General features: G+C 35.4%; 6 protein-coding genes and 2 long non-coding RNA genes across 11 annotated transcripts; 1 reads left to right on the forward strand and 7 right to left on the reverse strand.

Moving 5' to 3' along the window:
• Window positions 1–861: 861 nt before the first annotated feature.
• LOC118435541 lies at window positions 862–4165 on the reverse strand. Of its 4 annotated transcripts, XR_004834839.1 has the most exons (6): window positions 4006–4165; window positions 3759–3881; window positions 3223–3380; window positions 2630–3082; window positions 2149–2559; window positions 862–2061 (listed from the first exon to the last, which is right to left on the reverse strand). It is a non-coding gene; the product is annotated as an uncharacterized LOC118435541 (long non-coding RNA). The 4 variants fall into 4 exon arrangements; XR_004834840.1 differs by having other exon boundaries at window positions 2630–3380; window positions 4020–4165; XR_004834838.1 differs by having other exon boundaries at window positions 2630–3380.
• A 5765-nt stretch (window positions 4166–9930) lies between these two features.
• On the forward strand, window positions 9931–12825 carry LOC110850525 (sodium-independent sulfate anion transporter). Its single transcript, XM_022097960.2, has 6 exons — window positions 9931–10379; window positions 10454–10870; window positions 10941–11094; window positions 11175–11678; window positions 11754–11899; window positions 11982–12825. The coding sequence occupies exons 1-6, from the start codon at window positions 9975–9977 to the stop codon at window positions 12555–12557; spliced, it is 2202 nt and encodes a 733-aa protein (XP_021953652.2). The 5' UTR covers window positions 9931–9974; the 3' UTR covers window positions 12558–12825.
• Window positions 12826–36095: 23270 nt separating this feature from the next.
• LOC110850128 lies at window positions 36096–37114 on the reverse strand. Its single transcript, XR_002547930.2, has 2 exons — window positions 36903–37114; window positions 36096–36834 (listed from the first exon to the last, which is right to left on the reverse strand). It is a non-coding gene; the product is annotated as an uncharacterized LOC110850128 (long non-coding RNA).
• A 5275-nt stretch (window positions 37115–42389) lies between these two features.
• LOC110850125 lies at window positions 42390–45101 on the reverse strand. Its single transcript, XM_022097606.2, has 4 exons — window positions 44835–45101; window positions 44309–44365; window positions 44076–44240; window positions 42390–43468 (listed from the first exon to the last, which is right to left on the reverse strand). Exons 1-4 carry the CDS (start codon window positions 44946–44948, stop codon window positions 43409–43411), a joined length of 396 nt encoding a protein of 131 aa, XP_021953298.1. The 5' UTR covers window positions 44949–45101; the 3' UTR covers window positions 42390–43408.
• A 585-nt stretch (window positions 45102–45686) lies between these two features.
• Window positions 45687–51514, reverse strand: LOC110850526 (2'-5'-oligoadenylate synthase-like protein 1). The gene is made up of 3 exons (XM_022097961.1): window positions 51429–51514; window positions 46456–46756; window positions 45687–46049 (listed from the first exon to the last, which is right to left on the reverse strand). Exons 1-3 carry the CDS (start codon window positions 51512–51514, stop codon window positions 45687–45689), a joined length of 750 nt encoding a protein of 249 aa, XP_021953653.1.
• Window positions 51515–51888: 374 nt separating this feature from the next.
• LOC110850122 lies at window positions 51889–54600 on the reverse strand. The gene is made up of 4 exons (XM_022097603.2): window positions 54334–54600; window positions 53808–53864; window positions 53575–53739; window positions 51889–52967 (listed from the first exon to the last, which is right to left on the reverse strand). Exons 1-4 carry the CDS (start codon window positions 54445–54447, stop codon window positions 52908–52910), a joined length of 396 nt encoding a protein of 131 aa, XP_021953295.1. The 5' UTR covers window positions 54448–54600; the 3' UTR covers window positions 51889–52907.
• Window positions 54601–55185: 585 nt separating this feature from the next.
• On the reverse strand, window positions 55186–58198 carry LOC110850527 (2'-5'-oligoadenylate synthase 1A). The gene is made up of 5 exons (XM_022097962.1): window positions 58101–58198; window positions 57739–57766; window positions 56842–57089; window positions 55955–56255; window positions 55186–55548 (listed from the first exon to the last, which is right to left on the reverse strand). Exons 1-5 carry the CDS (start codon window positions 58196–58198, stop codon window positions 55186–55188), a joined length of 1038 nt encoding a protein of 345 aa, XP_021953654.1.
• A 10005-nt stretch (window positions 58199–68203) lies between these two features.
• LOC110850528 (trypsin-1) lies at window positions 68204–69777 on the reverse strand. The gene is made up of 6 exons (XM_022097964.2): window positions 69729–69777; window positions 69240–69543; window positions 68942–69051; window positions 68724–68870; window positions 68613–68642; window positions 68204–68456 (listed from the first exon to the last, which is right to left on the reverse strand). Exons 1-6 carry the CDS (start codon window positions 69775–69777, stop codon window positions 68284–68286), a joined length of 813 nt encoding a protein of 270 aa, XP_021953656.1. The 3' UTR covers window positions 68204–68283.
• Window positions 69778–72089: the final 2312 nt, after the last annotated feature.

A 72089-nucleotide genomic window follows, 5' to 3' on the forward strand; every position in this document is an offset into this window, starting at 1 on the left:
CCGTGATAAATTATTTGATCAACACTTTGATAAAATAATATACGTATATAACCAAACTCAACAAAAGTTGATTGACATTGCTGCAGAGGTTCCAATGCTGGAATTATGTAACGATATTTACAAGGTGGAAGGCAAGCTGGATCCGAAGAAACGAAATTGGGTAATTTATGACGATTTTTTAACATCTATGGAAGAAGACAGAAAAACAGATTTATTTATCCGGCATTTCGTAACCGTTAAAGCTCATCATTTAAATTGTTGCACAACTATTTTGATCCAAAACTACACTCCCAACAATTTCAAGTCTGTGATTCTAAATCTTACGCATTTAATACTATATCGAAACTTGAGAGACATTCGACCAATAAATAATATTAGTTCCCAAGTTTTTGGAAATTCAACATTTCTTTCAGAGTGTATGAAGGAGCAAGCGAACGATAAATTTGCTTTTGTATGCATTGACTTTTCGACCAGTGAAGAACTGCGCTGCAGAAATTTTTTTATTCAGAGTGACCAATCAGTGTTAAAGTGTTACAGTCCAACATGACACTCGAAGATATAGCCAACCACCAGGAATTTCTGGTTCAGTTATCAAACGCTTCTTCAAATAAAAGAAGGCAGCTCCTGCAAGCATGCCCAGTTGAGCAAATCGAGTGCATTATAGAAATTCTTATAAATTTCAATAAATTTGGTAGAACAGAAACTTCAAAGCTCAAAACATTGCTCAAATACTTTTTTAAAAAACGTAAGTTGAATTTAAAGAATGTTAAAGCCTTCTTAATTCTTAACCAATTGACACTGAAATATATTCTGTCCATTGCTTTGCAAAAAATTATTGAAGAGGCGGTAATTTGTGCTTGCACCTAATATGGCCAAAGTTTTTTATTTAATATCCAGTGATACATATAAAAAGTTGCAAGAAAGTGAATTATTATCATTGGTAAAATATGATCAACCAGAGAACGTTGGAGCTGGTGGAACGTTGGATCCGGTCAAACCATTAAAGTCTCAATCGTGCAAGAATTGGGTATCTTTTAGTGACAAATTTAAATGGAAGAAACCAGAAAAAAAATTATAAAAACATATCTCTCTCCAAAATCACCGGCTGGCTACAATTCTCTGACAGCTTTCCTACAGAATTCAAAATATAAAAACAAATCAGTGGTTCAAGATGTCCTCAATTCTTTAAAAACATATTCAATACACAAGGGCATTCGGAAAAAATTTCCGACACGTAAAGTAATGTTTAACTCCATTGACCAATATTGGACCTGGGATATAGCAGTAATGCCAAACTTTAGAAGTAATTCGTTCTTCAAATATATATTGATTGTTCAAGATTTGTTTACTAAATTTATCTGGGCAATTCCTCTAAAGAAAAAAGATTCCAACGCAATCATTGAAGGGATAAAGCAGCTTCTCAAGAAAGCAAAGGGCAGAAAACCTGGAAAAATCTGGGGCGATCAAGAGTCAGGTTGGATGAGCAAAAAAACACAAGACTATTTAAAATCAGTGGGTATTGAAACTTATTATACTTTCAGTAAAAAGAAGGCAGTTTATTCAGAGTTGGCTGTAAAACATGTTAAAAAACGGCTATATGCTATAATGTCTCACACCAATTCAAAAAATTGGCTTAAACATTTAAATTCAGTCGTATATTCTTTAAATCATAGCTACAATTCTAGTGTCGGTAAGCAACCAGCAAATGTAACTATTAAAGATGAAAGTGAAATTTGGGACAGAATGTACAATAAAATTATTGATATGAATCCTCCGAGTAGTAAACTAAAAGTTGGTGACCTAGTTAGAATTGGTAAAACAAAAATTGATCTCGGGAGCAAATCATACCTTGCTAATTGGACAGATGAATTATTCAAAATTTCTTATATAAACTACGATTCTCGGCCCGTCTTGCTTTACTCTCTCACGGACTTGTCGAATGAACCAGTTCAAGGGACCTTCACTGAGCATCAGCTAAATCATCAGAGTCAGCGGATCGAACAATAACGATAAATGATGGATAACTCACCTGATGATTTTTTTGTGACACTACAAAGTGACCTGTGTAAACAATATTACAGTGACAATACTTCAGCGAATTTTTGTAACTATTTGGCACGACCAATAGATTCTTTCAAGAACGAATACCTTTGCGGGGTTTCCGAAATATTTTTTAGCGAAGCAGACGCCGTCATGTTGGCTCCGTCAAGTCAGCAAAAATTCTTTAATTCATCGTCTCAGAGCGAAATTGTGGCGATTCAACAATCAAACAGCATAATTTCATTCCCGAAAAAGCAAGACAGCCTTGTGAACTTTTACGACGCGTGGGCGGTAGACCTAGACTCCAGACAGACTCAAGATCCAAAAATAAAATATCGAGCGATTTAATCCCTGCGTGACGCCGATCACAAGTTTTAAATAGTTGAGAAATACGGCCACCGCGTATCGACAAATTGGTCAGTTTGGGTAGGTGGTTCATGTCCAGAAAGTCCTTCATGTCATACATATCGGCATCATGAATCGTAAGGTGGGTAAGGTTCGGGCGGAAAAGTTTAAAATCTAGAGTTAAAAATTTCATTGTGCTTATAATTTACATATGTAATAAATATGTCACAATTAATGTAAATACCTGAGCACATTTTGGCGGGACTCCATACTCAGAAAATACAAATTCAAGCTTTTCTAAAGCATTTGTAAATTTTTCTAGCATTTTAGAAACCGCAAGAGGAGAAAGATTAGAGGATTCTTTGGATTTGATAAACACGCCAAACTTCAAGACCTTCACCTTTGTCGCAGACAAATCCCACTCAGGAAGTTCACCTACTATGCTAATATTGAGCTCCTCAACTTTAGGGGCAGCATTAAACAGCCCTTGTAGAATGTATGGCTAGTTCAACGGATGGATAATTCCCACCATTTGCATTACAATGGTTAATGTCAAGACGACGTAGATTTGGGAGGGGTAGAAATTTTGGCGCCACAAGTGCGACCTCGTCCTCCCAGCCCTTAACCAAGATGGACCATCGGTTCCGCATGGTGAACCTCGTCCATGATTCTTCCTGGCTGAGGACGTCGTTACCCCCTGCTCAGAGATGGAGTTCAGTCAAAAAGTTTGAAATTTCGGGTATAACAGAGCCCTGGTATGAGGTCGGTTTTGGATTCGCAAGTACAATTCTGCAGGCAAGCACACTTTGAATCCAAACGTAAGGATATCTTCCTTACCAGTTTGGGGTTGAAGACGGTCATCCTATTAACGTGGGGAAAGGTTAGGTGGCCTCTCCGACCGAGAAAGGGGGCGCCCACATCGCCCCAAATGGTGCAGACTGATCGCATCGTCTTCAAAGTAGTAAAATCTAGGCAGGCGAATATTTCTCCAAAATCTGAAACAGTAATGTTGAAAGAATTTACATAGTGAATGGTAACTTGCAGAATTCCAGCATATCACAAAATAATTTTAGCAAATCTTACAGAATAAACAACGCTCTTGATTTAAGAGTAAGTTTACAAACCTAAATTTGCCAAGTAATTGTTCGATGAATTACTTGCTTCTAAAATTTATGGATTTTACAATTTTAATTTTACCAATCCAACAGTGATTTGCCTCAAGCATCAATATTAGTATGTTAACATTTGTGTCCCTAGTTAATTTCCGTCTACGTAGAATCATTTTCCATTATAAAATGAAGATGTGAAATATTGGATGAAACATACAGAAGGAAAATTTATTATTTCATGAAAATTAAATAATTTATAGTTACCAAAGGGTTCATTAGCGCCTTTTCCAAGACCGGATTTTCGACAGGGTCAGACATATCCATTCCTGCGAGGCTACTAATAATATTTTCTTGCATTATAAATTCTTGCAATTAATCCAGACGAACCTGTGTCAAATTGGAACTTTTAAAAAAATTGCTTTCAGTACATGAATCTTGTGTATTTTTGGTAATTGGGTGCTACATATGTACTTCTTAAAAAAACTGCAATTTTCATTCTAAGGTTAATTACCTTTGTTTTCATACCTTGACTTTCCGATAATTAAACTTATCTCCAAATGGTACAAGTGGTGGGGTTGTCTTTGCTTAATGTTTTTGCTATTTAGGCTAAAGTAGTTTTGCGAAGTAATTTGAGAAGCTTCAGACTACCTAATAATTTTTACAAGTCTTGCTATGAACAAATTTAACCCTGAAGTAAACATTTGCGTCTATATGCATACATATTTTATGCCATGTTCATCATTGCAAATCACTTATCAGCGCTGATAACAGAGCTCAAACTTTTATCAGAATTTTACTGCGCGTGCACACTCTAAGAAAACTGGTATTAAATCATTACTGACTCTACTCGTACAACACTAATAACAAGTAGCGCCGTTAAGTAATGCGGTAATAACAATTTACCAGTCAGAAACACACTACTACCGATCCGGTAGGAAATTACTGCAAAAACAACACCAGTGGGGGAGTATATATGCCACTATACCGGATTTTTAACGGTGCAGGTGAAGAATAAGGGTAAATATAGATATGAGGAAAACCGTTTAATATTGTCACGCACTTCAAAACTTGATTGGTTCATATCGGGTAATAATAACTAGTGGATGCATTATTAACAACCTTTCTTGAATTATAAACGACGTTTTGACATATTTTCTAAATTTTGAGTAAATTTAAGTTAATGGATTATTAACAGAATTTCGCTTTTCACAAAATTCCGAATCAGATGGTATTCTTAACAGATTCATTTTAACAATGTTTCTTTGTGTATTAGGAAGAAATCAAAGTTAGCAAACTATGCTTACACCTAACGGGTGCATATGGTGTCTAGTTTAATAATATCTTAGTTGCAATAACTAAATTCGATGTTTACTCGCGAATAACAAAATTCCGAATTACTTACAAAATTTCCATTTAGCAAGAACTTATCTAATGAATCCGTTGTATCATAAAAATTTAGATCAGTTCGATTAGTTTTATTCGAGCTGGCTCAAGCAACACATTAAAATATTTTTCACTCTAATTGGTCAAGAGGGTATCTCAATTAAAGGGAGTGGGCAGATATTATTCCACAGGTCTTATGACTTATTAACAACGTCCGAGTTGGTAACAAAATTATGAATTATTAGCAAAAAGTCGTCATCAGTTACTGCATGCTCAAATTGACAGCAGCTCATCTTGATTATCACAAATTGCGTCTATCTTTGAACAGTACGTTAATAAAGTTGAATAAATTCCATATCGTCGTACTAATTCCGAAAAGATATAAGTGCACGCTATGCTTAATTCCGAAACAACGCTAGTGCACTCGATGCTTAATTCCGAAACAACATAAGTGCAAGCGATGCTTAATTCCGAAATGACATAAGTGCATAGTAAAAATTAGTTTTTACTGTGCACTTATGTCATTTCGGAATTAAGCATGGCGTGCACTTATGTTGTTTCGGAATTAAGCATCGAGTGCACTTACGTTGTTTAGGAATTTACCATTGAGTGCACTTATGTCTTTTCGGAATTAGTACGACGATATTTAGATCGTGTACTAATTAATCCGCGAAATTCAATTATTTTTCAAAATCCTGTAAATTGGAAAATGGGGGCCCAAATTCGAGGCAGTGGGGAAATTCTGGTGCAAAATAATTTTTTTAATTATTTCCAGTGATATTCGGCCTAATTTTGGCAATTTAGAGACAAAAATCAAATTTGTAAAAATTTGCAAACAATTCGCGCACTTTGGCTTTTATTTAGAAAACTGTTGGTGGGCCCCCCAATTTTATTACGGATTCTTAATGTACACAAAATTACGAAAATTTTAAACTATCAAACTTCAAAATCGTTGGGAGATGAAAAATCGACAATTAGATGGTATATATAAGTACTAATTAAGGCGTGGATCTAACCATAGACCAAGATACTTAAATCTATACACTCTTTCTATCTTATTATTTAGGATTTCAAATGATTTTCGTGTGGATGTTTCAAAAGTGTCGTGATCTTTATGGTCCAATTTAGTGCTATAATGTTCAGAGGTTATATTTAGAAAGCTAACTTGATGAGCATATTGATTTCTCCTTGTATGGGTTAAAATATTTCTAACTGGACGTACAATTTTGACCCGTTAATTTTGATCTTATACTTTTCATGAGTTTTTTCTCATATTTCCCCAGTAAATGTACACTATCTCGTCAGTGATTTCGAAAGAGTATTAAGGGGGCTATAATTTGATCACAATTGTGGCCAGATTGTATGAACAGTTCAGACGCTATGCATATGATAGTGTGGCAAAAAAAAGTGGACGTTCAATTCTGGGCGGCACTGTGGCACGACAGAGTATATAGTCCTTAAAATAAAGAGACACAAAAAAACAACCCAACATTCTATAAAACAAGTCAACTTTACTCATTCCTTTCAACAAAGAGCAGTATAATCATCATATTCGCAACTTAACAACTATTACACGCATCACAAAAAAGAAATCATGGTAAGGTACTTTATATCCTTTAATTTGACACAATTATTTTTTGCACGGATGTTTTGATTGATATTATTTACATCTTTCAGGACATTCACATCGGGAAGGAGCACGAACCAAGTTGTAAGATTTATACCTCATTTATATCTTGAGGTTTTACATACTTACATATAAACCAAATATACACACATACACTAGGGAGCAATATTATTCGGTTTTGAGGAACCTCTAAAGTCAAATGACAAGATATGCATAACTGGCGGTCAGATCGGTTTCAATTTTTTTGCAATTTGTGCATAATTTAGTAGCCTTTCAGGAACATTAAACCGATTTTCGATTAAAGTCCAAATTTCCGAATAGTTTAACTTAGACTGAAAAAAGTCAGAAAAAAGAGAGCAAAATTACTCGGACAATATTGGTTGTTGTGTCAGAACTTACACAGTAAGCAAAACAAAAGATCGTACCCTATAATGCTGGTAATTTCGATATGATAACATCAACATAGATCTTTGAAACTCAACACGTAGTTGCACCAACCGATTGGCTAATAATTCCGCGTCGTCGATTTCTAAGGTCACCGACAGGTCATAGGTCAGAATTTTTTTACAAAAGGGTCAATTTTGAACTTTGTGGGTAATTTTTTTTAGACTTTCACACATTTTTTATTAGATACTGCAAGCGATTGCGAGAAAAATGCGCTATCGTATGACCGTGTGCGATTTTTTGGACGCCCACGGGAATTTTTCGACAAGGACAGGTTTGAGGTGTAAAATCGCGACCGTGGCGAAATTCAAATAATTGAAATATACAACAACCTATAAATTGTGTATGCATGCTGTTGTATATTTCAATTATTTGAATTTCGCCACGGTCGCGATTTTACACCTCAAACCTGTCCTTGTCGAAAAATTCCCGTGGGCGTCCAAAAAATCGCACACGGTCATACGATAGCGCATTTTTCTCGCAATCGCTTGCAGTATCTAATAAAAAATGTGTGAAAGTCTAAAAAAAATTACCCACAAAGTTCAAAATTGACCCTTTTGTAAAAAAATTCTGACCTATGACCTGTCGGTGACCTTAGAAATCGACGACGCGGAATTATTAGCCAATCGGTTGGTGCAACTACGTGTTGAGTTTCAAAGATCTATGTTGATGTTATCATATCGAAATTACCAGCATTATAGGGTACGATCTTTTGTTTTGCTTACTGTATATAATCTTGACCAAACATAAAAAATAGCATTCAATTATTTATTGGGCCTTAATTACTTGAAGTAACTGCGTTACAACTAAATTATTTAGATGCAACCAAATTTTAGGTGACATTTTCGGCAGCAATTTAGCCTGCTTCGAATTATTTTTTGGTTCAGGTCGCACTGGTGTGAAATCTTAAATTTTGAAATTTCGCTTTCGATAATATCTTAGGGATGTTTACTGTGATTAAGATCTGGCCTTTGTGGGGGCCATTCCAACATTTTAACATAGGTTTTGTTAATTCTCCCTGAATCGACATCGCCGGATGCTTGGGGTCGTTGTCTCGTTTGAATGTTACTCTTAGACCCGGGCCAAGGGAAGTGGCAGAACTTTTAATTTTTCTGTTAAGTGGATCGTAATAAACAAACTGTTTCATAGTTCAATCAAAAAATTCTGAATTTCTAGTACTTCCAGAGCTGATGCATGTCCAGATAATGACGCTACCACCATCATATTTAACGGGGAAATTCTCCATCTTTAGTGCGTCCCCTGTCTTTTCCCACGCTAGAGCGCTTTTAATTGGTCCAGCAGTGCTGACACCTTCGTTGGATTATAAAATCACCTTTAAAAAATGCTGGACTTTGGAAACATGGACCCTTCAGAAATTCAGTATTTTTTCTAAGTTCACTTTTCTGATGTATGGTTTGTTCCTAGTCCGAAAACTTTTTTGTCCAGTAGTTTTCTGGAGTCTTGCTACCGTACCGTACCGACGTACCAACTATTCAAATTCACTTTGGACCCCAGTCGCGATCTTGGGTCTAAAAAGCCTTGACGTGGCCTTCACTATATTTAAGATGGCTTGCAAGCATCCGAGAAGTCAATTCAGGAAGAATTAACACAAACTATGTTAAAACGTTGGAATGGCCGCCACAAAGGCCAGATTTTAATCCCAGTGAACATTTCTAAGATCTTATCGAAAGCGAAATTTGAAAATTTAAGATTTCAAACCAGGGCGACCTGAAACAAAAAAATTCCGAAGCATGCCAAATTGCTGCCGAAAATGCCACCTAAAATTTGGTTGCATCTAAATACTGCTGTTGTGACGCAGTTATTTCGAGTAATTAAGGCCAAATAAATAATTGATTACGGTTTTTTATGTTTGGTTAAAATTATACATAAAGTTCTGACACAAAAACCTTTTCTGACTTTTTTCACTGTAAGTTGAACTATTCGGAAACTTGGACTTTAATCGAAAATCGGTTTAATGTTCCTGAAAGGCTACTAAATTATGACTAGGTGTCGATAAGCGACAAGAAAGCTCGACCACCTTAATTAAACCATTTACCTGGATGGATTATTGCTTTATTTTGTTTATTGCCTTTTTTCATGACACATAAATTAAATTTTTGTCCCTCATGAATTTGGACTTTATTCATAACTCACATGTCTATTAGTATTTATTCATGAGGCACAAGCTATTTGAATTCCACATGACACAAATATTCAATTAGCATGACAATCGTGTCACCTAATTGTTCTTGTTAACCATGTTTTCACAATTATTTAAATGACCATATTAACATTCCTACCAATCATGACCACCTAATTTTTACTAACCATTTATCACCCGTCTTTAAGTAAACTTATTTCCACTCCCATTGATGAACAGATGACTGATAAATAATTAATCCTGGTGGCCCTATGCAAAAAGTAAAAAAAACTACCAGAGCAATTTAAAAATCTTGTCAAAGGTTTTTCTAGCAGATCCGGCATACAATTTATGTATACTCCACAAGGCTAATTGAATTATTTTATTATGTTACCATTCTGAGAATAATTTCATGTACTCGTATTTAGCATTAAAAAAACTTTAATGAGCAAATCCCGTGAATCACGGATTAGCTGATTCATTATGATTCCATTTCCAATTGTGTACCAAATGCTATTAATAAAAGCAGGTGTTCGAAATGCTTAATATTCTTTTGCCCATTACAATTTAAATGAGTAATTTGTTGTTGATTTTCACTGACGTAATCAATTACTTACATATTCTTATTCATATGGTAATCATTCTCATCTTTCATTTTTAGCAGTTGCTCACAAATTAATAAAAGTCCATCTTTTTGGGAAAACCTGAATCTCGTCGTAGATCTATAATGCAGATGTGAAATTAATTCTCAACCCACACTAGTAATATTTATGACTTTAATATAATATTCAATCCGATAGGTTCATACAGATTTTCAACATTTGTCTCTTCAGTTGTCGGATGTTGGTGAACACGTACCTTCCTCTCGATTAATTTTGTAATTTTGATGTGCGTAATGGAGAAGCAATACTTACACGAATATACCCCAGGGCCCCGATCTCCCCACATTAATGGTATTTTGCCCATGTCAGCCACATCTCCTGGCAATTTATTTCTTCAACACTTTCACTCTCAATTGTCAAGCGTTGGTTTGGATGACCTTCCCACTTCCGAACTTCCGACTAACAATTATAACCCAAATCATGGCAGTAGTGACGATGATTTAAATACTAACGTCCCATTCCATGAATATTGTACAAAACAGGCGAGACGGATATGTCCAGTTACAAAGTGGCTGCCCAATTATAACGCGAGGAAATGTTTGCATGATTCAATGGCCGGGTTTCTCGTTGGTTTGACCTTAATTCCACAATGTTTGGCGTTAGGATTAATGGCAGGATTACCACCTCGAGTATACAATCTCTCTTTATATTTCAAAAAAATTAATTGGTGAAAAACTAATAAATTTTGATTATATGTATGCAGTATGGATTATTCTCAAGTTTTATGGGATGCTTTGTCTACGTGTTTCTCGGAAGTACAAACTACATAACCATTGGACCAACTGCGATAATGTCGATTATGACGTGGACTTATGGGCAAGACAAACCTCCAGAGTATGCCGTTCTACTTGCTTTTCTTACCGGGGTTATAACTCTGAGTATGGGTATCATGCAACTCGGATTCATTGTAAACTTCATATCTATCCCGGTCGCAAGTGGATTTACGTCGGCAGCTGCACTTACAATTTGTTACACCCAGACGAAGGCCCTCCTTGGGATTGACTTTACTGGAATCAGCCTCATTGAGGTTGCGACAGGGTCGGTGAAACATATTCGAGAGATTGGAGAGTGGGATGTCATTGTAGGCTCGATCTGTCTCGTTGTACTACTTGTTTTGAGGGTAAGTTAAGATCTAAGTTCTGATATGAAAGTAATTTCTTTTGCTAATATGTTTTATTTGAAATTGACAGAAACTTGAACGGATATTTAGCTGCCTTGTGAAACGAGGGAGGCCATGGAATAAAATTATCTGGCTGATCTCAGTTTCAAAGGGGATAATTGTCACAACCGTCTGTACCATCATATTTTCCGCCATAGGAAGTGAAGAAATTGTCGGAATTCTAGGTAATATTTACGTACTAAATATGAGTGATATGTTGTATAATTTAAACCTAACCTAACCTAGTTTATACCATACTATGTAGGTTTCATCGTACCCGGAATTCCTTCCCCAACTTTACCGCCATTTAGCTTTGAAATCAATTCAACAGCAATTGGCGACTCTTCCAAACCAGGACAAATAATTACTTATACAGTTTGGAAATTAATTAGAGAAGATGGCTCAGCCCTTCTCGTTCTTCCATTCTTGGCACTAATGCAACACTCTTTGAATGCAAAGCAATTTGCTGGATCCAAGAGTATTGATTCGACTCAGGAATTAATAGCCATTGGCGTGTCCAACATTTTCGCCAGTTTTTTTTCCTCAATGCCAATCACTGGGGGATTCCCATGTACCGGGGTAAACGCCGCTAGTGGAGTCGAGACACCGATGGGGGGAATTGTTACGGGAATCCTCATGCTTTTGTCACTTCAGTTTCTCACCCCATATTTTTACTACATCCCCAAACCAGCCATTGGTGCCATGAATATTATTTCTGCCATTTTTACAATTGATTTTATGATGCCGAGAAGACTTTGGAGATGCAAAAGTAAGTGAATTTAATTTAAGTGTAAAAATAACAATTTCAAGGCGTTATTTTTACGAAAAATTCTTTCTTGAATAGAAATGGATCTGATTCCGTGGCTAGCGACTTTTTCCGTTAGTCTGTTTGCCGGGCTACAATACGGGGTATTGCTAGGATTTCTGATATCAGTATTGTTCCTATTGTATTGGGCGGCATCTCCAAAAATTAGAGTTAATCGATGCAAAGTAAGCAGCAACAAAGTTACGTAATTTGTACAATTGTGTATGTACATACGAGCTGTAACAAAACAATATTTTAAATTTATAGTTCTCGCAAAACGGAGCGAGATTCATTCTCGTTGATCTTGACCGTTCCTTAACCTTCCCATCTACCGAGTATATGCGTACTGTATTAATGAAATGCGGAGATAAATGGGCTTCCGGAAGGCTGCCGGTTGTCATTGATTGCTTCCACATGCATTTCGCCGACTACACGGCAGCTCAAGGGATCCTTGAATTATACAAAGTTTTCAACGCTAGGGCTCAGCCGCTTATTCTTTTTAGGTTAAAACCTTCCGTGAAACGAATTGTAACTGAATTAATGGTTATGGATGACATTTCACATATTTCCTGTCAAACTCAGTTGAAACTCGAAAAAGTCTTGAAAACTTTATGTGTACCGAGTCAAAGAGGAATTAGTATCAAAGGACGGGACCAAGTTTTACAGGTGACGAGTACTGAGGAACAAGATTTATCAATAGACTGTGAATCGCCATCCATAATTTATCCTGGTAATACTACAAGGCAGCATATTGCCAGGATGAGTTTTACTTTGGGGGATAGCGTTGTCCGCATATCTGAGGAATTGCAGCATAACAATGACCGCAACGGGAAGTCTGTTTGACATAGATATTTATAAATATTTCATAATGTGTTTCATCAGTTTTTACTGGATCCCTCGTTTTTTTCGCCGTAGGGAGATGCAAAGCTGATATTGTATTTACATATGTAACATAAGTTTTAAGTTTATGTTTTTTGTAAGTTTGAATGGATCAAACCATATTTTTAATTTAATGTGTCTACCATTTCAAGTACATATATCATTATTTTTGTTGTCATTTGCCAATTGTGTCGTAATTTTTAATAAATTTCCCATTGGGTTTTACACTCGGTTTCGTTGTACGATGTGGTTCTAATTACACTTGCATAGGTGAAAGACAAGACATATGTACACCTATCGTAGATTCATGGATGACAAATGTAAGCCTCATTCGGAACTGAAGCAAGCCTTCATCGAAAGCCTGAAGCGGTAATAAATGATGGGAAATCATACACTTCATTGATTTATTATTTCCTGCAATTTGTAAATAAATCCCTTCACTCGTAGTTATGGTCGAGGCATAATAATTAAGCACATTTTAGATTATATCTTGCTGAGAGGCTTATTGGCCGATCTTGTAATGCTTAACAGCATTGACGATTGAAATTCGGATCACTTTTCCAATTGTTGAGCGATATTCAAAATTCCGACTGTTTTGGAAACTTTAGGTCGAAAGGCGAAATGCATATTCCCAGATTTTTAAAATTCGACCACACCCCCTTGCTAGTGCTCCGATCGGTACGGTATCGGGACGACCCGATCGGAACGGCGTTCCGATTGAGGCATTCCGTCCCGATTCCCGAAGCTATATTTCTATACCGTACCGAACTGTCCCGATCATTTTTCCGAGCCGATACCGTACCGTACCGAAAACCGACGGTTCGGAACGGGATATTCCGAATTTCTTCGTGAAAACCAATGTTCATTCTTTCTAATGAGTTCCGGTTTTATTATGACGACCAATGTTACATTTGCAATGTATTATACCAGAAGGAAATAAATTTCAGCACAAACCAGGACTTTTCCGTTCTTTTGCCAATATATGACTCTCCTACAGCTTTTGATATCTACTTGCAGTTATATATATTTATGTAATTAACATATTATGTAGTAATAATAATAAGTTGTATTGATTTGAACGGTATCAGAGGATATCATCTTGAAATATCATTTATTGTACGAGCTTTCGTCTGAATACATCAAACTTCATCAGGCACACAAAGTAATCAAAAAATTGTTGATAAAATGTACATACTTCAATTTACATCTTGAGTTTTATAAATGATTTATACATGGAAACTATTATGGTTGACGATATTTTAAAGAACTGACAAGTGCTGCGCACCATATTGGACTGACAATTAATCCTTTTGAAATGTTGATTTTGTTGTCCAGATTTTTGATGTGTAATGATTCTTTGAATTTCCGAAAAAACTTCCTAGGTTCTTTGATTATTAGTTTGTATGAGTCTTTATCCAATTGGTGGTTATTGGTGATCATATGGAGAGCCACTGGAGAAATCTTTACGTTTTGATGTAATATAGCTTGTTCATGTTCTTTAATCCTTGTTTTGTAATCTCTTTCGGTCTCACCTATGTATGTGGCTGGACAGGATTTACATTGTAGGGAGTAGACTCCACATTGGGGTTTCACAGATTTTTGTTTTGCATTACAAAGCATTGTGCATAATTTGGGTCCGGGAAAATAGCCAATTTCGACTTCTAGTTTGTGTTTTAGATATCTTGCAATTTTATTTGTTATGTTTCCGGCCCATGGGAGGATAATTCTTTTTTCCTTTTCATCCTGTTTGGATCGTGTTCCAGTTTGGATTTTTTGGAAAACTATCCTTTTTCTGTGTGCGATAGTTCTTCTAGGGTAACCATTTTCTTGTAGGACGTTCATCGTAAACTCAAGTTCTTGGTCGAGGTGGTCATCATCTGAAAGTTGGTAAGCCCGGTTTAACAACGTATCCATCACTCCTATTTTATGTGCTTGGGGGTGAAACGACTTGTAGTTTAAATATTGGTTGGTGTGAGTTTCTTTTCTGTACACATAGTGGCCAATTGACGTGTCAGGTTTGTCATAAAGCATCACATCTAGGAACGGTAGCTTTCCATCCTTATCTTCCTCGAGTGTGAATTTAATTGCGGGGTGGAAGGCATTAATTTCTCTTAAAATTTGTTGCAGTTTTCTTTTCCTTACGATAGCAAAGATGTCATCTACAAACCTCTTCCAGAATAAGATGTTTCGGTTACTTCTTATGATTAAATTTTCTAGTAATTGTAGAAATATTTCTGCAATTATTGGAGAAATAGGACTTCCCATGGCGGCACCTTCTTTCTGATGGTAAAAACTTCCATTGTAATTGAAATACGTTGACGAGAGGCATATTTTTAATAATTCCATAATCTCGTCAGGACTAAGTTTGGTAATTTCGTCTAAATTTTCGGTATTTTCCAATAGTTCCTTGATGTATTGTAATAATAATAATAATAATAATATAATAATAATAATATATAGTAATATATTGATGTAATTTAATTATTAATTATACTTATTAAATATGTGAAACTGAGAGTTATAAAAAACGGTGCAGTCATTCTCGGCTTAGATTTGCATTCTTCCTATTTACCAATTCGTTGTAATTCCAACCCCAGCTGCCACGCCCCCACTTTATATCCGGTAGTCCGGGTTAATAATTTCTGTTAATTTGTTATTAACTTGCCAGCTTACAATCGGGTCGGCTTGACCCATTTTATAGGTACCAAAGTACTGGTTATAGTAAAATAGTATGTTAGTATGATGTCATAAATGTGTACAAAATTCCATCGATAGGATGAGTTTTATAACTGAACTCGGTACTACCGAGTCTGTCGGTAGACAGACTTGGTAATAGTTGTACAGTTGCCAAGCACGCCATGTATTTACACAGATATTGAGACTATTTTTAACAAATTAGCTGATTCGACTGGAAGTTTCACAGGTTTAGAAAATCAAATTTGGAATTGACGCATAATGGATTTAGGAGGATTATTCAGGCTAAAGCAGGCTACACTGGATGTTTCATGAATGTAGTACGTTACTCTGAGTAACACAAGACATTACCCTACCCACATGAAAAAAGAGAAAATTGTTTTCGGTATATCCCGATAATTTCGGATCGGTATCGGTACGGGAAAGCTCGATACCGTTCCGAACTTATCGGGACAGGTGGTTGTCCCGTTCCGAAATCGGTTTGTCCCGATATTTTTTTTCGGAACAGTGGACTATTTTATACCGTACCGTTCCGATTCCCGACGGTACGGTATCGGGACATTCCGATACCGATCGGAGCACTGCCCCTTGCAATTAAGGTCACAAGTTCAAAAAACACGCAAAATAAAAATAATTCCTGCAGCGGAATTTCAAAGCATAAAAATCGAATCGCTTGTCGAAAACATAACCCGATGCACAGGTCACATTTGAAAATTTTCAAGTGGTCACATGCCCACCCCCCATTGGGTGTGGCTCTGGGCGTCTTTTCGATTTCACCCAAAACATGAGGTGTGACATATCATTTTTCTCAGCTCGACGAGGAGATTCCGACAGAGTAAGTAGAATTCCTAAACCACACCCCCGGTGGGTGTGGCTATTTGCGTTTTCCCGGTTTAATCGAAACCCTGTCATGTGGTATGTCATTTTTCTCAGCCGGATGAGGGAATCTCAACGAAATTATAAAAATCAGAAACCACACCCCCGGTGGGTGTGGCTATAAGGGTTTTACCGGGTTAGTTGGAACGCTGTCATGTGATGTGCCATTTTTCTCAGCTGAATGATGGGATCTCAACTGAATTATGAAATTTCTGAAACTGGACCACCGGTCGGTGTGGCTCTAGGCGACTTGAGTTCTAATGACGAACTGTACAAACGATTTTTCACACCCCCTTGGACGGGAAACTAAAGGTTGGAGAGGATTCAGAATATATATACTTTGTGGGGTCTGGGACCACCCCCTGACGTTCTAGAGCCAGAAAATAAATTTCGAGTTTTTGCCTATCTACTCCCATGTTGGCTCCCAATCTACTGCTGTGTTAAATTCTGGAGAATTGAAATTTCTCGTTTTTCTGCCTTGAAGCATCTGGGAGTGGTCATACACCGCATAAAGTATATATTCTACATCCTCTCATCAAGACTTTTCGACGATACCCCACATGACCCGATTAAGACCTATTTGACGGATTTTGCATTTTGACCTACACACGGTCACCGTGACCTAATTTCGAAAAAAGCGAAAATGGTCCTTGTTTTAATTGACCCAAGGTATGTTCATGTTCAATTTTGACCCTGTAGGTGCAATAGCTGCGGCGCAAAAGTGGGATCTCAATAAAAGCCACACCCCCTCCCACCACGCCCACGTAATTTTAAAATGTCGTATAATATATTTTTATAATTTCGTTGAGATCCTATCATTCGGCGGAGAAAAATGACATATCGCATGACAGGGTTTTAACTAACCCGGTAAAACCCTTATGGCCAGACCCACCGGGGGTGTGGTTTCTGATTTTTATAATTTCGTTGAGATTCCCTCATCCGGCTGAGAAAAATGACATATCACATGACAGGGTATCGATTAAACCGGGAAATCGCCAATAGCCACACCAACCAGGGGTGTGGTTTCGGAATTTTACTTCCTCTGCCGGTATATCCTCGTTGAGCTGAGAAAAATGATATGTCACACCCCATGTTTTGGGTGAAATCGAAAAGACGCCCAGAGCCACACCCAATGGGGAGTGGGCATGTGACCACTTGAAAATTTTCAAATGTGACCTGTGCATCGGGTTATGTTTTCGACTAGCGATTCGATTTTTATACTTTGAAATTCCGCTGCAGGAATTATTTTTATTTTGCGTGTTTTTTGAACTTGTGACCTTAATTGCAAGGGGGTGTGGTCGAATTTTAAAAATCTGGGAATATATATTTCGCCTTTTGACCTAAAGTTTCCAAAACAGTCGGAATTTTGAATATCGCTCAGCAATTGGAAAAGTGATCCGAATTTCAATCGTCAATGCTGTTAAGCATTACAAGATCGGCCAATAAGCCTCTCAGCAAGAAATGTGCTTAATTTTAATTCCTGGACCATAGTTCAGCGGCGCTGCATTCGACAGACTGAAAATTTTTTACCACTTTCTACATACGTTTGGTTCTCCATCAGAGCAAAGAACGTACATAAAAACTAAATTTATGGACAACAATTAATTTGAGTTAATAAAAACAAGTGGACGCATTATTAACAACCTTTCTTGAATTATAAACGACGTTTTGACATATTTTCTAAATTTTGAGTAAATTTAAGTTGACGGATTATTAACAGAATTTCGTTTTTTACAAAATTCCCAATCAGATGGTATGTTTATCAGATTCATTTTAACAATGTTTATTTTTGTATTAGGAACAAATCAAAGTTAGAAAACTATGCTTACACCTAGAGTGTGTATAAGGTGTCTAGTTTAAGAATATCTTAGTAGCAATAACTAAATTCGAGGTTTAGTCGTGAATAACAAAATTCCGAATTACTTACAAAATTACCATTTAGCAACAACATATCTAATGATTCCCTTGTATCATAAAAATTTTTAGTTTTATTCGAGCTGGCTCAAGCAACACATCAAAATATTTTTGACTCGAATTGGTCAAGAGGGTATCTCAATTCAAGGCAGTGGCAAAATATAATTCCAAAGGTCTTATGACTTATTAACAACGTTCGAGTTGGTAACAAAATTATGAATTATTAGCAAAAAGTTGTCATCAGTTACTGCATGCTCAAACTGACAGCAGCTCATCTTGATTATCACGTATTACGTCTATGTTTGAGCAGTACGTTAATAACGTTTAATAAATTCCATATTTCGATCGTGTACTAATAATACGCGAAATTCAATTATTTTTCAAAATCCTGTAAATTGGAAAATGGGCCCCAAATTCGAGGCAGTGGCCAAATTCTGGTGCAAAATAATTTTTAAAATTATTTCCAGTGATATTCGGCCGAATTTTGACGATTTTGAGTCAAAAATCAAATTTCTCAAAATTCGCAAAAAATTCGCACATTTTGGCTCGTAGCGCAAAAACCACACATGGGCCACCCCAATATTATTACGGACTCTTCATGTACAGAAAATTATGCAAATTTTAAGCCATCATACATCAAAATCGTTAGAGCGCGAAAAAATCATACTTAGATGGAATATATAGGTACTAATTAAATAATTTTAACATTGGTCAAACAACCACTCGGACGCTTCTGTATTATTCATGATGAGCTTAAGGCCATCAAGAAGAACCAGGGATGGGTAAGGGAAGAAATATCAGTCTGCATGCCAGAAAACAATTCAAGTCTCTTAGATTGTTGAAAATTCGATTTGGATATAACTTTGTTGACCGGGGAACGACCCTTATAACACAAGATTTCGTATTGAACCAAACAACATCCTTACTAATCGTGTATAAGTTATTGTATGGTTATAGTTCAAATGACAAAGGTTTCAATTGTTTCATTTAGTTTTCCATTATTCCTGAATGATTGAACTGTTCTTGTTTGAGTTGGTTTAATTGTTTACATTTTCTGCCTGGCGGTGTTACGTTTTGTCCTGACAAAAATTGGTAGACAAAATGTATTTAGTTTTTATCTATCTAGTAACCAGACTCTAGTTGGAATTGGACATGGTAGAATTCTGATAAATTTTTGGTTAGGTTAGGTTAGGTTAGGTTAGGTTAGGTTAGGTTAGGTTAGGTTAGGTTAGGTCAGGTTAGGTTAGGTTTAGAGAAAAGTTTTGAAATCCCTTATTTTTCCAATGTAGGATTCATGGTCCACGGTGGACACGCTCTCGGGTGGTGGTTTCATGGAAAAGGCAACAAAGACTTTTTCATGGTCCGTGGTGGACAGGCCATGAAACAGCTTTTATTTTCATGGTCCGTGGTGGACAGGCCATGAAACAGCTTTTATTTTCATGGTCCGTGGTACAACCATTCCCAAACAACCAGACAAGATAATCTCCATCAGACAACCATGATAACCACTCTCGGATAACAGCCAGTGCAGTGCACACCGCTGCACCAACCCCAACTGCAAACATGTGCAGTGTGCACGTTTGCACTAACCAAGATTGTCGTTTCATGGCATGAACTGTGTGTTTAGTGTGCACATGTTTGCACTAACCAAGATTGTCGTTTCATGGCATGAACTGTGTGTTTAGTGTGCACATGTTTGCACTAAACATGATTGTCGGTTCATGGCATGAACTGTTTGTTTCGTGCGCACGTGTTTGCATGCGGTTTCCATGTGCACACTAAACACACAGTTCATGCCATGAAACGACAATCTTGGTTAGTGCAAACATGTGCACACTAAACACACAGTTCATGCCATGAAACGACAATCTTGGTTAGTGCAAACATGTGCACACTAAACACACAGTTCATGCCATGAAACGACAATCTTGGTTAGTGCAAACATGTGCACACTAAACACACAGTTCATGCCATGAAACGACAATCTTGGTTAGTGCAAACATGTGCACACTAAACACACAGTTCATGCCATGAAACGACAATCTTGGTTAGTGCAAACATGTGCACACTAAACACACAGTTCATGCCATGAAACGACAATCTTGGTTAGTGCAAACATGTGCACATTAAACACACAGTTCATGCCATGAAACGACAATCTTGGTTAGTGCAAACATGTGCACACTAAACACACAGTTCATGCCATGAAACGACAATCTTGGTTAGTGCAAACATGTGCACACTAAACACACAGTTCATGCCATGAAACGACAATCTTGGTTAGTGCAAACATGTGCACACTAAACACACAGTTCATGCCATGAAACGACAATCTTGGTTAGTGCAAACATGTGCACACTAAACACACAGTTCATGCCATGAAACGACAATCTTGGTTAGTGCAAACATGTGCACACTAAACACACAGTTCATGCCATGAAACGACAATCTTGGTTAGTGCAAACATGTGCACACTAAACACACAGTTCATGCCATGAAACGACAATCTTGGTTAGTGCAAACATGTGCACACTAAACACACAGTTCATGCCATGAAACGACCATCTTGGTTAGTGCAAACGTGCACACTACACATGTTTGCAGTTGGGGTTGGTGCAGCGGTATGCACTGCACTGGATGTTATAGTGTGTCTGACGGATGGACCCGAACCATAACTATAAACCATAACATTCGGGTTCGGTTTTCGGGTCCCATGGTGATTTTCGTGGTTGTCTGATGGAGATTATCTTGTCTGGTTGTTTGGGAATGGTTGTACCACGGACCATGAAAATAAAAGCTGTTTCATGGCCTGTCCACCACGGACCATGAAAATAAAAGCTGTTTCATGGCCTGTCCACCACGGACCATGAAAATAAAAGCTGTTTCATGGCCTGTCCACCACGGACCATGAAAATAAAAGCTGTTTCATGGCCTGTCCACCACGGACCATGAAAATAAAAGCTGTTTCATGGCCTGTCCACCACGGACCATGAAAATAAAAGCTGTTTCATGGCCTGTCCACCACGGACCATGAAAATAAAAGCTGTTTCATGGCCTGTCCACCACGGACCATTAAAATAAAAGCTGTTTCATGGCCTGTCCACCACAGACCATGAAAATAAAAGCTGTTTCATGGCCTGTCCACCACGGACCATGAAAATAAAAGCTGTTTCATGGCCTGTCCACCACGGACCATGAAAATAAAAGCTGTTTCATGGCCTGTCCACCACAGACCATGAAAATAAAAGCTGTTTCATGGCCTGTCCACCACAGACCATGAAAATAAAAGCTGTTTCATGGCCTGTCCACCACGGACCATGAAAATAAAAGCTGTTTCATGGCCTGTCCACCACGGACCATGAAAATAAAAGCTGTTTCATGGCCTGTCCACCACGGACCATGAAAATAAAAGCTGTTTCATGGCCTGTCCACCACGGACCATGAAAATAAAAGCTGTTTCATGGCCTGTCCACCACAGACCATGAAAATAAAAGCTGTTTCATGGCCTGTCCACCACGGACCATGAAAATAAAAGCTGTTTCATGGCCTGTCCACCACGGACCATGAAAATAAAAGCTGTTTCATGGCCTGTCCACCACGGACCATGAAAATAAAAGCTGTTTCATGGCCTGTCCACCACGGACCATGAAAATAAAAGCTGTTTCATGGCCTGTCCACCACAGACCACGAAAATAAAAGCTGTTTCATGGCCTGTCCACCACGGACCATGAAAATAAAAGCTGTTTCATGGCCTGTCCACCACGGACCATGAAAATAAAACTGTTTCATGGCCTGTCCACCACGGACCATGAAAATAAAAGCTGTTTCATGGCCTGTCCACCACGGACCATGAAAATAAAAGCTGTTTCATGGCCTGTCCACCACGGACCATGAAAATAAAAGCTGTTTCATGGCCTGTCCACCACGGACCATGAAAATAAAAGCTGTTTCATGGCCTGTCCACCACGGACCATGAAAATAAAAGCTGTTTCATAGCCTGTCCACCACGGCCCATGAAAATAAAAGCTGTTTCATGGCCTGTCCACCACGGACCATGAAAATAAAAGCTGTTTCATGGCCTGTCCACCACGGACCATGAAAATAAAAGCTGTTTCATGGCCTGGCCACAACGGACCATGAAAATAGAAGCTGTTTCATGGCCTGTCCACCAGGGACCATGAAAATAAAAGCTGTTTCATGGCCTGTCCACCAGGGACCATGAAAATAAAAGCTGTTACAATTCGTAAAAACGGCGCCTAGTTGCATTTTTTGCAAAGAAATCCATTAGTATTAATTTTACAAAATTGATATCATGCACTTCAGGTGAAAAAATCTCGACAAGATGTTATCCATAAACGTGGATTATAACCATTTTAAAATTATTTTTTCGTATTTACATTTTTACACATGCAGAACATAAATTACCACACGATTTATTTGTTAAAAATTGTAGCTTTTTGAAATTTTTGGGATTTCTCATTTTTCCTGGATTAAAATTGCAACATTTTATGCAAGTTTTTCAATCTAAATACCTCCTAATTTGTAGCCATTTTCGTATACCCAAATATGTTTTCGATCGTGAAAAGAATAACAGAGAATGAATTACTAATTGTATTCCGAGCAATTAGAGGTATACAAGGTTAAAATATTGCAAACTAATTAATTTAATATTAGTAGTCATATTCTTAGATTTATCAAAATTTTTCTTAAAAAAACAATTCCCCGAGTTACTTTTCTCACTCTGGATATTTAAATATTTCTGCAAAAGAAACAAAGAACTAACAAGGAAACAAAAAACAAGAAACAAACGACCTAAATAACTAAAATGATTACGACCGTTTCACAACTATGATTATTACCTCTAAACTTTTGCATTAGTTTCAAATTTTATTTTTTATCTTCTCACTATGTTCCACCTAAATGATTCCCCTATTGAAATTAACGAGCCACAAATTTTATCGCAAATGCACATCTTTTGAACAGGAGAAAACATATGAGATATTTTAGAGATTAGTATATGTATGTTTGTATTTATTCGTGTCATGGCTTTTGTTTCATAAATAATCGGCATTTTCCAAGTTTTAATGATGTTTATAAAATTAATTGTGAATTAAAAATATCATTAATGATTACATGAATTAATTATTGACTTTATAATTTAGTAATTAATGAAAGTCGAGTAGTTAATTAAATAAAAATTATAAATCCAGTTTCAAAAAAGTTTGAAAAATTTCCTATCTCATTAATTAGACAAATTAATTATTCAGTAATTACATAATAATTCATCATTACAGGCAAGCATTTAAATTTTAGTATACGATAGAAAAAATCCAATTAATCCTTTTATGATTAATTACCAAAATAATTCCGAATTTTCTCCCTCATCGCAACCAAATCCCGGCCGCATGAGCAATCACAATAAGCCAGAATTTAACCTGGTAAGAACATTTCTTAACCTTATGTTTGAAACAGACTTGCGCCAGGAGGGATCCAAACCAGCCTCCTTAAAGTTCCAAAGTGTGCAATTTGCACTCCGAAGTTCGCCAACCGGAATTGCCGGCCGCTCGCTTATCTTTCGCCATTTCGATAAAACTCCAAATCCCAAAGAATACGAAGAAAATGGAATACGCGATCGCATGGGGTCCATTCTATTTTATTTTTACTGCAAATATATGTTTCATATATAGTCAATAATTTCCCAAAAGCGAGATTTTGTAGTGCAAATAATTACCAATTACAGAAATTAATTTAAGGATGCACCTATTTAATTATCTTGTTGTGGATATGCACCAGATGGGAAAGTTTTGGTAGGATTGGACCCAAAGGAAGGTACGATTCGTTCTACTGTAACAATTTCTTGTAAAGTTATGCTCCAATAATACACAGTGTGAAGGTATGGTGATGGAACATTAAGTTAAAGATTATATTACAGAATGGAGAGGATAGAACCCATTTAGGGGGAACATGTATAACACGCCTCTGCAGCACTGATAGATGAGAAATACGTTTAATAAATAATTGTGGTTGTGTAAATAAACGTACAAGTCCTTATAAATTAAATCAAGTTAAAATGTCATATTCCTATTTTCATGTGACGCGGCATGAGGAACAGCAAGGGAAGCTGTCATAGACTATGTGATGGCAAACGTTTATTGACTTACGAGTTCTAGATCAATTAATTAAACCATAAATTAAAGAATACATTTAAAATTTTAACTCAATAAAAATATTTTTATTTTATGAGAATATCTTCATTTCAAAATGTTTAATTGTTAAATTTAACACCGATAGTGAAAAATACAAACAGTTTATTGACTTCACCATTTAACAGGTGGTAGTTAAATGAACAAAGATCGTGGAATGAAAAATTTTATAGAAAATCAATCTCTTTAAAATTATAACCCCCTGTAGTACATAAAATACTTGGAAAGTATTTGCATATTACGGAAGTACCAAATTTTCCACAAGTTTTCGAATTTCGTCAACAAAACGGGATATATAGCTAATAAATTAAATCCTCTATTGGAAAATAAAACTTTGTCTAACAAAAAACAATTATAAACTATAAATTCCGCTTATAAATTAAACATTGATTAACCTCAATAGCCTCACACAACTGATCTTTTCCTAAGACTTAGAAAATAACAAGACCTTCCATTTCCAAAATGACGCAGAAATCATTCAAGTAATTCTTTTTAAAGATTTTTCTATACTTTTTCTGTAAAATGTGTATTTTGTTTGGCGATATATTTTTCTGATGAATGTTTGCGTCCCATTGTTAAATATTAGCGGAAAGTCTCGGGTTAGCTTCTGAGTAGAGAGGACGTGTCCTTCTTTTCTCTCGCTCTACCTAATACGCCTACTTGAAGTTAGTCTGTAAAATCTAACAAAATTCTCTTTGGCTAACAATAGCAATGAAAGTCGCTAGTCTGTAAAATCTAGCACAAAAAATTTGGTCTGTAAAATCCAAATGTTTCGAACAATGAATATTTAGTATGTTCAACCAACTACTTTCCAAACTTAACCAAAAAACCGAGCTCAACAAAGAGATAAATAAATCTGAATCTAGTACAGATAATTCTGGTGAATTTAGTTATTGCAGACTCGATCTAACAAGCCCAATAGCAGTTCTGCGGCCTGAAAATAACGCTTTTCCTACGACACCTACAGCACGAAAAAAACATGTCAGAAATTCAGTTTCGCCTCCAGAAACCACTGCAAAATCCGACTTAAAAAGACAAAGAAATCAACGAGAAAGTCAGGACCTAAGTGAGTTGAACCAGTCTGCAGTTAAATCTACGATGGGCGATAATATTGAAGCCATTATCAATAAAGCTATTCAGGCAACAGAGAATCGAATGACCGTGCTTATAAAAAATGAGATGCAACCAATTCACGAGTTTATCAGTTCTCTAAAAGTATTAAACAGTGACGTAAAAGTGGTAAAAACTGAGATCCAAATCATTAAGGAGAATGAAAGGCGTAAAAACATTGTGGTGTACGGGATAAAAGAAAATCCAAACGAAAACTATTTTGAACGAGACAAAATTATTGAAAACCTTGCTACCACCCTAAAAATTCCGACATTAGACTACGATGATTCTTTCCGGCTTGGCAAATTTTCGCCTGACAACCCCAGACCACTCCTCATTAAACTTTTGAGGCAAAGGGACAAACAAACCGTAATGCGCAACTGGGGTAATCTTAAAGGAACGCCCATCACAATTCGAGACGACCTCACCCCCCTTGAGAAGAAAGCCAATTTTGAGTTACGAAAGAAGAAGTCCGAGATATTGCTCAGCTACCCACGTGCTAATGTCAAAATCAAAAATGGGAAACTATTTGTGCGAGATGGGGACAAACAACTAACCTTTCAATATGATGAGTCGTCGAACGAAGTCAATGAACTGGTCAAACCGGGCCCCCCTATGCAATCCTGAGACCAAAAGCCTTTACAATCATCTTCAACAATAAAAATAGTAGCCTGGAACGTCGAGGGACTTCAAAAACGAACCGGAAATTTCTATGCAGATCTTCTCCAATTCCAACCAACTATATTCTTCTTGTGTGAGACTTGGATGCAAGGAACGTATAATAATACACTATTATGTAATTATAAATTAATACAGCAATGTGCAACAAAATCATCAGAGAAAGGAAGAGCAATGAATGGGTATGTAATTGGTATTAAAAATAATTTTGTAAGTAGGGTTACTGTATTGTGTCAAAATGATCAGTTGTGTACAATAATATTAGATAGAGGCGACATTAAATTTAACATTACTTTTGTATACATATCGCCATCATGTCAGGTAAAAGTTAACGAACTATTTTCACACATTAATAGCTTTTCCGATTCGTGCATAATAATTGGAGACTTAAACAGCAGAATCGGGGATTATCAAAATATCAGTCTTTCTCAAAATCATGAAACTCAGGTTAGAACAACAAAGGATTTATTTGTAAATACCAAGGGAAAGGAATTGATAGATTTTTTAGACATGTCTAATTTAACAATTTTGAATGGTAGATGTGCTTCTGATCCACTGGGTCAATTTACTTTTTGCAATAATAATGGCAGCAGTGTAATAGATATGACATTAGCGTCTCACAATATTGCCGAGCTTTTAGATTTTGAAGTATTAGAAGCTGTAGATTCGTCTCATTTCCCAATTATCGTGACAATCATGGGTAACAATGCTGACCACAAACAATGCACATCAGTTGAAAGAATTTTATGGAATGAAGAAAAAGTAGACAGTTTTAAAAATATTTTAAGTAATCTCTTGTCATTTGAACAGCAACCGAATCTTGGAATGAATGAATTGTGTGAAACAATGTTACATGCAGCTAGAGATGCAGGGATGGTTAAGAAGAAGGTTTTGGGTGGAAATAATATATATCGCGGACCAATTTGGTTTGACAAGAGTTGCTTACAAATGAAAAGAAGGTCAGACAGCATCTCAGACATTTTCGTAAAATTCCATGTACGAATATCAATTATGAAGAATGCCGATCGACTTACTTAGGAGCGCAAAGGAGTTATAAAAATCTTATTAAGGCAAAAAGAGTAAAATATTATAATTTAATTGACAAACAACTTTGTGATAGTAGGAACGCAAAAGATTTTTATTCCGCTATATCACATTTCAGACCAAAGAAAATATGTACATCGCAAACAAATAGTCCTAGTCCATCTCAGTTTAAAGATTTTTATGCTACACAATTTAGTGACAATATGCCTGAATACTTAATAAAAGACATAGAAGTGCATGACGAGTTTCTTGATAAAGAATTTTCCATTGAAGAATTAAACGCTGCAATAAATAAATTGGCATTAAAAAAAGCTCCTGGACCTGATATGATTATTAATGAACTATGGAAAAATTTGGATTGTGATCATAGGCTAATTCTGAAAGATTGTATAAATACAATTTGGCGAGATCAAAAAGTATCGAGTAATTGGTCAAGCATTATTATCAGCCCAATTTATAAAAAAGGTGACTCCCTATTGCCTTCAAACTATAGACCAATAAGTTTAGTCAACACCAGTCTTAAGCTGCTTACTATGCTCATGACAAATAGATTGAATGTATGGTGCGACGAGAACAAGATAATATCTGATTATCAGGCTGCTTACAAAAAAGGAACAGGATGTGAAGAGTATGTCTTTATTCTTAACTCTGTTATTCAGCAGCATTGTAAAAGTAAGAAAAGCGTTTTGTATGCCTTATTTCTCGATCTATCTTCTGCCTTTGATACTATTAAGCACGATAAATTATGGACTAAGTTAGAAAGTATCAAACTAAGCACAAAATTTATCAATATCATAAAATGTATTTACTTCAATGCCAAAGCAAAAGTGCGTTCAATGAATGGTGAGAGCGATTATTTTCCTATTCACAAGTCTGTCCTTCAAGGAGAAACGTTATCGCCAAAACTATTTACAATATTTATTGAGGATATTGTTAGTATATTTCACAGATCGGGAATTGATGCATTGAGGATGGCTAGTAAGGATATACATATGCTATTATTCGCGGATGATATAGTTGTACTCGCCACAAACTTTGACAATCTTAACTCAAAAATTTGCATTATTAAGAAATTCTTTGAAGAGAATGATTTGATTGTTAACTTGTCTAAAACTAAAATTGTGATGTTTAGAAGTGGTCGACACAAAATATGTAAACCTAAATTTATGTGGGATGAAGATAATGAAATTGATATTGTTAATACGTATACTTATTTGGGTGTCCCTCTGTATGAAAACTTGGACTATAGTAAGACATGTCAACATTTTATAAGTAAAGCTACTGCCGGAGTGAATAATTTGTTTTCAATATTTTACCGAAGTAAGATAAAGACTTTAGACAGTAGAATTAAACTATTTGATAGTCTAGTAAGATCTGTGGTTATGTACTGTGCTACTGTATGGGGAGTACAACACATAGATAGGCTTAACATTTTACAAACAAAGTTTCTGAGAAGGTTATTCCAACTTCCACAGAAAACTCCAAATTGGTTCGTTCGTATTGAAGCGTATGTACACTCCCTCGAATCTGTGTTAGTTAAGAACATTATGTACTTTAATGCTAGAATCATGAGTAAGCCAGAAAATAGCTTAATTCGGCAGTGTTATGTATCGCTACAAAGGACTAGTACTGATATTAAGATGAATAATTGGTATACTGATGTGACTAATTTATTAACCAAATGGGATGTTAAGGAGGCTTTATCTGTACCTAAAAATATGTTAAATTTATATGTATCACATCTGTTTGATGAAGATTCAAACAAAAATGTATTAGCTATGCAGTGTAGCACTTCTATCAAAAATTATTGTAAAATTAGGACGCATTGCCGGAGAGAGGCGTATCTCAACTTCCCGATCAGTTGGAATCAGATTTGTACAATTATTCAACTACGCGCTTGCATTTCTAAAATACACAAAGTAAATCTTTTTGAACTTGAAGCTTTTTATAACATTATGAATGATTCTACATGTAAATGTTGTTCGATTGGAAAAGTAGAAAATTTGTACCACTTAATGTTTGAATGTCCCAGGTATAATATAATTCGATTTGAGTACCTTAAAGAATATGATAAACCCTGTGAAATTACAGATTATTATAATTTTTTCGTAGACTTAAATGGAACCAAAATTAAAAACATTTATCTGTTCGTAAGTAGAGCCCTAAACATCAGAAATACAATTGTTGGAGTATTATAACACTAAAATTATTTACTGAGACTCATGTGATATATATATTTAATTCATTTGATTGTAAAGGCTTTGGCTACGTCAATCTGAGGAATAAACTTTATCTATCTATCTATCTATCTTGTTAAATATTAGCGAATTTTATAATAAATTTAAATGCCGTATATTTTTAGCTTTATGTATATATGCAGATCATGCATAATCAGCACAGTGAAAAATAATATGAAGGGATTAGAAGCAAATTTTACAAATGCTTATTAAATTTTTTTATTATTGTTTATTTTTTTATTATTACAAATCCACCCGTCTTTAAGACGGGCTGGTAGCCTAGTGTATGTATAAGTATGTACATAAATTCACGTCATTCATGATAAGTAATTAAGCACCATACATTTCTACTCCCTTATGTCGACCATCCTACCCAATCCTTCCAATCTCTATAAACTTCCTAACCTGTATTACCACAAATTCTGCACCCTTTTCCAAACTGGGTTTAAAACTTGGTAATCCACTCCTGGAAAAGTATTCTGTATCCTCTTAAGGTACTCCTCACTATTTCTCCACCTATATTCCTCACCCCCCACAGACTCACGTGACTTATACAGTCTGAACTTATCCCTTTGCGGGAGCGGTATCTCAAGTTCCCTTAAGGACTCACACCTTGGAATTCTTTCTCGCAAAAAGGACTCATACAGGAGTGGGACAATCCCTTCAAAAAAGTCAGAAAAATCCCCCAATTCGGTCCAGTTTTCAATAATACGTAACATTTCTAAGTTTGGAAACTGTTTGCCATAATGTAGTGGAAATTGATCAGATTGGGTTTCAAATTGTAACCAATTTTTAAGGAAGTCCGACACCTTCAAAACCCTTAATTTTGGTAATACCGGGATAAAAACCGTGCAAGGTTTATCATACCTGTTTCCCGCTAGGTGAAGCTGTTGCAAACAGTTTGCAAATCTTGTCATGCATTGCGACACAATGTGACTGCATTCGTCATAAATTTGGTATAAATCCAGACGAGCTACCGTCACAATACGCAGTGGGAGATATCTATTGAACGACATAATAAGTTAAAAAGCAGAATGAAAAAATCGAGAGCTCTTTTCGATCTGAAATCCAGCCATTTTCCGCATCAATACTGGTCAAATATTTATCACCAAATTCTATTTTGTCATAGTTAGGAAACCTTGGTAAGATTTCCCTTATAAGTTTAGCTTTTAACAGTTCAGTACTAACTTTTGGTAGGCAACAGTCAAAAACACTCGTACCTACGGCAACCCTGTCAACTTTGGGGAACAAAATACCCGCGGGAATTAAATCCTGGCGCATCGAAATAACAAATATTCTTTCCAGCGCTTCTCTACCGTCCGGTGGAACCCTACTAATGCAGATTCTTGTCTCGAAAGAGGCCAGATTTGTATAGGAAGCACAGATTTCCCAAAGTTGATGTGATTCGGATATGTCATCACTTATAAACCAATTCACACTGAGGCGTTTAACAGTTTTGCAATATTTGGCAGAAAAGCTGGAAAAATCGGAGATAAAGTCATTTAGATTACAATTATCGGACAGAGTAAATCGCACGTTTTTTGGATATCCTTGGTAATCCGGCTTGCTCAAATATTTCGCAATACTGCGAGCCTTGTTTCTTGGGTAGAGGCGTAGAGGGCTGCGAGCCTTGAGGTGATTCCGAGCCTCCTTTTCCCACGTGGAGTTTATCTGGGTCAACTTGATAAGCCTTGAGATCGGGATGAATTCCATGATGCAGTGGATAATCTGTCGAATTGGAAATACTTTTTGTATTACACTCAGAGAAATTGGGTGATGATTATCACCAGATTTAGACGTGTATGACTCTACCGAAATGGTGATAAACTTCATCACCGGTAGGTTATAAATTTGAAATCAAATGGTTACAAACATAGCCGCCTTGGTTTCAACTATAACCAGTCTGGTTAGAATGATAACTAGTCGGTAGTAAATTTATCACCATGGCGGTAGAGTCATATACGTCTACAAATCTTGAAAATATTTCTCTGGGTGTATTTTTAATTTGCGCTTGAATGGAGAAGAAACAGAATTTTATACTTCTACACTCACAGAAATATTGCTACACTCAGAGAAATTGGGTGATGATTATCACCAGATTTAGACGTGTATGACTCTACCGAAATGGTGATAAACTTCATCACCGCTTGGTTATAAATTTGTAACTGAATGGTTACAATCATAGCCGCCTGGGTTTCAATTATAACCAAACTGCTTATAATAATGACCAGTGGGTGGTAAATTTATCACCATGGCGGTAGGGTCATATATGTCTACAAATCTTACTAATATTTCTGTGAGTGTAGGATTTGTAGAAGTATTTGACTCTACCGCCATGGTGATAAATTTACCACTCACTGGTCGTCTTTATAAGCCGGTTATAATTCGAACCAAGGCGGCTATCTTTGAAACCAATCGATAACGAATTTATTACCAATCGGTAAGAAAATTATCATTATAGCGGTAGAGTCATATGCGTCTACTTTCTGGTGGTAATCCTAACCACATTTCTCTCAGTGTGCATTCTAATTTTTAAATTTCTTATTTTAAATGAAATAATGTTTTAAATTTCTTATTTTAAATGAAATAATGTATAAAACCGGTATTAAAATTATACTTTGTAGTAATAATTGCAATACTAAGAAGTATTAGATCTTTACCCATGTAATATTGATCTAATACCAAATCATTACCACTCGGTAGAGTCATACATCTATACCGTGGGTTATCGATTTAGGTTAGAGTGTAGATCTGTTAAGGAATTAAAACTAACTCAGAGAATTAAAGCGCTGATCTCAATATTTAATTGCACACCAGCGAGGTCAATGTACCACGAAAGAATTCCGGAGTCAGAAAGGAAAGGCAGGAATTTTGACAAAGTAAAATAAAGCCACCGACTTCAAGAATTCTCAATAACGTGTAACTTTTTGTATCCTACAGGTGGTAAAGTTTAGCCCTGTGGAATGTTTGGAAGGAAGGGTCGAATCCTATTTAAAGACACCTTCTCAGAAAAGGTAGCTATGTTCCAGACTGGCCACCTTAGTTTGGTTTTTCTATTGCCTTTAACCCTAAACATTTGACACTTAAGAAATTTATGTTCTAAAAATAAAAAACTTTAAGGAACGCGTCAACGTCAGCATTTTTTATTTAAATGTGTACTTACACATGTAGCAGGGTTTTTAAATCAATACCAGGTCGGAATAAATAACCGTACGGCGATAGATTCTATCGGATAGTCAGTACCTCGTGCACACAGAGAAACGTCCCGACCTCGTCTGAACTTCCTAGTGAAGAAGAGATGAAAATAAATGCCGTCATTCGTGAAAATATTGCGATTCTGCAAATTTAAATATCAACTATCGGATTATTTGAATCGAAATTTTATCACATCAAAATTTACCGCTGATCAGTTTTTCCATTTCTAAATAGTGAATATCCATTGTCCATGCATCTTTTTGCTTAAATTAACACTAATTACCCATTAAAACAGCTTTGAGTTCAAAGCTGCCACAATTTGAAAATAAATAAAGCAACCTGCCATATGTTAACAATATTTAGTACTAGCGAGTAAGCCCGTCTTACGACGGTCGTGGACAACCATGTTTTGCGTGGAGGGTTGGCTTCAACGTAACGCATCAATATCCCCGCACTTCTGGTGGAGTAGGTGGAGCTACGCTCCGATTTGACCAATCACGTCAAACTTCCGTCACGCACAAACTCCACCCACTTTCGTAACAAACAGACATTCTGAATTATAATATAGATTTAACATTTTCCACACATTCATATTTGCAATTAAGGTCCGTCTTCAAAATGAAACCCTGTTTATCCTCTTTACCAAAATACATAAAATTTCAGATTTACAACTTTCTTTCAAATGGATTAAATCATCTTTAAATCAATGTCTAACTTTTATTCACTAAATTTGCAAAAATTGATGACCTTTTGTTCTTATTGTTTCCTTTCCTTCCCTTCCCTTATCAATTAGAAATTTGGCATTTTAATAAATTTTGGTCCGTCGAAAATGCTGGCAGGAGACTACCCATCTACTAAACTACAACGAAATCAAATCTTTCCGACAACACTCCTTCGGTCGCATAAATATCGCATAATAAATTCAAATTTAAAATAAATCAATTTCGCATAATGAAAAATTTAAGAACACATACCTTTTTCATCTTTCACTTCCGTACCCTATATGCAATTAATAATTCAGTCAGGGACTAATTTGATTGATTTGTATATTATAAGATCACATTACGTATGTATACTGAGAAATTCTCAGTATACAAAATAATTCTCAGTGAGAAGTATTTTGTTGAAATGAATGAATCATGGTTGTAAAGTCTACTGGTAGATCAATCTTTGAATAAATCAAATCAACCGTATCAAACCAATTTTTTTGAAAGGTCAAAAAGTCATTTTTTTCCTAAGTAATTATTTATTCTCATTGCAATGATATCATCCTTCGGAATTTATTTCTTACAATCACCCAGCCAATAATTTCAAAAAACCTCGCACCACGATAATAAAAACCTTCACAATTTTTTTCCAGTTCCTTTTGAACCAGCCCCAGAACCGTGCAGAAACCATCCCCTTGTCCTCTCCCCCCAACATGGCGTCCAACCGGAAGCCAGCGTCCATCACGACCTCTACACTGCAAATAATCTGGTAAAGAATTTCCTACAAATTCGTAACGCATATGACTCTAGAATTTGGTAAAAACGCGTCCTACATATGGTAAAGATTTGGTAGTAATCTTCACCAAATCCGATTTAAATTTTTAACAAATTGTAGTACAAAACTACCAATATGTATAACGTCATTACCAAAGTCGTAACGTATATGACTCTACAAATGGTGCTAATTTTATTTGCAGTGTAGATTTTCCCCTTTTCCCCTCGCGACAATGCCCCAGGCCTCGTTGGCCTCCCTATTAACGGAAAGTTCGTCCGGTAACTCGGAGTAGGCTTGTTTCGTCTCCTCCCACTCGGTTTTGTTCGCGTAGTAGAGCTCATCTATCGCGGCGGGGATGCCGTCCTCAATCTTCCCTTCATGGAATGCTCGAAGCATCTCTCTTTCCCCATATTCTGCCGCTATTTCTCCAATACAGGCGCCCAAAGATTGATATTCCATCTTAAATAAATTTTAAATTTAAAAAACGAAAAAAAAACTTCTCAGTGAATCTTTGCACAGTTGGTCACGGGATCGCGCGGATTCTGTATGAACCTTTTAAGTATTTCGAACCAAATCTTTGCACTACATATGCATCATTTTTTATTATTTCTTATCACCGACTTTTCCCAGTATTTACCTTTACCACCTATTTATGCTCGATTTTTTAAATTAGACTTTTCTTAATTCCCGGTAATTCCTTGTAAAGTTTATGCTACAATAATAATATACACTCTGCGGTATGGGGATGGAAGTTTAAGTTGAAGATTACGTAATGGAATGAAGAGGCTTCATGGAGAAGATATTTAGAACCCTTTTTATTTCTTAGGGGGACAACGTGTTTATTGCTGTTCTTTTCGACCCACTGTAACACTGATGCATACGTTAAATAAATAAATGTACACTCACAGAAATATTATTAAGATTGGTAGACATATATGACTCTACCGCTATGGTAATTAATTTACCACCGACTAGTTATCAGAATAACCAGATAGGTTATAATTGAAGCCAAGGCGGCTATGTTTGTAACCATTCGGTTACAAATCTATAACCAATCTGTGATGAAGTTTATCACCATTTCGATAGAGTCATGTACGTCTAAATCTGGTGATAATCATCACCCAATTTCTCTGAGTGAAGTGGTGTAAATAAATGTACTGGCCCATATTTTAGGTAAATATCCATACATAAAATGAATCAAGTGAACACATCAGATTCTCATATTTAATGTGAATATTGCATTGCTAATGATCTATCCTTTTTTGAAGGATTTCAAAAATGTGTGCGGTTCTGGAAACTCAGGTCCGAGAAAATTTAAAAACTTGCAGATTTGCGACCACACTTCCTGGAAAATTGATTCAAGTCAAAAATGCCATTCTTAGTTTCATATCCCATGGCGTGAAAAACAACACCGGAAGCTTATTGACTATGTGATGGCTTTAGTTTACTAGCCCGATCCTGTACCAGCGTTGATAAAACCACTAAAACCCACAATAAAAAATTTTAAAAATCAACTAACATTTTTCACCTGCAAAAGTCATTTGCTGCTGCAAATTAATCTTCAAAAATAATTAATGGTGGAGATTGAGTGTTCCATTTAAGAATAGAACCGGTAGAAATGTAAAACTTTATTGTGAAGAAGTTTTTTTTAATTAATAAAGTTGTAAAACTTTAATGTACCATGTAATGGGTTTTGAAGATGTATGAATATTCTGCATTCAAAGTCAGATGCGATAAATTTACGGAAGCGTTTTTGTTTGCGACAAGTTAATATAATTTTTATTAAATCGAATTTTATTTTTTATTAATTTTATCACGCGTAGATTGTTTTAATAGCAGAATTTTCACACTATGTGCACATACAAGATAATATTACGTATTTCATGCTACTAAAAGTTCAGAATTGCGTTTGATTATCAGAACACTTTAGATCCAGGTGCCGAAATTCATAAATTGTGTAAAATTACACACTAGGTCTACGCCTTCTATTAACGAACAACAAATTTAATTAATCAGTACAATCTGAGCAATGAAAACAAATTAGGTATTAAATTTCCCAACTTTTTTAACCGTGTTGTTAATATGTGACAATTTTTATTTATTCCCGTCTTGTATTTTTTTTAGAAATAATTGACATTTGCAAATAAGTATTTGATTATCATTGGGAAATTAATGAAGTGAATTAAGTACCATTAATTATTTCGTTAATTAATTATTGAATACATAATTTAGTAATAAATCAAGGGCCAGTAGTTAATTAAATACAATTTTTACATGAAATTAAAAAAAAGGTTGAAAAGTTAATATCTCATTAATTAAGATAATTACCCGAAATAATTATTGAGTAATTATTACGCAATAATTTATTACAGTTGAGTGTTTAGGTTCAAACTAAAAATTAAAAAAAAACAATTTAACCCTTTTATATTTAATAATTAAAATGATTCCGAATTTCCTCCCTCTTCGCAACCACACACCAAATCCCGGCCACATGAGCAATCACGATAATCCAGAACTTAACCTGATAAGAACATTTCTTGATCTTATGGTTAAAACAAATTTGCCCCATGAGGGATCCAAACCATCCTCCGAGAAGTTCCAAAGTGTGCAATTTGCACTCCGAAGTTCTTATTCCGTTTGGATGCAGAAGCCAGGAAATCTCTGAATCCGGTATCCTCGCCGCTCTCTTATCTTTTCCCATCTCGATAAAACTCCAAATCCCAAAGAATACGAAGAAAACGGAATAGACAATCGAAATTGTGAGGATGGGGTCCATTTTATATTTCTTTCTTGAAAAAGTTAATTCTCCTGCAAACAAAAATTCTTTAAGAATTGTCCAAAATGGAAATTTTATACTGCAAGTTTTTTGCAATTACCGAAACGAATTAATTATAATTAATTTAAAGCTGAAACCGTTTAATTCTCTTGCTATGGATATGGACCAGATGGGAAAGTTTTGGAAGCATTGTACCCAACGCAAAATGTGTAGAAATTTCTTCTAAAGTTTATGCCACAACATAATATACAGTGTGAGCGTATGGTTTGGTTTGGTATGCAACTTTAAGTTTAAGATTATGCATATTACGGGATGGAATGAAGAAGGTTCATGGAGAAGATATCGAACCCTTTTTATTTTTTAGGGGACAATATGCATACTGCTGTGCTTTTCAATCCATTGCAGCACTGATACATACGTTAAATAAATAAGTGTGGTGGTGTAAAGCAATACGCAAGTCCTTATTTTGTGTTGATATCCATACATAAATTAAATTAAGTGCAAATGTCATATTGTGACGCTGTATTAACAAAGGAAATGGAATTATGTGACATGGCTTATTTTTTGTTCATATTTTAATACATGCTACTGAAAATGACGAATTTTCCAAACAACTCGTCAACTCGTTAGCTCAAAGTATTTGAAGATTTACACCCAGGACAAAATGATCTGTTCGAACAATTTAGTTTTCAAGCACAAAATTTCCAAATATACAACCTTTTGCATAATTATAGGCATGAAACTTCCCTAATTAAATTTTACAAGATGTATCCCACTTGCAAAATTGGTATGATCTCTGCTCCCAAAGGAATTCCTGACGCCACTTATTCGCCAACCTAATTGGCAACACGCTTGTCGCAAATTATTTCCCAAATTGATCTAATCGCTCCACTTTTTACCAATTAGGACAAATTTATCCCTTACCGTAGGACCTACTTTAGGAATAAATTGCCGATTTCAGACTCTGAAATTCAGAGCACCGTTGACAGACTCTATAAATTAATCAACTTATCTTTGCCTAAACATATGTAAATAACTCGTCCTTCCATTTATAAAATGACGTCGAAATGCTTCATGGATTTTTTTCAAAATCCAGAAGTCTTATTCAAACTTGATGGTTGGGATGATAGAAGGGCAGAATGAGTCTTTTGAGACGAGAATCGAAAACTTTAAAAAAATTAAATTTCTTTCAAGGAAATTAAATTTCCTTTCTAATTATGTTTATCTTCTCTCTCCCAGGGATCTTAAAGATCGCAAATACTCGTAATACTTTAAAAATGTTTTTTCAAAAATTAAAAAATCATTTTTACCAATTCGAAGCCAATTTAGAGATTTATTAAGAATTTGAGATTAATTACGCGTTATTTATAGGTTTCAAAATAGAGATTACCAGTATTATTTTATCTATATATGTATTTGATTGTATGAAAGTGAAGCTGAACTGTGACATCAAAATTACTCGTCACAAAAATTTAATGTAAATTTCAAGGCACTTGGACCTTTTTATTAATTTGTTGAATGCAAATAGTTAGAAAACATGATATGACCAAACTTGAATATTATATAGTGGGGAACCTCAGACATCGCTAAAAAATTTCACTTACTGCGCTCGCTTAGAAATTTCGCTCGATTAAGCGAACAAGCGAAAGAAACCTTCCTGAAGTCCATTTACTTAAAAATTGTGTTTACTTAAGCTGGGGAACATGACACACTGCGGGAATTTTGAATGCGTACTTATAATCAACTAACCTAGAAATAAGCGACTTTAACCCTACTCTGAGCCCGGCTCAGAGCGACGGCTCAGTGAGCCGTCGCTTGCAAGAACTTGGGTTCGCTTAAAATCAATCGCTTTGATTGGCTGTCTCATACGCACCGTAGTTAACGCAAGCGAAATTTTTAAGCGATGTCTGAGGTCCCCCAGTATATCACGTATATAAATAATACATCGGATGCTCGTGGCGACTTTTCTACTTGGTAGTGTATATATGTATGCATGTATGTATGTATGTATTTGATTTATTACTGAACTTTTTCGGGCGTATCGCCCATAAAGTTACCACAATGATAATCTATACTCTATAATCAACATAGGAGTCTCGTTTGGTATCTTATAATTGTGACACTTATTATAATTAGCATCAAAAATTAGAATTTCGCATATTACATGGTAGTGTTTCGGGTGCAAGTAACCAGCTGCAAGAATTAATCGCAAGAAACTGGTTTCTTGCAACTATTATTACCTGCAAGAATGCAGAAAGAAAAAAACCGCAAGAAATTCCTTGCAGCCACTATATTGCTTATGGCGCGCCGCTAGATGACGCCCTATTTCTTGCCTTTCTTGCACCTTGCATTGCTTTTCAGTGCAAGAAACGATGCGTTATTTCTACTATATTGTTTAATTAATATTCAAACTGGAAAACTATACCTAGTTTTGGTAGATTATTATTAAATTTGAACAATTCTCAAAAACGGCGTCTCAGTAGTTACAATTCTTAAAAAAATCATTAATTTTAATTTTACAAATTTAATTTAAAATCATTAACGTTACAGATAAAATATCTCTATATATACCAGACATCATCCATACTTAAATGTGGATCATAACCAATCAATTATCATTTGTCTTCTGTGCAATTAGAGGGTTATTGGGTTACAATTTTGCAAACTAATTAATTCCGTATTGACCGTACTATTGTAAAAGTTATCAAAATTTGTATTTACAAAACAATTTCCCCAGTAATTTTTTCACTATTTATATCGAAGTATTTGTGCCAAAAAGCCAAACCACCTGAAGGAAAATCTAAATAATTAAAACGATTACGACCCTTTTAGAATAATGATTATTACCGCTGAAGTTTTTCATTTGTTTCAAATTTGTACTTTATATCTTTTCAATTTTTCCTCCTAAATGGTGTCCCTGTTTCAATTAACGAGCTCGAAGTTTTATCGTAATTATAAATTTTTGAAAAGTGAAACCAAAACAATGTATGTGTTAAATTGACAATTTTTTTACCAACTGTATTGTAAAATTTGTACATGTAAAAATTTTCTATTTATGCATGTCTTGCGTGTTTTTTAAATAATTAGTATTTGTACATATCGAACAATCATCTTTATAAAATCATTTGTGTTAATTAAGTACCATTAATTATTAAAAAACATTGAAAAAATTCGTATCTCACTAATTGAAATACTTAACTGCACAAATTAATTATAGAGTATTTATTTATTACATAATAATTCAGTATTACAAGTGAGTACAGTGTCGGACAGATCTCTACGTCCACATAGTCGCGTCAATTTCATTTTCAAATTGTCACTGAACTACTGAACCAATTTTCATCATTGATATATCTAATTCTCACAAATTTAACGTAATTTCATAAAACATATGAGTTATTTCTGAAAATTCTGGGAAAACTGAGAATCATAGTGCAGAGCGAGAGAGGATGAAATTTGAGCGGACAAAAGTCTACGTCCACTTCACTTTAATTGTCAACAACAAAAATCTCTCCAATTTATAAAATCAGGTAACTTAATAAATCTATCAATAACATATGCCGCATTAATTTTTAAATAATTTTCTTCCAGAAAAATATGATGGCGTCGACACGCAAGGAAATTCCTATCGCTATTCGAGATCTTGTCATTCAGGACTGGAAGGGTGGACAAAAAGGGGGGCTGTCGCAGAGACAAATAGGGACCAAGTATAAATTAGCAAGGACAACCATCCAGACAATCATTAAGAACTTTAGAGCTAATGGTTCAGTCCAAAACAAGGTCAAAAGTGGTCGAAAACCGATTTTGGCTCACCGAGAAGTACGCCACGTGCTCAACAAAGTCAACGTTACACCCTCACTTAGTGCTCCAAAGCTATCTACCGAGATCAAGGAGATGTTCGACAAACAAGTTAGTCCTAGGACCATCCAAAGAACACTGAACAAGGGAAATTTGAAATCCCACAGAGCAGTCCGGAAGCCTCTTATTGTACCGAGGAATGCAACCAAACGAGTGAAGTTTGCCAGAGACCACATTTCCAAGCCACAAACATTCTGGGACAGTATTTTATGGACTGACGAGTCAAAGTTCAATGTCTTTGGGTCAGATGGGCGTCGTAGAGTGTGGAGATATCCAAAAGAAGCATTGAATCCAAAAAATCTCAACCCCACAGTTAAGCACGGCGGCGGGTCGGTAATGGTGTGGGGATGCATGGCTTCAAGTGGGGCAGGAAAAATGGAATTTGTTGACGGAATTATGGACCAATACAAGTACCAGGGAATACTTGACCGTAATATCCAGGAATCTGTTCGAAAACTTGGACTTGGACGACGATTTGTCTTCCAACAAGACAACGATCCGAAACACTCTGCCAAGTCCACCATGGAATACTTCAAGAAAAAAAAATTTCGAAGCTAGAATGGCCTCCCCAATCTCCAGACTTGAATCCCATTGAGCATCTGTGGGACCACATTGAAAGAGAAATAAGAAAACAATCTTTTTCAGGAATTCCGGGCCTAAAATCCAGAATTCTTGAAGTTTGGGAAACCATTTCTGAAGATGTGACCAAGAATTTGGTAAACTCTATGACTCGACGCCTTGAATCCGTCCTTAAAGCGAACGGAGGCCCAACCAAATATTAAAAATTAATTGTTATAACATTCCTTATAAATTACAGTTTTTTTTGTATGTTTTCTCTGACTGGACGTTGACTTTTGTCCATCCAATTGTTTTCATTTTGAATTAAAATACATCTCTGGCCTAAAATAAATTTTTTAGCGGAAAACTAATAATGTGCTATGAAATTACGTTAAATTTGTGAGAATTTGATATATCAATGATGAAAATTGGTTCAGTAGTTCAGTGACAATTTGAAAATGAAATTGACGCGACTATGTGGACGTAGACATCTGTCCGACACTGTATTTAAATTTTAATTAAACAATTGAAAAAAACTCACTTTAATTCTTTTATTATCAATTAGTAAGATAACTCCTAATTTCCTCTCTCTTCCCAAACACATAAAAATTCCCGACCACATGAGCCATTACGATAAGCCAGAATTTAACCTGATAAGAACATTTCTTAACCTTGTGTTTGAAACAAACTTGCGCCACGAGGGATCCAAACCATCCTCCGAGAAGTTCCAAAGTGTGCAATTTACACTCCGAAGTTCGCCAATCGGAATTGACCGTTGCTCTCTTATCTTTCGCCATTTCGATAAAACTCCAAATCCCAAAGAATACCAAGAAAATCGAATACACGATCAAAATTATGAGCATGGGGTCCATTTTATCTTATTCTGAAAAAATATATGTTATATTTAATGCATAATTGGGTATTTTATGGTGCAAATGCTTACCAATTACCGAAATTAATTTGCGGATGAATTTATTTAATTCTCTTGTGGATGTGGCCCAGATGGAAAAGTTTTGGCTGGATTGGACCCAATATAAAATGCAATTTGTTGCAGTGTAGCAATTTCTTGTAAAGTTTAATAATACACAGTGTGAGGGTATGAGTGATGGTATGGTGATGGGACATTAAGTTTAAGATTATACTACGGGATGGCAGGGAAAAACCCCTGGAATCGAGGAGATAGAACTTTTTTTATTTTTTAGGGGACAATATGCATACTGCTGGGCTTTTCAACCCACTACAGCACTGATACATACTTTACATAAATACGTTTAAATAAGTGTACAATTCCTTATTTTAATTAAATATCTGTATCCATACATAAATTAAGTTAAAAATGTCATTCTTATTTTCATGTCGCATGGCATGAAAAGCAACACGGGAAGCTTATGGACTACGTAAGTGATGGCTTTAATTTACTAGGCCGAACCTGGTCTTATGTACCAGAGTTAATAAAATCCACCCCCACAATTAAAAAATTAAAAAATCAACCAACTTTTTTCACGTGCAAAAGTTATTTTCTGCTGCAAATTAATTTTATATTCTTCACTCTCAATAAATTTATTAAAAGTTTATCTCCGGCGGAGGTAATATGCGTCACTACCGCGTGGTAACATTTTAGTAACAGTTTATCAACGAGAAGTAACAACTTATCCCCTGTTTTTATTTCCCAGCGGTGACAAAGGGGCCTGGCCAGTATTTAGCCTCTGTACATATGTTACCCGTAGGAGGTAAGTTATTACCTAAGCGGTAGAAACGCATAGTACCTTCGCCCGAGATAAACTTTTAATAAATTTATTGAGAGTGTTCAAAAATAATTAATGGTTGTGATTTAGTGTTTTATGTAAGAACAGAACCACTAGAAATTCATACCTTGATTGTGAAGGAATACAAGAAGTTTTTTTTTGGAAATAAATAAAAACTGTAAAGCATTAGTGATCCATACTGGCTTTTGAAGATGTATGAATATTATGAATTGAAAGTTAGATTTCATAATTTTTTTGAAGGGTTTTTTGTTTCGGGCAAGTTAAAATAATTTTAATTAAAACGAATTTTATTCTACATTAACTTTATCTCGCCTAAGTTAACTCGGATTGTTTTAATACCAGAATTTTCACACTATTTGCACATACAAGATAATATTACGTATTTCATGCTGCTAAAAGACGTCATAAGTTCAGAAGCGACCCCTTAGGGGCCATTCGGAATGGACACGTAAGAATCACCAGTACGAGACAAGTCGATGGAGACCTGTGAATAAATTTGTATAAATTAAAGTCACACTCTTAAAAATAATGTTGCCCTTTTGAGCAGTAAATGCACTGTGAATTCTAAATTATGTAAACTGTACGAAATCCGGTCCAGAGTTATCTTGACTTGATTACTAACAATGGAGGTCTCCCAACATATGCCCACAGATTTGGATTTGTCAATCGATCCCAAATTTAATTGGTATGAAATTTGCAAATGCAACTATCCCCTAAGACGCAGGTTTGGCAGAGATATTTGCATAAAGAAATGAGAAAACGCACAAATTTGTAATGCAAACGTGTAAAATTTGTTGCCTTTGGGGCCAGTTTTTTCCTCTTTTTACGCAAATATCTCCGCCAAACCTGCGCATTGGCGGACAGTTGCATTTGCAAATTTCATACTAATTAAATTTGGGATCGATTGACACTGGTTTCGTCCAAATCGGAGAGAACACGTTGGGAGACCTCCATTGTAAGTATACTTTCTATAGTATTTATTTACTATAGTAAATTGCTTTGGATTTAGTTTAATTCATTTCATTTAGAATTCATTTAGAATGCGTTTACAGCTGAAAAGGATGACATTATTTTTAAGAGTGTATTCATACGTCGTGTGGCGTCTTAATGAGAATGTTTCCTTTATGGGGGAAAGCAAGACTGTTTCCGTTGAGTAGGGGGACCCCCTTGACTTTTGAAGATTGTGATTGCCTTCCTGGTCGAGGAACTGCTTCTTCGACGATTTGATCCTCATTTTGTCTCTGAATTACTGGGTTCTTCCAGATACATAAAATAACGTTAATGCAAATTATTTACACTTTTAAAAATAATATTTGTTACGTACAAGAGATGCGTGTTCTTGTTGAGGAGGATTATGAACGATTTTAAAAGTTGTGTCGGTCTGAAATACAATAAGAAATGCATACTTTTAGCGATACCTGTTCAGAAAATGCTTCTTCATTCAAAATTCATTCAGACAATAAATAAGAAAAAATCATCCTTTATTCACACATTATTAATTTATTCAAAATTTGAAAGTGAATATTTATTCATTACTCATTTTTTATTCATCTTGTCTCAAATTCCCGTTGTTAGATGGATTTCTCAATGCACCCCGTATAATAGGCATAGCGGAAAATAAATGAATAAAATTATTCGTTCATTCCTCATGATTCATGAGTCATGAATATGAAATGAATAAATATTTATTCAATTTTGAAAAAAATATGTATGAATTTGTTTAATAATTAGTGAATAATGCTTTCATTCTGTGTTAAATAACTCTGTGTAAACAGTTATGCTTTGACCACAATGATACTTATTGCAAAAAATATTGCAAATATTGCAAAACAATATTGCAAAAAACATACCAGCAATGCTCCTGTTTTCACCGGATGGGAAATCACTGGGGTAAGAAATGCACAAATCAGTGCAAAAACTCCGTAATACACTGGCATCCTCGCCATTCTGATATTATTTTGCATAAACTCTATTTATACGTCTTTTGGAACAAATGAAGGATTTTAGCAGAATAGAGACTTTCAGAATTTTATTTTTTATCCGGTATCGGAAATTTATAAGTGAATGAATTTTATCGCCGGCCCCGACAAGACCAAAAATGTGAATGAAAAGAAACATTCAAAACCCTGCTCTACTTGTATGTATAAACATTTATGGAATTTGTGGTAGGTCAAAATATTCTTATTTAATGTCCAGACAAGTAATAAATATGCATGATAAGAAGAAGCATGTGATCACTGCATGTACTTACAAAATGTGAGCATATCACATTAATTCATTCATTCATGATCAACATATTCAGAAAATTTGCAATTCCGCAATTATGCATGGATTTGTGCTTCATGCCTCATTATAACGATCTGCCATTGCAATTTGCATATCCTCATTCATGAATTTCGCATTCTTTAATTAAGAAAAGTTAATTTCGTCATTGATCTAATTATGAATAAATATTTATCTCGCCAAAACAAGTACCTCTTAAAACAACTCAGTTATGCAAAGTTTTAATAATAAAACAAGCTCGTTGCATAAATTCTTCTTCGATTTAAATAAATACTTGCAATAAAAATTTATTACAATAAATTAATATCGCTAATATCAAATATTTGTCAACCTTTCGATAATTTTAAGTAGAAAACAATTTATTTTTTGTCATCGAGTCTGATTAGAATTTGCACGTGCCAATTGTTCAAGCAACTTAATTAGTAATTGTAACGTCCGCCCGGCATTAAACATTCATACTCGCGCTTTAAGCCGTCAAAAAAGCCGTGTTTGTCGTCAAACTTGCCGACGTCGTCGTTGTCATATTTTTCTTCTTGATCGTCGTCAGACTCGTCAGTGGCGAAAAATAAGTCCTCCACGTCTTTCAACCCATTCTTAATCATGGCCAAACTCCGGGTGGCGGCAGATTGGAAATTTTCAATCACGTCGGGGGTGATGCCCTCGGCCAGATTGTTGTACGGGTTGCAGGGATCCATCACCAGTGGGGTCTGCTTCCAGACGTCCTCAGGGATGGAGAATTTGCAATAATGATGACCGAAAAATATGCGCAGGTTGGAGAAATCCTACAAAAATTGGTAAAATTCAGTAAATTGTTGGACAAAGTAATAAAGTTTTGATTAATTTGCATGCATATTAACTGTTAAAATCCATTTAGTGCATAAATTATTCATTCATTGCTCAATGAATTTATGAATAATGAGTGAATAATTTGTTCAAAATTTTTTTATGAATGAATATTGAGTAAATATTAATTCATTTCAAATTCATGAATAATTTTATTCATTTTCGATGAATTGCTTTACATAAAAAAATCCATGTAATAAGGCGGGTTTGAGATATAATGAATAAGTATTCATTTTGAAAAAATGAAGAATTTTTCCAATTTTTAGATTGAATGAAGAAATGTTTTTTGAACAGGTATGGATCGTAATTCGCAATTCGTTTGATTCTTATTGTTTAAAAAATTACCTCCATTTCGCGCAAGAAACGTACAAACCTCTCAAACAGGCTGCCAACCGGTTGGTCCTTTTGCGCCCATGCGGCCACGAGTTCAACCATGTAGCTCCGCCCATGGACTTTTTCATCAATTCGGATTTGTTGATTCCAGTGGCGCGCAAGTTTGATGACTTTGACGACATCGTCCGGCTTCTTCTTCATGAAGAGGATCGTCTGCTCGGCCAGGCTGGTGGAGAAGACGGACGGTCTGGCAAAATTTCCCATGCGATGTCGCACCTCGACGGCCTGTTGTCTCGCCATGTCGCTGGAGTGCCTGGAATAGGAAAGAAATACACTCTTAAAAGTAATGTAACACTTTTGGTAATAAATTTCACGCAAACTACACTAAATCCAGAGTAACGTTAATTTGATAAAGAGTTAAAGAGTAAAGTTTACGCTAGAATGTAACCTTCATAAACTTATCAAAATGGTCACACTATTTTTAAGAGTGTAAATTCGTCGGTTGAAATATTTGCGTTTGAAACTGGTAGCAATAAATACTCGACCATTATTGACAATACTAAATATTTTTTAACTTAAAGTAGAAAATGGTAGCTTTTCGAAAGGGTAACATTATTTTTAAGAGTGTATCAATATTTGCTTGTATTTACTAAAAACTTTATTTACTTGTACTATTTATAGTACAAGACCACATTCTTAGAAATAATGCTACCCTTTCGACTAGTAAAGTGCCCTCTGAATTCTAAAATAGGTGTAAACGATACTAAATCCAGAGTAACGAGATCTTGTCTGGATTTAGTGTAGTGTACATCTATTTTAGAATTCAGAGGCCACAAGACTTTTCAAAAAGGTAACACTATTTTTAAGAGTGTATTAATTCTACTACTGTTTTTTCTCGTCCTTCCATTTATAAAATGACGTCGAAATGCTTCATGGATTTTTTTCAAAATCCAGAAGTCTTATTCAAACTTGATGGTTGGGATGATAGAAGGGCAGAATGAGTCTTTTGAGACGAGAATCGAAAACTTTAAAAAAATTAAATTTCTTTCAAGGAAATTAAATTTCCTTTCTAATTATGTTTATCTTCTCTCTCCCAGGGATCTTAAAGATCGCAAATACTCGTAATACTTTAAAAATGTTTTTTCAAAAATTAAAAAATCATTTTTACCAATTCGAAGCCAATTTAGAGATTTATTAAGAATTTGAGATTAATTACGCGTTATTTATAGGTTTCAAAATAGAGATTACCAGTATTATTTTATCTATATATGTATTTGATTGTATGAAAGTGAAGCTGAACTGTGACATCAAAATTACTCGTCACAAAAATTTAATGTAAATTTCAAGGCACTTGGACCTTTTTATTAATTTGTTGAATGCAAATAGTTAGAAAACATGATATGACCAAACTTGAATATTATATAGTGGGGAACCTCAGACATCGCTAAAAAATTTCACTTACTGCGCTCGCTTAGAAATTTCGCTCGATTAAGCGAACAAGCGAAAGAAACCTTCCTGAAGTCCATTTACTTAAAAATTGTGTTTACTTAAGCTGGGGAACATGACACACTGCGGGAATTTTGAATGCGTACTTATAATCAACTAACCTAGAAATAAGCGACTTTAACCCTACTCTGAGCCCGGCTCAGAGCGACGGCTCAGTGAGCCGTCGCTTGCAAGAACTTGGGTTCGCTTAAAATCAATCGCTTTGATTGGCTGTCTCATACGCACCGTAGTTAACGCAAGCGAAATTTTTAAGCGATGTCTGAGGTCCCCCAGTATATCACGTATATAAATAATACATCGGATGCTCGTGGCGACTTTTCTACTTGGTAGTGTATATATGTATGCATGTATGTATGTATGTATTTGATTTATTACTGAACTTTTTCGGGCGTATCGCCCATAAAGTTACCACAATGATAATCTATACTCTATAATCAACATAGGAGTCTCGTTTGGTATCTTATAATTGTGACACTTATTATAATTAGCATCAAAAATTAGAATTTCGCATATTACATGGTAGTGTTTCGGGTGCAAGTAACCAGCTGCAAGAATTAATCGCAAGAAACTGGTTTCTTGCAACTATTATTACCTGCAAGAATGCAGAAAGAAAAAAACCGCAAGAAATTCCTTGCAGCCACTATATTGCTTATGGCGCGCCGCTAGATGACGCCCTATTTCTTGCCTTTCTTGCACCTTGCATTGCTTTTCAGTGCAAGAAACGATGCGTTATTTCTACTATATTGTTTAATTAATATTCAAACTGGAAAACTATACCTAGTTTTGGTAGATTATTATTAAATTTGAACAATTCTCAAAAACGGCGTCTCAGTAGTTACAATTCTTAAAAAAATCATTAATTTTAATTTTACAAATTTAATTTAAAATCATTAACGTTACAGATAAAATATCTCTATATATACCAGACATCATCCATACTTAAATGTGGATCATAACCAATCAATTATCATTTGTCTTCTGTGCAATTAGAGGGTTATTGGGTTACAATTTTGCAAACTAATTAATTCCGTATTGACCGTACTATTGTAAAAGTTATCAAAATTTGTATTTACAAAACAATTTCCCCAGTAATTTTTTCACTATTTATATCGAAGTATTTGTGCCAAAAAGCCAAACCACCTGAAGGAAAATCTAAATAATTAAAACGATTACGACCCTTTTAGAATAATGATTATTACCGCTGAAGTTTTTCATTTGTTTCAAATTTGTACTTTATATCTTTTCAATTTTTCCTCCTAAATGGTGTCCCTGTTTCAATTAACGAGCTCGAAGTTTTATCGTAATTATAAATTTTTGAAAAGTGAAACCAAAACAATGTATGTGTTAAATTGACAATTTTTTTACCAACTGTATTGTAAAATTTGTACATGTAAAAATTTTCTATTTATGCATGTCTTGCGTGTTTTTTAAATAATTAGTATTTGTACATATCGAACAATCATCTTTATAAAATCATTTGTGTTAATTAAGTACCATTAATTATTAAAAAACATTGAAAAAATTCGTATCTCACTAATTGAAATACTTAACTGCACAAATTAATTATAGAGTATTTATTTATTACATAATAATTCAGTATTACAAGTGAGTACAGTGTCGGACAGATCTCTACGTCCACATAGTCGCGTCAATTTCATTTTCAAATTGTCACTGAACTACTGAACCAATTTTCATCATTGATATATCTAATTCTCACAAATTTAACGTAATTTCATAAAACATATGAGTTATTTCTGAAAATTCTGGGAAAACTGAGAATCATAGTGCAGAGCGAGAGAGGATGAAATTTGAGCGGACAAAAGTCTACGTCCACTTCACTTTAATTGTCAACAACAAAAATCTCTCCAATTTATAAAATCAGGTAACTTAATAAATCTATCAATAACATATGCCGCATTAATTTTTAAATAATTTTCTTCCAGAAAAATATGATGGCGTCGACACGCAAGGAAATTCCTATCGCTATTCGAGATCTTGTCATTCAGGACTGGAAGGGTGGACAAAAAGGGGGGCTGTCGCAGAGACAAATAGGGACCAAGTATAAATTAGCAAGGACAACCATCCAGACAATCATTAAGAACTTTAGAGCTAATGGTTCAGTCCAAAACAAGGTCAAAAGTGGTCGAAAACCGATTTTGGCTCACCGAGAAGTACGCCACGTGCTCAACAAAGTCAACGTTACACCCTCACTTAGTGCTCCAAAGCTATCTACCGAGATCAAGGAGATGTTCGACAAACAAGTTAGTCCTAGGACCATCCAAAGAACACTGAACAAGGGAAATTTGAAATCCCACAGAGCAGTCCGGAAGCCTCTTATTGTACCGAGGAATGCAACCAAACGAGTGAAGTTTGCCAGAGACCACATTTCCAAGCCACAAACATTCTGGGACAGTATTTTATGGACTGACGAGTCAAAGTTCAATGTCTTTGGGTCAGATGGGCGTCGTAGAGTGTGGAGATATCCAAAAGAAGCATTGAATCCAAAAAATCTCAACCCCACAGTTAAGCACGGCGGCGGGTCGGTAATGGTGTGGGGATGCATGGCTTCAAGTGGGGCAGGAAAAATGGAATTTGTTGACGGAATTATGGACCAATACAAGTACCAGGGAATACTTGACCGTAATATCCAGGAATCTGTTCGAAAACTTGGACTTGGACGACGATTTGTCTTCCAACAAGACAACGATCCGAAACACTCTGCCAAGTCCACCATGGAATACTTCAAGAAAAAAAAATTTCGAAGCTAGAATGGCCTCCCCAATCTCCAGACTTGAATCCCATTGAGCATCTGTGGGACCACATTGAAAGAGAAATAAGAAAACAATCTTTTTCAGGAATTCCGGGCCTAAAATCCAGAATTCTTGAAGTTTGGGAAACCATTTCTGAAGATGTGACCAAGAATTTGGTAAACTCTATGACTCGACGCCTTGAATCCGTCCTTAAAGCGAACGGAGGCCCAACCAAATATTAAAAATTAATTGTTATAACATTCCTTATAAATTACAGTTTTTTTTGTATGTTTTCTCTGACTGGACGTTGACTTTTGTCCATCCAATTGTTTTCATTTTGAATTAAAATACATCTCTGGCCTAAAATAAATTTTTTAGCGGAAAACTAATAATGTGCTATGAAATTACGTTAAATTTGTGAGAATTTGATATATCAATGATGAAAATTGGTTCAGTAGTTCAGTGACAATTTGAAAATGAAATTGACGCGACTATGTGGACGTAGACATCTGTCCGACACTGTATTTAAATTTTAATTAAACAATTGAAAAAAACTCACTTTAATTCTTTTATTATCAATTAGTAAGATAACTCCTAATTTCCTCTCTCTTCCCAAACACATAAAAATTCCCGACCACATGAGCCATTACGATAAGCCAGAATTTAACCTGATAAGAACATTTCTTAACCTTGTGTTTGAAACAAACTTGCGCCACGAGGGATCCAAACCATCCTCCGAGAAGTTCCAAAGTGTGCAATTTACACTCCGAAGTTCGCCAATCGGAATTGACCGTTGCTCTCTTATCTTTCGCCATTTCGATAAAACTCCAAATCCCAAAGAATACCAAGAAAATCGAATACACGATCAAAATTATGAGCATGGGGTCCATTTTATCTTATTCTGAAAAAATATATGTTATATTTAATGCATAATTGGGTATTTTATGGTGCAAATGCTTACCAATTACCGAAATTAATTTGCGGATGAATTTATTTAATTCTCTTGTGGATGTGGCCCAGATGGAAAAGTTTTGGCTGGATTGGACCCAATATAAAATGCAATTTGTTGCAGTGTAGCAATTTCTTGTAAAGTTTAATAATACACAGTGTGAGGGTATGAGTGATGGTATGGTGATGGGACATTAAGTTTAAGATTATACTACGGGATGGCAGGGAAAAACCCCTGGAATCGAGGAGATAGAACTTTTTTTATTTTTTAGGGGACAATATGCATACTGCTGGGCTTTTCAACCCACTACAGCACTGATACATACTTTACATAAATACGTTTAAATAAGTGTACAATTCCTTATTTTAATTAAATATCTGTATCCATACATAAATTAAGTTAAAAATGTCATTCTTATTTTCATGTCGCATGGCATGAAAAGCAACACGGGAAGCTTATGGACTACGTAAGTGATGGCTTTAATTTACTAGGCCGAACCTGGTCTTATGTACCAGAGTTAATAAAATCCACCCCCACAATTAAAAAATTAAAAAATCAACCAACTTTTTTCACGTGCAAAAGTTATTTTCTGCTGCAAATTAATTTTATATTCTTCACTCTCAATAAATTTATTAAAAGTTTATCTCCGGCGGAGGTAATATGCGTCACTACCGCGTGGTAACATTTTAGTAACAGTTTATCAACGAGAAGTAACAACTTATCCCCTGTTTTTATTTCCCAGCGGTGACAAAGGGGCCTGGCCAGTATTTAGCCTCTGTACATATGTTACCCGTAGGAGGTAAGTTATTACCTAAGCGGTAGAAACGCATAGTACCTTCGCCCGAGATAAACTTTTAATAAATTTATTGAGAGTGTTCAAAAATAATTAATGGTTGTGATTTAGTGTTTTATGTAAGAACAGAACCACTAGAAATTCATACCTTGATTGTGAAGGAATACAAGAAGTTTTTTTTTGGAAATAAATAAAAACTGTAAAGCATTAGTGATCCATACTGGCTTTTGAAGATGTATGAATATTATGAATTGAAAGTTAGATTTCATAATTTTTTTGAAGGGTTTTTTGTTTCGGGCAAGTTAAAATAATTTTAATTAAAACGAATTTTATTCTACATTAACTTTATCTCGCCTAAGTTAACTCGGATTGTTTTAATACCAGAATTTTCACACTATTTGCACATACAAGATAATATTACGTATTTCATGCTGCTAAAAGACGTCATAAGTTCAGAAGCGACCCCTTAGGGGCCATTCGGAATGGACACGTAAGAATCACCAGTACGAGACAAGTCGATGGAGACCTGTGAATAAATTTGTATAAATTAAAGTCACACTCTTAAAAATAATGTTGCCCTTTTGAGCAGTAAATGCACTGTGAATTCTAAATTATGTAAACTGTACGAAATCCGGTCCAGAGTTATCTTGACTTGATTACTAACAATGGAGGTCTCCCAACATATGCCCACAGATTTGGATTTGTCAATCGATCCCAAATTTAATTGGTATGAAATTTGCAAATGCAACTATCCCCTAAGACGCAGGTTTGGCAGAGATATTTGCATAAAGAAATGAGAAAACGCACAAATTTGTAATGCAAACGTGTAAAATTTGTTGCCTTTGGGGCCAGTTTTTTCCTCTTTTTACGCAAATATCTCCGCCAAACCTGCGCATTGGCGGACAGTTGCATTTGCAAATTTCATACTAATTAAATTTGGGATCGATTGACACTGGTTTCGTCCAAATCGGAGAGAACACGTTGGGAGACCTCCATTGTAAGTATACTTTCTATAGTATTTATTTACTATAGTAAATTGCTTTGGATTTAGTTTAATTCATTTCATTTAGAATTCATTTAGAATGCGTTTACAGCTGAAAAGGATGACATTATTTTTAAGAGTGTATTCATACGTCGTGTGGCGTCTTAATGAGAATGTTTCCTTTATGGGGGAAAGCAAGACTGTTTCCGTTGAGTAGGGGGACCCCCTTGACTTTTGAAGATTGTGATTGCCTTCCTGGTCGAGGAACTGCTTCTTCGACGATTTGATCCTCATTTTGTCTCTGAATTACTGGGTTCTTCCAGATACATAAAATAACGTTAATGCAAATTATTTACACTTTTAAAAATAATATTTGTTACGTACAAGAGATGCGTGTTCTTGTTGAGGAGGATTATGAACGATTTTAAAAGTTGTGTCGGTCTGAAATACAATAAGAAATGCATACTTTTAGCGATACCTGTTCAGAAAATGCTTCTTCATTCAAAATTCATTCAGACAATAAATAAGAAAAAATCATCCTTTATTCACACATTATTAATTTATTCAAAATTTGAAAGTGAATATTTATTCATTACTCATTTTTTATTCATCTTGTCTCAAATTCCCGTTGTTAGATGGATTTCTCAATGCACCCCGTATAATAGGCATAGCGGAAAATAAATGAATAAAATTATTCGTTCATTCCTCATGATTCATGAGTCATGAATATGAAATGAATAAATATTTATTCAATTTTGAAAAAAATATGTATGAATTTGTTTAATAATTAGTGAATAATGCTTTCATTCTGTGTTAAATAACTCTGTGTAAACAGTTATGCTTTGACCACAATGATACTTATTGCAAAAAATATTGCAAATATTGCAAAACAATATTGCAAAAAACATACCAGCAATGCTCCTGTTTTCACCGGATGGGAAATCACTGGGGTAAGAAATGCACAAATCAGTGCAAAAACTCCGTAATACACTGGCATCCTCGCCATTCTGATATTATTTTGCATAAACTCTATTTATACGTCTTTTGGAACAAATGAAGGATTTTAGCAGAATAGAGACTTTCAGAATTTTATTTTTTATCCGGTATCGGAAATTTATAAGTGAATGAATTTTATCGCCGGCCCCGACAAGACCAAAAATGTGAATGAAAAGAAACATTCAAAACCCTGCTCTACTTGTATGTATAAACATTTATGGAATTTGTGGTAGGTCAAAATATTCTTATTTAATGTCCAGACAAGTAATAAATATGCATGATAAGAAGAAGCATGTGATCACTGCATGTACTTACAAAATGTGAGCATATCACATTAATTCATTCATTCATGATCAACATATTCAGAAAATTTGCAATTCCGCAATTATGCATGGATTTGTGCTTCATGCCTCATTATAACGATCTGCCATTGCAATTTGCATATCCTCATTCATGAATTTCGCATTCTTTAATTAAGAAAAGTTAATTTCGTCATTGATCTAATTATGAATAAATATTTATCTCGCCAAAACAAGTACCTCTTAAAACAACTCAGTTATGCAAAGTTTTAATAATAAAACAAGCTCGTTGCATAAATTCTTCTTCGATTTAAATAAATACTTGCAATAAAAATTTATTACAATAAATTAATATCGCTAATATCAAATATTTGTCAACCTTTCGATAATTTTAAGTAGAAAACAATTTATTTTTTGTCATCGAGTCTGATTAGAATTTGCACGTGCCAATTGTTCAAGCAACTTAATTAGTAATTGTAACGTCCGCCCGGCATTAAACATTCATACTCGCGCTTTAAGCCGTCAAAAAAGCCGTGTTTGTCGTCAAACTTGCCGACGTCGTCGTTGTCATATTTTTCTTCTTGATCGTCGTCAGACTCGTCAGTGGCGAAAAATAAGTCCTCCACGTCTTTCAACCCATTCTTAATCATGGCCAAACTCCGGGTGGCGGCAGATTGGAAATTTTCAATCACGTCGGGGGTGATGCCCTCGGCCAGATTGTTGTACGGGTTGCAGGGATCCATCACCAGTGGGGTCTGCTTCCAGACGTCCTCAGGGATGGAGAATTTGCAATAATGATGACCGAAAAATATGCGCAGGTTGGAGAAATCCTACAAAAATTGGTAAAATTCAGTAAATTGTTGGACAAAGTAATAAAGTTTTGATTAATTTGCATGCATATTAACTGTTAAAATCCATTTAGTGCATAAATTATTCATTCATTGCTCAATGAATTTATGAATAATGAGTGAATAATTTGTTCAAAATTTTTTTATGAATGAATATTGAGTAAATATTAATTCATTTCAAATTCATGAATAATTTTATTCATTTTCGATGAATTGCTTTACATAAAAAAATCCATGTAATAAGGCGGGTTTGAGATATAATGAATAAGTATTCATTTTGAAAAAATGAAGAATTTTTCCAATTTTTAGATTGAATGAAGAAATGTTTTTTGAACAGGTATGGATCGTAATTCGCAATTCGTTTGATTCTTATTGTTTAAAAAATTACCTCCATTTCGCGCAAGAAACGTACAAACCTCTCAAACAGGCTGCCAACCGGTTGGTCCTTTTGCGCCCATGCGGCCACGAGTTCAACCATGTAGCTCCGCCCATGGACTTTTTCATCAATTCGGATTTGTTGATTCCAGTGGCGCGCAAGTTTGATGACTTTGACGACATCGTCCGGCTTCTTCTTCATGAAGAGGATCGTCTGCTCGGCCAGGCTGGTGGAGAAGACGGACGGTCTGGCAAAATTTCCCATGCGATGTCGCACCTCGACGGCCTGTTGTCTCGCCATGTCGCTGGAGTGCCTGGAATAGGAAAGAAATACACTCTTAAAAGTAATGTAACACTTTTGGTAATAAATTTCACGCAAACTACACTAAATCCAGAGTAACGTTAATTTGATAAAGAGTTAAAGAGTAAAGTTTACGCTAGAATGTAACCTTCATAAACTTATCAAAATGGTCACACTATTTTTAAGAGTGTAAATTCGTCGGTTGAAATATTTGCGTTTGAAACTGGTAGCAATAAATACTCGACCATTATTGACAATACTAAATATTTTTTAACTTAAAGTAGAAAATGGTAGCTTTTCGAAAGGGTAACATTATTTTTAAGAGTGTATCAATATTTGCTTGTATTTACTAAAAACTTTATTTACTTGTACTATTTATAGTACAAGACCACATTCTTAGAAATAATGCTACCCTTTCGACTAGTAAAGTGCCCTCTGAATTCTAAAATAGGTGTAAACGATACTAAATCCAGAGTAACGAGATCTTGTCTGGATTTAGTGTAGTGTACATCTATTTTAGAATTCAGAGGCCACAAGACTTTTCAAAAAGGTAACACTATTTTTAAGAGTGTATTAATTCTACTACTGTTTTTTCATACTTGGCATGATCCAATAGATTTTGTGCCGGGAGTAGGTCAAAATCCAAGGTGAGTCGATTAATCCGGATTTTGAACCTGATCGAATATCTCGTCTTTTTGATGAAGGAATACCCGCGCACTGTCTTCAGGGCTGCCAGCATTTTGTCGAAGATGCGCTGTCGAAAGGGAGGTTCGTGGTCGTTCAGGAAGACGACGACGTCAAAGTCCGTGTCACCGATGGCCGTCCCTTTCCCCATTGAGCCGCCAACCTGATTATAGAATGAGTAGATTTTAATTTTACATAAATAAATAAACCGTTGTAACGTTAGAAATAGCTCACCCTGTAATAATGATTTTGCACCAATGGTGCAGAATTGGCAGACAAAAGATATACATAATTGTGATATAATTTTTCATCAATGGTGGAATCTTCTGAGGTGCTCCCAGTGTCGACCTTCCATATTAATGACACCTGAAAAGTCAAACGAGGATTATTTTCGACACAAATTAGTTGGAAATTTTTAACCCTACTGTAAATAATTTCGTGATAAGCATCGTCATCCATTTCACTCTACGAAAGGACACCGCACGGTCAACATGGAACAATGTCCCTTAGATATTTTTTCGCCATTTTTTGATATGTTGTAGATCTTTATTGGCTGAACAAAAGTTAAGTTACCTTTAAAGTCGAAATCGACCTCCTTGACCTTGTTTCGGGGGTCCAAAAGTCGAGAGGAAATGGGAGTTTTCAGTTGTCCAGAATTTAACACAGCAGTATATTGGGAGCTAAATCAGCAGTAGATGGGGAAAAACTCAAAAATATTATTCGGTCTCTGGAAAATCAGGGAGTGGTGTCAGACCCCACAAAGTATATATATTCTGAATCCTCTCGTTGGGACCTTTCGAACGATACCTCACTTGTGGGGCTCCGTGATCTTGGATCTCCCTACATAAAAAAGGTCAAAAACGTCAATTTCGACTTTGAGGGTAATGTAACTTTAGTTCTACTACTCAAGATCTACAACATATCAAAAAATGGTGTAAAAATATCTAAGTGAGATTGTGCCATGTTGACCGTGCGGTATCCTTTGCTCAAAACTTTTGGGCATACTCACGCCACAATGAAATTGCTGAGAAGATTTGCAAACAAAAATCGCATATTTTTTTAGTTTGAAAGCAAAGGTTTTGTGAAATTGTATGTAGCATATTTCGGAAAAATTTTGCATATTAGAAATGTTGATGTGCTTAATAAGCGAGATTTGAGAGTCTTATACAAATACCTTATAACCATGCATTTGTCCAGTGGATCATTAACACCCTCGGCAGGATTCATCCGTCCTGCGAAGGCTGGTTCTTGAGAAAACATTTCCTCTATCATTTTCAGGTCTGAGATGATGACGACTCTGCGATAATTACGCATTTAGTGTGCTAGTAATGTAAATTTTAAAATTTATCTGCTTGTGTAAAAATAAATTGAGAAAAGTTGAGGATTTGTTGATTTTATACTCTTGTAAACTTAATTGTATCTACCATTGTAAGTATGAAATAAACGATTGAAAGAAAATTACTTTTGATATAACATTTTCACAGAGTAAACATCCCCATATTCTTAGGCCCACTTCACAAATGTCATGAAAGGATTCTTCCTATCGAGCTGGACAACATTTCCGAGAAATGGAAGCCCTCGTGCTCCTGGATAAACGTAAAACATAAGATGCACATGTGCAATGTTAATGCATTATCAAAATTATACTGTTTGGTTTGTTCCAACGTTCCCAAAGTTCCGCCGGTGGTGACGTCACGCAATGGGACTTTACGCAAGGGATGTGTGTAAAAATAATAAAAGGTGAAATTTTAAATTTCGTCCATTCCACATGAAATTCGGCATGGACATTCACCAACATATCGTGGCTGTTCGTGCAAAAGTTGTCGGATCAAAAACCAGCCGAAAACAAAAGTTGTCGCCTTCAAAACCAGTTGCAAACATAAGTTGTCGGATGAATTTTTGGGAGAAGTGAGACTTCATAAGTATAACATGGTATCACACTTTTCCCGCATTTTCATCCGACAACTTTTGTTTCCACCTGGTTTTTGATCCGACAACTTTTGCACGAACAGCGACGATATGCTGAAGCATAATATATTATCAATTCCCGTTCCGTTCGCTATAAATTTTTCAGGAAAAATCAAAAACATGCTCGTACATACATAGTTCAATTGATGTACCCCATTTTTATTTTTCCAATAGCTGGCATTTCAACAATCCTGGATAGATTTTCATCATTTTTAGTACTAAATTAACTAAATGAGTTGTATTTTCAGATTCCTGAAGAATTTTGAATTATTTCTAAGTGCACACAATTTTTTGCAACAATGTCAAAGGTCGCAAGGCCAAATCTCACATAGCCCCATAAATGGGGTATCGTTGGAAACGTCTCTGGGAGGGGATTCAGAATATATATACTTTGTCTCGTCTGGCACCACCCCCTGATTAGTTTCAGACAGAAGAATATTATTGAGTTTTCGTCGGTCCCCAGCTGTGTTAACTCTCAATCTCCTCCTTTGTTAACATCTGTATACCAGACAAACCAAAACTCAATAATATTCTTTGGTCTCAAGTGCACCGGCCTAACCGGCCACACCGACTCTTGCATGTTGCTTTCCATTGAAAAACTTGTCCAGAAGATGGCGCAAATGGTCGTTTGCATACATTTTCAAACTGTAATATTTTCACTTTTAGCGGACCAAATGGACCCCAGATATGAAATATTTTCGTTTTTACTAGTTTAGAGTAATTTTCCGTGATTTCGCACCAATTTCGCAATTTTCAAAATTTGAAATTTCCATCCCAAAAAATTTCCAAGTCTAGAAACATTAATTTTTTTATGGAATTTCGAAAAACGCTCAAAAAATGTTGTAGGCAAAAAAATTACTAAATTTTTGGCGAAAACCGTTTTCAAGAATATTGACCTGCCTATGCCCCAAAAATCGCAGACGTTGCGATTTTTCAACTTTGAGCTCCTCCCACTCCGCAAGGGGGCAGACTAGAAACGCAAGATAAGTATCGTTGGACTCAGAAAAAGTAAATCTACAAACGTTGCAAATCTCAGGAAAATCAATTTTTGTCTTAACAAATTCCTTTAAGTCTTTGTCTTTGACAATTTTTTATCCATTGGCATGCAGTTTTTCGCATCCAATTTTTTTACTTGAAATTTCTCCTTTTCCAGGATATTTAAATATCTGAATGTTATGATGCTCATGATTGCCACTTATCTTCGTTCCATCCAAGGTCAAAAGTTCAACAAAATGTTAACATACTATCTGTTTAGAAAGTTATCTATGTTTAAATTTGTCTCAGATCTTGGGCTCGAGCGCAAAAAAACCATCGGGGCGAATTAAATACACACGCTTTATTTATTTAAAATTATAATATACATGTGAAATCAACTTTCAACAATGTAGTACCCGATGTGTATCTACAAATTATAGTAAGTTTCGGTGATTAATTCAGGAATGTGGGAATTGTGCGAAAGAAGATATTTTAGCAGAATCAGTTAAACCAACATTCGCTGACTCCAGCAAATTGTATTGTCGATATGCAGACAAAGATAACGTATTCAATGTCCTACCTCACTTTTCTCACTGTTTGTAATAAAATGTGTACATTTACTTACATATGCGAAATGCATCAAATTCCGAACAAATAATTGTTCTATGCCTGAGAAATACATAAACGTATGTAACCCCATCTGAATTTGATTAGGAACAAATTATAACATAATCTGCATGGAAATTATTAATTTTCTTGAGTAATTTCAACAATGCAGAAATTACTAATTAGTGAAAATAAGTTTAACCATGTACTAATCCTAAGTATGTTTTTGAGCCAATTAAATGAGCTCTGTTTTCCATCTCCACGTTTCACAAAATTAGGTATCCATCCATTCAGATTCTCCGCAAGATCAAATTTACTTGAAAAAGTTATTGATTTATGGGAACGAAATATCAATGAGGCAATTTATATACATAGTTTTTCAATCCTTTAAAAAGTTCAACCTAATTTTCTTGAAATTCTCAAATACAATTTACAACTTGATTCTAAAGTTAGCTAAAGAAGTGCATATTTTAACAAGAGGTGAATCCCACTTTTAATCCTACTTACAAACAATTTTGGATTTTTTTCAGAAATGTCAAGATATAGATTATCATGTTCCGACTTAAGCCTACTCCAATTTGTTCTAATAAACAGTATCACCAAACCATATACTTTATTCAAGATTAATGATACGGCAGTATTTTCTTTATGTAGTGATGCTTTCCGACAGCGTGAAGCACACCATGTCACACTACATAATTTGTAAAGATTTATTTATTAATCAACTTTATCTGTATATATGGTGGTTAAATTCTTGGCGACATCCTGACATCCTGACTTGGCTGGATTCATGAGTAATAAATCAGTTCATGAAAACCTATTTCTGAATCCGACTCGTATTTCGCACACTTCATGAAATGTACTTCAGTCACTCTATATGTGTAACTACTTAACTTATGCCTATTTGTGCCAACGGGACTTACGATCAAATAACTGTTTGCTGAAATTTGTACATATGTACGTTGACGTATTCACATGAGAAAAATCAAAGACTTCAAAATAACAGTTGTCATTATAAACTAATGATTAATATAACTACCACGAATAAATATCTACCCTCCAAAATTCCATGATATGAATTTCTTAAGATGTGTAACCAAAATATTTTACCGACATAAAAAATGACCCCTTACTCAGCAAATATTTCATTTTATTATCAAAATTCATGAACAACTATTAATTTTACTATCAAAGTTCATGAAAAGCTATTAATTTTTATTATTCCTGTCCAAAACTCTCAAAATTAAATTAATTTAAGCACGTACAAAATTATATATTATGTAATTTAGGTATTGCATTTTAAAAGAAAATTCCTATTGTATCATGCAACCTACTTTTCATTGTAATTTCAAGGAAGAAATCCGGGAAATTTTCTACGGAAAATAATAAATTGAGCCATTAATAGTGTCATATTGCGACTCCAAAATTACTTTTGGAAGCAGTTTATTAGCTTCAACTAAAAATCAGGTATATACCCCTCCGTAAATACCCCTCCACCTGCAATGAAATGATCAAATAAAAATTCTCCTAATTTTAAACCAGGTTTAACCTAATTTGTCATTGCTAATTCATGAATTGTTAGATTTTTTAACCTTAAATTTTTCCCTCTGGCCGGACTAATTATAGGAAATTTGAAGTGATGTACATTTTATTTAAATTGCATTCTTATTTGACGTTCCAAAATAATTAGTAACAGAGATTTAGAATAATTCCTAGCTTTTAGTTCAAGAAAAACGTATTTCAATGCATTCGCATGTCAGAATTTGAAGCCGAACGGCTATAATAAAAATACAGTAGTCAACATTAAGACTGACGCTGCTAATTTATTAACTTAATTATGTACATAATTATAATAAATTATTATGTTATCTCCCACTTTGAGTACGAACATTATAAAGTAAGAAATTTTAAGTAATTCATTAAATCAATTGGTGTCATATAAAATTGATTCCAGCCATAATTAGGATAAGCTCATTCCCAGAATCATAATTATTTCCATATTATTATATAATAAAGTAACATTGGAACTACTGTAATTGTTAAACTCTGCTAATTGTCAGAACCATCGAGTTTCCTTTTCTTCTCTTGATACGCCTTAGTAGTAAGCATTGTTTTTATAGAGGTTGCCATAGTTTTATCGTCCCAAGCACTCTCTCCATGTATCGTTACAACAACACATTTCACGGCCTCTGTACACAATCAAAAATAATGATTAAAGTTATAAATAGAAATTATAATGTTGTATGTATGAAAGACTAAATTTACTAATCAAATCCTCAGTTTTTGTGCTCTTAGGTAATCTGGGTTTGAGTGGTTCTTCTTTCGGCTTCCTTGGAGGTCGTCTACCACCAACAGTTTTATACCTGTCGTCCCCAAACATTTTATCGCGAAATTCATTAGCTACCGTGAGGATGCATGGGTTTCTTTGATACTCGGCCAGGGTTGATGTCCACAATTGAGCTGGAATTTGTTCATCGCCAATGCTCTAGGGATATTTAATAAGTACGATATTACAAGGAGACAAAAATATGACAATGAACAATACCGGTATTGCTGGTGATAGACATATTGTTGAATCCTGACTACTGGATATTTGGGGCAGATCCGTACTATTAATCTGCAAAAAATATTGAGTAATATGCATGGTTAATATTTATGCAGGTTAAATTGACAATAGCAAAAACTTACTGTATTTTCTGCAAAATTCTTGTTACATGTGGGCGTGGACGACGTTGACTGAGAAGGTAATTCGGGACGAAAGACTTGTTGAGAATAACAATTTTTCGATGTAGATGGATACACTGAATTTTGAGTTGGAGATGAATTTAATGGCTTAATCGGACTTTCCAATGTTTTTAAAATGTCCCTGATAGCTGCATCCATGTCGACATCGTCATTGCCAAGGTAGAAAAATGATGAAATAATTTCACCCCTATCTTCATTTCCCAAACTGTACTTGTTTTGTTCTGAAACCATTTCATCCCTACGTTTGGATATCGATTGGCGTCACACTTTTGACTTTGGCGGTAATTTTGTCGCTGTATTTAAACCTAAAAAATGGTCGTATAACATTTCCCGTACTGATATTCTTCTTGGGTTCGGTGTTCGAGGAGGGTTATCCGATACCTGGAAACCTTCAGGATTTAAAAATATTTCGAATGCTGACCTGGCACTGGTGTCTGTTTGCCGTTGTTCTGACAAACTGCTATACTGGCGGGGCGATTGATATTCTAAACTCAAAACTAGGTCAAATAACGCCTACCACATTTCAGGATTTAGTCTGTTCGCAGGAAACCTTACCCAGCGAGGCGGGTAGAATTAAATTAATTCGAAACGCGTTCGGATGGCCGGACGACCAGAAGTTTGACACGAATTGCTTCAGTTTGTACTCCCTGTCGCTCACGTACGACATTGATTATCAGAAAATGGACCAGTACATGTTCTTTCATTCAGTATTAACCAATTTAATATATCGGACCGTAATCCCGCCAGATTTGACTCAGGCGCTGTACACTTTTATTAATTTTAAACAGATATTTCCCTAAATTGGGGAATGGTGGGCACAATCTACGACGAGCCTATCATAAAAAGATACAAACTGCCATAGAAAAAGATTTACTGACTTGTGGAAAAAACGTTTTTATTGAAAAATCTAAAAAATTGATTCCTTATCGAGACAAGTTGAACAAATTGATGAAATCTGAAAAGTTAAAGATAAGCAGAGATAAAATATTGGAGGCTTCGTACCTCTGGAAATTCGATGTCCCGAAAGAGTTCAATGTACCCAGAAAATTTGTGCAATTATTGGAATCCGGAATTTATGAGGAGATGGATCAGCTGATTTTGCGATATGGTAGAAAGGATGACCATTTTTCGAGTAGAGGCAATTCTCTGGGGAAAACTGAAATAAACGATTTGAACGGACCACCGTTAAAGTTGGAGAGCAGTATTCAGACCGTGTTTTATATCGTGCTAATTCTACTGGGATTGTCGTTTGCTACATTTCTTCTAGAGGAGACCATTCGATATGGTGGCCTTGGCGTGGTGAAAGTGTATAAAATCTTGGAGAACGTTTGTACTAATTATTCAACGCACTAGTTCAGAAGTCACCGCTTACATGGGGATTCAAATTTTGTAAAAATAAATTTTTAAGGGCAACCAACCCGTAAACTTTTAATGCTAAGTTGATGGCACAATTCAATTTTACTTTGTTTGTGTTTGGAATTAATTTACAATTAATCACCGACAATTGAACCTTTTTTCAAGGTACGCTAGGATTTTACACTAAGGTGAGTTAATAAAAAAATCGATCGAAAAATTAGGAATCACGTGACACACGTATTTCCGGGGAATGGCCCCTTTGGAAAAAAATATTGTAGGAAAAGTTCAATTTTTGAGCAAATTTTCCTCCAAAAAATTTGGGCAGACTTGTGAACTTTGATAGTCGAGCGTTACTAAATTTTGGGAATATTGATTCCGAAAGGTGGTAGCAGATATGGAAGATTTTATTACCGGATTTTTGAGTGCAATTACATCAGTCGGGTAATTTTGATCTAACTAATCTAATATTGATTATGACTCATAAAAAACAATTACATATTTAATTTCAAATATTTGTAAAAATAAAAAAATGCATAAGATTTAATAAATCACAAAAACTTTGCAAAATGTGGCGGAGTTTTTGATAATTTGTTAAAAAAAAGTCATAAGGTGAACCGAAATGTTGGAAAATATTAAATATAGATGTTTTATTTTAACTTTTTGCTTCGAATGAATTACATATTTATTACATAATTTATAATAAGAACGTCTCATTAATAAAGAAATGATACAAATGAAATTTCGCTAATCGTACATTGATTTATTTTAATTAGTCAGACCGACAGAGTATTCAAATTTTCTTGATGCAAAGACTCCAAACTGTCGTGTTGTAATTGATCGCCAACCTGCATCCAAAATAAAATAAATAAAACGCCATGAAGGGCTATCCACACATTAGGTCAACAAAAAATTCTCGATTTTAGCACCCACCCACCCAACAGGGTATACGGAATTTTAAGGGGAACGAACTATTGAGAAGGGAATTTTTTTTTCTAAAATCTGCAGATATGAATTTTTCGAATTAAAGATATAGACTTCTATTTATGTAATAACATTTAAATTTCATTAAATATTATTCGCGAAATATCAATTGTAAGCTCTCCATAAGCAGGGCTTTTCCGGGTCTCTGGACAGCCTATGCTTTACAATACATGATAAAGCCACTTTTGAAATTAGCCTGGTAGTGATTTTTTTCTTAAAGAAAATGGAAAAATAAGACATTTTTGTTCTTTCATATTTTTCGAAAAAGTGACCCTGTGACCTGTTAAAGAACATTGAAATTTTGCTATTTTACGTATACACCCATGTTAAATAGGAATATTTGAATGTTTTTTAACACATCACACGATCACTTTCTCGAAAAATGTGAAAGAACAAAAATGTCGAATTTTTTGATTTTCTTTAAGAAAAAAATCACTACCAGGCTAATTTCAAAAGTGGCTTTAGCATGTATTGTAAAGCATAGGGTGTCCAGAGATCCGGGGAAACCCTGTCCATAATGAAACATGACACATGGGGTGGAATGAGACGCGTGGGAATGACCCACCCAGGGTTGCCTTAATTTGTCATAAGGGTTTAAATGGAAGTTGGTGCGAACCAGGTGGTTAACCGCGAAATTTTATAGCAAAAAAAACAAGAGTATGCATAAATTCGTAAAAATTTTTACATCAAGTTTCAGCTTCCCAAGTTCCTGGTCTGCTTTTGTCCTCGCAGCACTGCTTAAAATTGGTGATGGTGTCATCGTCCGGCGTTTCGCAGTACGGTTTCGCTCGATAGTTGTAACAGTAAAGGTTCAGATCTTGCTTGCAAGCATTCGTAGCCCTGTCATCCCAAATGTTTCCGCCAATGGGGGCCTTATTGCAGCGCATAATCTTCATCCCCTCCACCGTGGAACAGCTCCACGCCACCAAAACCACGACAAGAATGAGGGACAAGTTCATTCTGAAAGTGAAAAATTGACATGTTTAGCAAGACTACAGAATTTTGCGGCCATGTTTTTTGCACAACCCCTGAAATTTATTTTATTTCGTGATGTTGAGTTATGCACAAAGTTATTTTATGTTAAGTGGTAATTATGCCATAAGGGAATTATGCAAAAATGTTTTATGCAATTTCACATAATTATATTTTGAGATTGTAAACAAAATCAAATATTGGAAATCTCCGTCGCCACCCAACATTTCACTTTACCACAAAAATTTCAAATCTGCCGCCAGAAATTAATCAGAATTACGATTCTACAACAAAATCAGTCAGGCAATTAATTTGTTTTGTTTTGACATAAATTCAAAACCCAATTGTGCATTTACAAATTGAAGACAGTCAGAAAAAATTACGAGAAGACAAATTAAATATTTTCTCATAAAATGTTTGAATTTTAGCTGCCAGTATTTTACGTATTAACGGAAAATTACTTACCTGATTTCAACCGAATGACACGCAAATGAAACAAAATGTTTATAACTCCTGTACATAAGTTGTTGCAGAATGAGACGATTGGCTTCAAATCCGAATGGACTACTGGACGGTTTTTGGTGATTTTTGGATTTTTATACTCTCTTTCTGCAGGCTGAATGGGTGGAAAGTTTTTTTAGGCATGGTCATGAAAATCCTTTGGATTGGGAATTTGCCTTCAGGAAAATATAAGCAGCACCGTGACCCACATACAACTTCGAACCGTGTGTTCGTTCGTCACAAATTATTTGGAGTTCATTTTATTCCACTTTTTAACCTCATACTCCTGCCGGCAAAGTATCCAATTGGTCTTGTCCGCAAAAACCATCCCCGCTTTGAGCTGGACATGGCGGGAGGCGTCGTTGTACACCATGCACTCTGCCCTCGGAAAAAATGTGTAAAATTCTCTATGGTGTGTGGTTTGTAGTGTGCGTCCAACAATTATAAAACCAAGTGAATTTTGTCTATTTGGCTGCTCCTATCAGGTCGAATGAATGATATTCTATATGTCTCTGGAGAATTATCACCTTACATGAAAAGCCTTAGATCGCTGTCAATAATTGCACTGAATTTGGGGACAATTATAGTATGAATAATTATGTATTGTACATAGTATGTGAATAAAAGCAAAATGCGCAAATGACATGAAAACGTGAAATGTGTATGTGTCTGAAAAAGTATGGAGACGACAGGTTTATTGATGTACTAACAAAGTTAATTTTATTTAATTAACCAACTTTTAATAAAAATAAATGTACCAACTTTGATTGTAGGTATATGACGTGCAATCTCTTGTATACTTCTCCAGTAAAGCATTAGCACAAGTTCGCTCGCCATTAACCTTAAATGGGTACTGATCAAACCATGCACAGATAAGAAGTGTATGTCCATATATTTCTTCATAATTGCTGTGATTATGTCATTCAAAGAAATGGTTCACAGTTAGTTTTATATCCAAGACGAACATTGTAAAAATCGAATAAGTTTTTTTTTATGATAAAGAAATATAAATACAAACGAAAAGGCATATGAAATATATTGCAAGAGATGAAATCCAAGTTCAATTATATTCTTGATTTTATCTTGAGGCAATCCGAGACCGATTGAATCTTTTATCTATTCAATCTCATTTTATTTCAATTTCCATCAGTGGAAGTTTTATAACGTGTCGGAATAAGATTTACAGGTAATTTAAATTGTTATGGCTGTATTTTGGTAGTTGTCATCGCTTCAAACTTTCACTAATTGTCCATTTACGCCGTTTTACCCTGAAGCAAAGGTTGCGCAATTGTTGATCGGATCCACTCAGCGAAGAAACTGGTTTCTGTGTAAACTCCAGGATACCCTGCCCACGCACAGCCGTTTCCCCATGACACAATTCCACAAAGGGCATTGTCCGCGCCGCACATCAGGGGACCACCGGAATCTTTGAAAGTTTCAAAAGCAGAATTTTAAACTTTATTACTAAATAAACCCCAATTTTTAAAAAATACTTATCAAAGCAAAAAAATTCTATTCAGGGGCAAGTCTTAATCCCAAAATGAACCATATGGCGCACACCAATTTTAGAATCTGTTCTTACCAGCCTGGCACGAGTCTTTTCCTTCCTCGCCTAAACAAAATTAATAATTACATGGCATATTATTGTAATTATCTTAATATATCCTTCAATTCGTAACTATACGATCATTACCGTAACAAACCATACTGTCGGAAATTTCGCCCGGATACGAGGTTAGACAAGATGCTTCCGAAACGAAGGGAACATCCACCTTCATCAATACGTCCGGAGAGCTACCTCCGCTGGACAAAACACCCCACCCAGCAACGGTTGCAACGGCTAGAAAAATTATATAGATTTACTAATTTGTAAGGATGACCCACGACCATTTGAGATAATTCAAACCGTACCGGTTGGGACAAAGTTAAGCTGTGGGATTACCACGGGTTGGACAAACTCATTGAATACGAATGGGGGGTCCACCTTGAGTAGGGAAATGTCATTGGAAAATCGGAGGGGTCTGAAAGTAAAGAAATTTCCAGTAACTTTTTTAAAATCTCCCTTAGGTGGGACTTCATATTTACGCTGGATATTTTAATCTTGTAATGGATGTAATTAATGGATGTCTTCCAAACCATGTTCTCGATTGAAACTAATTTTCTGAAAATCTGAGAGCATACGCTAAGAGTCGTCCCTTCTTCAACGCACCTCCCATAACCTGGATGGTTTACGATCGTCACAACTTGTCTCAGTTGTTCGCTACCTTCTCCAAAAGTTAGGTTGTGTTCCCCCGCCACTAACGAGTACATGGACGCACCCCCGGGATTTTGCGTGCAATGAGCCGCCGTCACGACCCAATCGGGCGACACAATGGATCCACCACAATCGTGGACGCTGTTCGTCCGGCCGATTCGCAGGTCCACGATGAAGGGAAATTCGTTTCGATCGGCTTCCACACCTCCAACGATCAGGCGACGGTCAGGAACATCGAGGTCGGATGGTTTAACCATCCCTGAATAAAAATACAAAGAGCCAGTGGTAAAATCGCTTAGTTTTTCAAAATAATCTTACAACCTTTTACAAAATAAAGACATACGAAATTTTAGTAAAGCTTACAAAATTTGCGAATTTTACCCGAGATTACTATCAATTTGTTAAATAATTTTTGCATTCTGCGAAATAAAAAATAATACTTACCCAAAGCCACAGCTACGCACCAAACCATCAGGACGATTAAAAGCTTCATTTTTAATTTTCAATATTTTTTAAACTACTTTGGATGAACGAAGGCAAGATATGTGTGTGTTTGAGTGATACTTTTTGAGAGAAATCATTTCGCTTTTATACCTTATCGTACTGTAAAATAATCTGACCTTAAATTTTTCCTGATACTTAAACTTAGCAACCGTCTTTCCCATGGTAACGAATAAATAAATCCTTCTCGAAGAAGAAATTCCATACAAAATAAAATTCCCAAAATACGAAGTGGGTAAATAAGAGTGATAACGTATACGTACTTTAATTAACTATTTATCATCTGGACCAGTTCCAGATAATGGAGCCCCCAAACTGATCTGTAAACGAACGTAACGATGGGAAACTTTATCCTGATTATGTCAGGATAATGCATTATCCTGAACTTGCCCAGACCGCAATGTCCAATCCATTATAATGGAGCCCCAGAGTTAAGTAATTGAAAACCTTGGGAAGTTTTGCGCCAATTATGGATTGGATATTGCAGAGTTTTGCCAAATTACCCAACGGAGATGAGCACAACACGGCTTATCCGTATTCATTACGCTGGCTGGGTCCGTCTGATAAGGTACGAATGAGATAAGCGAGGACGAGTGGTGGAATTTAACGCTACTAAATGCTCAAAGATTATGAAAATGAAATAAAATTTCCCAATTTGTCTGTACATATTTTTTTACACTTTGGACTAATTCATTTCGCAGAAGTTGTAAACTCTTTACAAAATTGCAAATTTTCTTGATAATTTTCGATCCAAAATTTATCTCGTGGTGATGAAATAAGTAAAGTCATTTCTGTCATAACTTTACATATTTACGTAAACGAATCTGCAAGAAAGGGTCTAATTAAAAAACACTCATGGTAATCGTGATAGGCAGCTAAGAGTAATTTTTCGAGTCCTTTCTAATTGTCATCAATATTAGTTAGTCATCATATTTCCCGTTCTATACCCTGGGCCCTTACGAGGGGTCTCCAGGCGGGCATTTTCCCCAAGGCTGGACCCCGGAGGGTGCCGGGCCTTCGCGGCACCCCAAAAATTACATAAAATGTGATTTTGAGCATCCTGACAAAGTTTGCATAAACTAGAAGATACCGTTATCAGTATTTAATATCAGTATTTAGATATCAGTATATAATTTGTTACTATTGCATGTAATCGCTATGCTGTATGATATTTAACTTTGTTATTCGAATCAACTAAAGGAAGTCACAACAAGAAATTCACGAGGTTCGTAACTGAAAAATACTCAAAGCTCAAGGATTTGTCTAAATTATTTACTTTCTTGCAAACCCAGCAACGTATTCTCTTTAATTTTAACACCTGCAATTTTAGATGTATTTTCTACAGAATTGTAAAAGATTCAAAAAAGCTAAAACTTAACAATATGAACTGAATTTTTGCTCTCAACACTTGACTGGATAGATTTTGAATCTCTTTAACAGTCCCCTTTAAACCATAGTCCAAAATAAATATAATTTTGACTTCTTGTGCGTCAAGATTCATGTTAACATTTTGAATTCATTTTCCTCGTTTATTTTCCACCAGTGGTACAGAATCATGCTAAAAGTATGTGTTAAACAATTACGGGGCGAGCTGCTTCTAACGTAATAACCGTCTAATTTTGGTTTGATTGGGTTTAAGTTTTATAGGTACCACTGGATAAATGACTTTGCATGCTAACCTGAGTTTTATTAGCTACTCCGCGTAGCATGGGAGCAATTGAATTATTCTTATTCGTCTGTCTATTAACGAGTGTTTTGCATCAAATGATGCAAATTAAAACTTCAAAAACACTATTCCTCACCACCGATTTCAGTTGATGCAGAAAAATGTTTTTACTGTAAATTCAAATTTCCTCCAAAAGTTTGGAGATTTGTCAAGAAGATGCATGAATATACTCTTAATCATAATTAGTACCTATGCATAGCATCTGATTGTCTATTTTTCATCTCTCAACGATTTTAATGTATGATAGCTTAAAATTTGCGTAATTTTGTGTACATTAAGAATCCGTAATAAAATTGGGGTGGCCCAAAGACAGTTTTCGAGATAAAAGCCAATATGTCAGTCTAGGAGTTAGCTGCGGATTCACGGTATCAGGATAGGAAAAGCTGTGATTTCACAGCTCGGAAAAAAATAATTTCCAGAGCTGAAAATTTCACTTCAGAACAGTCAGTTAGCACGGTTGACTGCCCTTGAATGGTTATCCAGCAATAAGTAAGTTATGTTATAGTACAAATTCGCACATGTACTAAACTTTTGTCAATTTTGTGATAAGATTTAAAAAATCGTCGTCATTTTAAGAT

This window comes from Folsomia candida, unplaced genomic scaffold (genome assembly GCF_002217175.1).
Source record: "Folsomia candida strain VU population unplaced genomic scaffold, ASM221717v1 Fcan01_Sc005, whole genome shotgun sequence".
In the NCBI taxonomy this organism is placed as follows: Eukaryota; Metazoa; Arthropoda; class Collembola; order Entomobryomorpha; family Isotomidae; genus Folsomia; species Folsomia candida.

Bases quoted from the DNA above. Each gene is read 5' to 3' on its own strand.
- LOC110850525 (XM_022097960.2), top strand. From the start codon at position 9,975: ATGTGCGTAATGGAGAAGCAATACTTACACGAATATACCCCAGGGCCC. The intron at 11,095-11,174 runs GTAATATTTACG...CATACTATGTAG, and splicing joins AGAAATTGTCGGAATTCTAG to GTTTCATCGTACCCGGAATT. The intron at 11,900-11,981 runs GTAAGCAGCAAC...TTAAATTTATAG, and splicing joins TTAGAGTTAATCGATGCAAA to TTCTCGCAAAACGGAGCGAG.
- LOC110850125 (XM_022097606.2), bottom strand. From the start codon at position 44,948: ATGCAAAATAATATCAGAATGGCGAGGATGCCAGTGTATTACGGAGTT. The intron at 44,366-44,834 runs GTATGTTTTTTG...ATTGTATTTCAG, and splicing joins TGAAAACAGGAGCATTGCTG to ACCGACACAACTTTTAAAAT. The intron at 43,469-44,075 runs GTATGAATACAC...ATTTATTCACAG, and splicing joins TCATTAAGACGCCACACGAC to GTCTCCATCGACTTGTCTCG.
- LOC110850526 (XM_022097961.1), bottom strand. From the start codon at position 51,514: ATGGCGAAAGATAAGAGAGCAACGGTCAATTCCGATTGGCGAACTTCG. The intron at 46,757-51,428 runs GTTTGGATCCCT...TTCCTATTCCAG, and splicing joins TTGGAACTTCTCGGAGGATG to GCACTCCAGCGACATGGCGA. The intron at 46,050-46,455 runs GTAATTTTTTAA...CAATTTTTGTAG, and splicing joins GTTTCTTGCGCGAAATGGAG to GATTTCTCCAACCTGCGCAT.
- LOC110850122 (XM_022097603.2), bottom strand. From the start codon at position 54,447: ATGCAAAATAATATCAGAATGGCGAGGATGCCAGTGTATTACGGAGTT. The intron at 53,865-54,333 runs GTATGTTTTTTG...ATTGTATTTCAG, and splicing joins TGAAAACAGGAGCATTGCTG to ACCGACACAACTTTTAAAAT. The intron at 52,968-53,574 runs GTATGAATACAC...ATTTATTCACAG, and splicing joins TCATTAAGACGCCACACGAC to GTCTCCATCGACTTGTCTCG.
- LOC110850527 (XM_022097962.1), bottom strand. From the start codon at position 58,198: ATGATAGAGGAAATGTTTTCTCAAGAACCAGCCTTCGCAGGACGGATG. The intron at 57,767-58,100 runs GTATTTGTATAA...TTTTTTATGTAG, and splicing joins GACAAATGCATGGTTATAAG to GGAGATCCAAGATCACGGAG. The intron at 56,256-56,841 runs GTATGAAAAAAC...TTCCTATTCCAG, and splicing joins AATCTATTGGATCATGCCAA to GCACTCCAGCGACATGGCGA.
- LOC110850528 (XM_022097964.2), bottom strand. From the start codon at position 69,777: ATGAAGCTTTTAATCGTCCTGATGGTTTGGTGCGTAGCTGTGGCTTTG. The intron at 69,544-69,728 runs GTAAGTATTATT...ATTTTTATTCAG, and splicing joins GTGCGTAGCTGTGGCTTTGG to GGATGGTTAAACCATCCGAC. The intron at 68,457-68,612 runs GTAAGAACAGAT...AAACTTTCAAAG, and splicing joins AAAAGACTCGTGCCAGGCTG to ATTCCGGTGGTCCCCTGATG.